This window comes from Schistocerca cancellata, chromosome 10 (genome assembly GCF_023864275.1).
Source record: "Schistocerca cancellata isolate TAMUIC-IGC-003103 chromosome 10, iqSchCanc2.1, whole genome shotgun sequence".
Taxonomy (NCBI): domain Eukaryota; kingdom Metazoa; phylum Arthropoda; class Insecta; order Orthoptera; family Acrididae; genus Schistocerca; species Schistocerca cancellata.
In genome coordinates this window covers 98,926,502-98,998,590 of record NC_064635.1, presented here as the reverse complement: position 1 = coordinate 98,998,590, position 72,089 = coordinate 98,926,502, and positions in this window count along the sequence as shown.

The window sequence follows — 72,089 nt, the reverse complement described above, 5'->3', positions numbered from 1 at the left end:
ATAACCTTTTGCCTGTTACACTGACAATGACATGTGGTGGGCCTTTCTTTCAGGAAATGTTTCATATGATGTTTTGATTGTTTATAATTGGGTTCAAGTTATTGTCAATGACATAAAATATATTTAACTTGAATAAATCTATTCCTGGTTTCGTCAAGATACACCTAGTGAAATTAATAATTGATGTCAACTGCACTGACAACAATCTTAGATCAGGGGGAGTGTGGCACCAATTTTCATTAATATATTTTAAGTCACTTAATAATCTCTGAGTGTCTTATTGCATCAGTGGTAATATTTTGAGCTTGTAGTAATTCGCTTCTCTAGTCAGTTGATGCCAACAACTTTAGCTAAACAGACAGCATGATTAAACACCTGAAGAATCCCACATAATCCTAAACATTCCAATCCATTCTTAGTATCACATGACAGATAATGCATGAGTAAACACTTTCCAGATTCTTGTTGGTCTCTAACCTTGCTTATGTATTCAATTGTTATAGACAGAAGAGCTCTAATATTCACAGGAAATTTTCATTAGTTGGACCTTCAATTTTTTGAGCTGAACCTCTGAATGTCAAGCCTCTTTACCAAGAAATAATATCATATCAAGTAACTTGAGAGCTCCAATGCAAGTTGGCTATTCTATGGATGAACAGAAAATGTTACCTTGTTTACTTCCAAGCATCAGCATTCATCTTTCATGTCATTTTATTTCTTTGCTTTTATGATTCTCCTGTGAAATATTTCTACAAATACAAACATTTCATTTGGTGTGTGTTGTTGGATGAAAACTATATTCCATATACTTGTTTTTAATGTAAATCACCTTGAGATGTAATCAGAAATGTGTTACTTCTGAACGATGTTGGCAAGCCTACCAAATTGTAATGTTGTATTACAGCTGCCAATGTGTGCATTTGTTGGGGAAAAAATTTTGATAGAATTTACAAGAATATTTGAAGAAAGCATTTTTTTCGCTCCATCACAATGTGGATTTAGTGCACAATATCTAAAAAAGAAATAAAATAATATAACTGTGAATACAATCAACTTTGCCAAAATAACACTGTTCTACAAACAAAACTACTTTTCTATTTCTGAAAAAATACATTGTGATCCTATGTGTACTTAAAGTGTTGAATTCAAAACTGTTTTTAGTTTTTTTTTTCTGTCAGGGATTGCTTATGAATAATCAAAATTTTATTTGTCTTTCCTGTTTCTGATATTGCGGCAAACATGAGGTGAAATTCGATTGACAAATTCATATTTTTATGATGTTGTAATTTCATCACATTAATGGAGGGTGAGATTTATCATATAAAACAGAAAGCAGAAGTGGAAAAATAGAAAAGTGGAGACTGGATGCAATGGTGGTATGAGGGCTGAGCAGTGCTGGAATGGGAAGAGCTGGGTGGGTGAGAAAAGTGACTAACCAAGGTTGAAGCCAGGAGGGTCACAGGAACGTAGAATACGTTGCAGGGAGAGTTCCCACCTGTGCAATTCAGAAAAGCTGGTGTTGGTGGGTATGATCTATATGGCTCAGGCTGTGAAGGAGTCATTAAAATGAAGGATGTCGTTTTGGGCATCGTGCTTAGCAGCAGGGTATCAACTTGTTTCTTGCCACAGTTTGTAGGTGGCCATTTATGTAGACAGACAGCTGCTTTCTCATGCCCACATACAATGCAGCACTATGGTTTCATCTTAGCTTATACATACATGACTGGCTTTACAGGTAGCCCTGCCTTTGATGGGATGGGTGATGTTGGTGACCGGACTGGAGTATGTGGTGGTGGTGGTGGTGGTGGTGGTGGTGGTGGTGGTGGTAGAATGTATGGGACAGGTCTTGCATCTAGGTCTATTACAGGAATATGAGTGATGAGGTAATGTGTTAAAAATCCTTCCTAAACACCCAGAATCCTAAACCTCCTCCCCTCGTTCAGATACATTGAAGAGATCTTTGTGATTTGGATTGAGAGTGAGGACGCCCTATCCACATTCCTCCAGAACCTCAACAGATTCTCCTCCATTGCTTCACCTGGACCTTCTCAAGCCAACAAGCTGCCTTGCTAGATGCTGAACTCCACTTCAAAGATGGCTAAATCACTGCGTCTGTCCATATCAAACCTACTAACCACAAGTAATACCTCCATTTTGATAAATGCCACCCATCACATACCAAGAAGTCCCTTCCATATAGACATTCCACCCACAGCTGTAACATCTACAGTGATGAGCGGTCCTCCTCAAAATATACCGGGGGTCTCAATTACATGTTCAGAAAATAATTATCCTCTAAACCTTGTACAGAAACAAATCTGATGTGCCTTATCTTTGCGGTTTACCACAATCCCCAAAGTTTCATCTTTTGGCTACAGAGAACTATTCCCCTCGTAACTCAGTACCACCCAGGACTGGAACAACTCAATTACATCCTCTGCCAGGGTATTGGCCACCTGTCATTGTGCTCTGAAATCAGAAATATCCTGCCTACTATCCTTTCCACTCCTCCCACTGTGGTATTCCTCTGTCTACCAAACCCACACAATATACTAGTCCATCCCCGCACAATCCCTGCTCCCAACCCCTACTTCATGGCTCATATCACTGTAATAGAACTAAATGCAAGACCTGTCCATACATGCTTCCATCACCATCTACTCCAGTCTGGTCACAAACATCATATATCCCACCAAAGGCAGGGCTACGTGTGAAACCAGTCGGGTGGTATACAAGCTGAGCTGCAACCACTGCACAGCTTTCTGCATGGGAATAACAAGCAACAAGCTGTCTGTCTGTGTGAATGACCACTGATAGACTGTGGCCAGCAAACAAATGGACCACCCTGTTGCTGAGGAAGCTGCCCAACATGATATCCTTAATTTCAATGACTGCTTGACAGCCTGTGCCATATGGTTCCTTCTAACCAACCCCAGCTTTACTGAATTGCACAAGTGGGAACTCTCCTTGTGGTATATCCTTAGTTCCTGATCCTTCCTGGCCTCATCTTGATTTGTCAGTTTTCTCACCCATTCAGACCCTTCCCTGTCTCCATTCCAGCACTACATAGCACTCATATGACCAACACAAGAAGTCTTTTTAACTCCTTTTGTAGAAAGAACTTCCAGGATTTTGCTTTTTTGTGGGTGGCAAAATCAGTGAAGATATTATTTGCCTTTATTACATTATGTGATAGGTATATACTATTTGACATATATTTTCACTGATAACTTATTTGTAATAGCTACCCCAGCTAAGGCTAAGTATCTATGGCTGGATGACATGTCTGGCATTGCAATAATGGAGTATACAAACCACCAAGGAACAGACCTGGAAGAAAAATACAGGAATCAGGCCACATCATCATCGAGGAACAATGGTGAGGTGGAATGGTGCAGGCATAAATACACTAAAATGAGGGAATGAAGTGGCTCAAGTAATATTAAGACAATCAATCACAGAACATCAGAGAACAAAAGTGTTGAGTCAACTGCAAATTAAAGGAAATGAGTGTTTTCTGAACATGGAGCAAAACCATTCAAACAGTGTGCAGAAGCACTTGAACACAGAGGTGTCTCTGTGTAGCCAAGAGGAATAGAGCTTCATAGAAACACAGGTTGTGGTATCAACAGGCAGCAAATGAAATGGATTTCTAGTAAAGGCAAGGTAGAGAATGCCCTGATCCACATAAAGATATCTGCTAATATGAGAACTATTCTTGAAGCTCCAGTTCAGCACTGTGTGTGTAACAACTTAGAGGCACTGCTGTAGGTACCTAAAGTGTAGGTAGCACTGGTGATGCCACTATTGTGGGCTGAATTCTTATTAATATAGTCATGGCACTCCGAAGTAGATAGTTGATGTTGAGTCTGGGTCTTGGGTTGGCTGGTGAGCCATTGTGCAGTGATCCATGAAGGCTGTGCAGTGCACAGAAAATTGTCCAGTGTCATGTGGTCCCTGTACAGAAACTATGCAATGGCTGTCATGGGCAAGATGAGCTGCACTGAGTTTGTTTCAGGCCTATTAACATGCCAGCTACAGACAGCCCTCTGTTGAATTTCACAAGACAGCACTGTAAGGTACCAGCCATCTAGTTCCCCTGGTACACCACCCACTTCCACCTCATTCCTATTATGTCATCTAATCCATCCTGTTGCTATACTCATCAAATTTCTTCCTGTCTCACCTCCATGAAGAATGCACCTGAGAAATACCCCACATCATCTGCCACACAGTCTCCTGGCTATATGTATCCATCTGTAAGCAAAGAAAGGAGTGTTACATTGTATGTGTTTGATGTGCATTTTACTGCACTAACAGCAAAAATGTGGTAAGTTATAAACATTTTTGCTATTATTTTCTGTGGGGTATCCATGAGAGAAATTCACGATAATTTGAAATTACTGCTGAAGTTTTCTGCAAGTCACTAAGTGCTCTCATTGTCAAATACTGGATGAATGGAATGTTGGAACATGCCTGCAGTGAGGGAGGCTGCATATACAGTCACACACAGTTCCTAACTGATAAACTTGCCACACTGAGTTAACCCTGTAACATAAAATTTTAAGTTCTGATAAGCAGATTACTATAGGATTATAAATTTTAAAATTTGGTCAATAATTATGTGAAATGTTGGCAATAAAAGTTTATTTGCTACTGGCATTCTTCAGATAGCCAGCCTGTAACAGTAATAAAATTCTTGCTTTCTGGAACTTGGTTAGTAATATTCACTGTTGTACATAATGGAGTAGATTAGATGCTCAGTTATTCACTGATCACTAGGCACTGTAAAAGATTGAAATAATTGATTATGTTCTTTATCATGTCATGTTGAAACAGTTTTCATTTATCATCTGTTTCTTTTACTTTTGCAGATAAGATATTTTTTTATTAACACACAATTTCCTTTTTTGTCAATCAGGTTCTGTTGAGGAAGAAGGCACACGTCCTATTGCTCAGGTGAGTGAAAGTAGTGGCAGCACGTATGAGACTGGCAGAGCAAGTGTGATTTTCACCAGTAGCAAATAAATTTTGGTTCTGTGGCATGTAAAGAACCCCACACTGCTTCCTGGCCTCCTTCCAGGGTGAGGACATATTTCATCAGCTCAGGGCTTTGAGCCATTACAATACTTCCTCCTCTTCTGTGCTGCTCTGCACACTACCCACTTATTTAATCAAATAAACTCCTTTATTCATATCCTGTTCATCTGCATTTCAGTCTCGTTACATCTTTCATGGCAGTCTGTTTCCTGACGTCACAAACTTTGCAACTTCTTTTGCACTGGTAACTGAAATGCTATCTCAAGTCTAAAGTACCTGCTAAATGATCCAAAACATAAGACCAATTATATACTGGCTCTTAATTTAAAACAAGAAACTCTCTTTAATTATTAAAGTGAAGTCATGTGTCATTGGTTAGTATACAGAATCTTAATGACAGCTCAACTTCATCTTCATTCTCATGATGTAATGGTAGTTGTCATGGTGCTGACAGTTCTAGGTGGAAGGCACAGTGCTGAACAAGAATGAGAGAGCAAGGAATAAACCTGTGGACTGGGTGTTCATGTTGCCATCGTCATTTGTGAAAGTGGCACTACTGGCCCATGTAAAATTTGGGAATTCTTGTGGATACTGATAACCATGCCAGCCACTGAGTGCCCCCCTAACCAGGTATCATCATCATAATGGAATAAATCACTGAAATCATCGTGAACTGTGAAGAACGATAATTACTTAATCGTTATCCCACCCTGCAGAAATGCTGCATCAATCTGCACTAGATTTTATGCCCAACAGAGAAGTGTGTAAAAGTTTAAAGCCACCATTTGAACTATAAAAGAAGACTTGGTGGTGGTATCCATTGTTCATCGTTACTATAGACATTGTGAGACGTACACCTTTACCAAAGCGATAGGTTACACCATAGTTGATACTCACTAAACATGACAATAAATATCCCTTAAAATCGACAATTACCACTTACTGTAGTCCAAAATACTTACTGATTGCAGTTGGATACTAAGATTTCCTTGTTTTTGAGCAAATATCACAAACACAAATGACAGGTACTCGAAACTGCATACTGGATTTCTGCCTAGTGTTAACTGAGTGAAAGCTGCTAATTCTTGGGAATAAGCTGATATTGTTAACAAGATATGACAGGAAAGAATGTATATTTATTGAGAGGCCTATGTCAGATTACCCAGACCAATTATCAGTGGTCAACAGGAGTTACACGACCTTATACAACCTACTGCCTGAACTGCCCATTTCTGAACTGAAACATGCTTTGGGAAATGGAAGAATTACCCCAAAATATACCACCATTTGTCATAAGCGAATGGAAATAAGCAAAGTAGACTAATTTTTATGTTGACCTATCATTTACTTCATATACCATTCAAATAGTAAAAATGCCAGAATTAAGTCTTTGAACAAGATCCTGAATAAGAGTTTTCCACAGCAGTTCACTACCTATCTGAAAATGTAGAAATCTGAACTATTACGTTTCACTAGTCGTATGGCTGTTCTGTGAAATAAAAAAAGGCAGGTTTTGATAAATTGTTGGTTAGAAATTGTAAAAACTGATTCTTTTTGTGATTTAGCATTAGTTTATTATCTACAAGCCGTGAACTTACGTCTCAAACTGCACTACTTGAAACAATGCCAACATCCCACACAACATTCTTTACTAGCAAGCTGTGTCATTGGCAAACAGAGGGCATACCTTTTATATACATGAGGAACATGAATGAACCCAACAATTTCAAGAACTGTTGTATTACAAAAAACCCACACCACTCTGTCAAGGTATGTAGGCATCGATGAATGTGTTTTGTGACAGCTCAATTCGCTGCCAAAGATAACACGTAAATATATAAACACACAGCCATAACCTCTGTTCATGAAACATTATACTAGTACAGACAACAGTTTTGCATTGGTGATTGATCAGCACGATGATGATCTGTGAGAATTTGAGAAGCACCTCTAGTCTCGTGTAGTTACATACTCCTTCCAGTGAGTGGAAGCCCAATGGTGCACTATATTTTCTCGCGACGCGTTGAGAGCATCTGAAATATCCCAGCAATTACAGGAAATTATTCATTTTTTTAAAGTTTTTAGCCATGTATGTTCAGAAGGAGATGCTCTCTCCCAGGAGATGAATCCAGTTTATCTTCATAAAAATGTGTTCTGTGGACTCTAGAATAGGCATCATTATTCATTTAAGAGACAGATTTCCAAGTTCCTATTTTTATTACAGGGGAAAGTTAGGTAAATTCTAAGAACCTTGTAAAAGTATCATCCCTTTGTTCCATTACATGATAGTGAAAGCTGTGTAGGTCAACTAGAAGTAAGGCCAAAAATGTCTTAAATTCTGTAGTCATTGTGATGTGTTAAATCACTTTCTCAAGTCAGCAGTTTCCCTGGACTTTTTATCTGATGAACCTAAATATCAAGTCCTTCCAGCACATGGAAATAAACTTTACAGAGCTGTGTTAAGTCTGGTATATTCCAAAATAGCACCGCCGTGCCCTCCCTGGCTTAAAGAATGTTTCTTCATATTTGGTATGCAGGTTTTGATTGAATCTCCATGCTGTTTCATTCCAGTATAGCACAGAACTTTCCTGGAACAAATTTGCCGCAGTGACAAATTTCTTCTCACCTATAATCTTCTTATTTTTAGCACTGTTTTCCTTTCTGAAAAACACACAGGAAATCTTGTGCCTGAAGAAAACAGTGACTGAAAAACAGGAAAAGCCTGTTTGTATAAAGATCATGGATAACCTTTTTTATTTTTTTTTTTTTTTTCTGGTCCATCTGAGGACCACAATCCAAATTAAGATTCTCACTGTTTGTTGTTTTCTTTTTTCCAAGACAGCTTCATCTGTTTACTACATTTTGTCTGTCATTCTTCACACCATTTTGAACCAGACTTTCTAGTTACCCTGCTGTGGAGTCATCATTTTTAATACTTCTTTCTGAAAGATTACTCTGTTGTTAACATCTATTTTTATATTGTTTCTTTCCAAATGCTGTTTTTTACTTTGTTGACCCAGCTTGTTTTGTATTCCTTATTCCTTAACTATTTGAAAATGTTATTTTTATCCTACTGCCTTGTGTTCAAACTAAAGTTTCAGCTTAACTTTTTTAATGTACAACCTTCTGCTGTGTTTTTAATACTTTCATTGAAACTTTCCTTTTAAGTACTTCTAATTTATTTAAATTGTAGGTTAATGCCAGGCATTCACTTGAATATAAACATTCTGACATCATTACTGTTGTTGTAATGCATTATCTTTGCATTTCTGGAGAGGCACTATTTATTGTAGAGGTCTTCAGTGATTCCATATTGTTCCTCCAATGTATTCAAACTTTACTCTGTTGGAGAATTCTGCAATGCATTTTCTTGGATTATCTCCTGTAGATACTTCTTTTTATACCCCCTTCATTTGAACCACATCTATTTCCAGGGATTTTCTTGCGTTTTTAACATTTGTTAATTTCTTTTTGCCCTAGATAAATCCTTAAGCCAATTTTACTGGTTATTTCTTCCAGGATACTCATTGGTGTTACAGCAGATGACACATTTTTTACAGGTATAACAAAATCGCCTCCAAATTGATTTTGATCTTCTTGCTTCCTCTTCCTAAGCTTATTGACAAAATGCTCAGTTCAATACATTCTTACTATTTCCCCTAACTCAGTATTAAAAAGAATTGGGGACAGGCCATCACCTCGTGGTATATATGTTTTTGTTTTGAAGGCTGTGAAAATTCTCCCATATTTACTTTACAGAGTGGTATCTGTAAGCGTTTCATTTATTAGGTTTGTTAGTTTAGACTTTATACCAAATTCTCAAATTATTTTCTCTTTAGTATTTCTGTCAACATAATCAAAAGCCTTCTTGTTATCCACAAACATAAATACAATGTCCTTTGAACTGAGTAATCGGTGATGAATTACTGACTTGAGATCAAATATTTGTTCTGATCATGGCCTTCCCTTCCTCTAAAGCAAGCTTGATATTCATGTAAATGGCTGTCTAGTGTTGTTTTTTTATTCTGCTTGATAAAATTTTGGAAAATACTTAGATGCTACTGACAGTAGAGAGATTACTATGTAGTTGTTTACATCCTATTTATTATCTTTCTTATGCAGTTGATAAATCAAGGTAACTTTCCATTCCTCTGGGATACTTTTTTTTCTGTTTTCCAGATTTCATCAACAAGTAAATGTAGCTAATTTGCTTTATTTGTCAAGGACAACTTCAAAAGTTCAGCTGTAATAAAATATTCTTCACAAACTTTGTTATTTTTGAGGGTGTCAATTCCTTCTTCAGTTCCTTATGTAGCTGGTGGTAAATCTTCTTCATAATGTTCATTACTATCTGAGAATTCAAATTCATGAAAATATCTTGAAGATATTTTTCAACCCAATTTGGCCATTTTCGTTTTAGAAACATACTTGCAGTTTGAAACCCCTTTAATTTGTTCTTCACAGTTTGATAAAGACATGGGAATTATTTTTGTCTATTTGCAGAAGTTTCTCCTTCTCAAAGGCTTATTTGGTTTTTCTGATTAATATGGTTGTTTTCTTTGTTTGTTGTTAAGATTGATCATGATCTAGAATTTTCTTTGAGCATTTTCGTCTTACTCATTTTCTGTGCATATTTCATTCCACCACATTTTCCCTTTATTTTTTATTGATTAAATTATTTTTTGTCCCATGGATATCTTTTTGCCAGCTGCCATGTTTAGTCACTTTTGATAGCTTTTAACTGATTCTTTTGTTAGTGAGCCTGTGTGCATTATGTTTTAGTAACCTTTATGACTTTTTTTGTTCTTTATTAGACAGGAGTTTTACTTCAAATTCACCATTCCTTACTACTTCCAAATTCATAACTTCCATTGTACTTCTTTGTGGAATAGGCACATGACCTAACTGAAAAATTTCTGACATTGGGTTGTGAGGTATCCATGTTTTAGCTTCCCTTGGGAGCTTCCTAAGGTGGTTTGACATCAATTTCAAGAGAGAGCTTTGACACAAAATGATTGGCCTCAAATGTGTTGGTTCTTCTGTGAGGTGGGTGATGTCCTACTTGATTTATGAATTTCTTTACTTTCTGTTTATTTCACTGCTATCATGATTTTGGCCTCAAGCCTTTAACGAGCGCACACAAATATGTGGCAGGCATGTGAGAAACATTTTTTCATTGAGCCACAGAATTCACAATACATTCATTACACATGCTGTTTCTCTGAACATGTTAAGAAATCACTGTGCAGTTTGAGGCCAGTTTCGTTTCAACATTGTAGTAATTACAAGAAAAATATCTTCCTCCATCATTTGGAAAATCCTCATTTGACAGGAGGTCCATTAGCAGTTAGTCTTCTTTTTAAATTACTTTCAGTTCCATTTACTGGAAATTCTAAAAGGACTTGAATATTTTCCTATATGTTTTCCTATATCTTTTATAAAAGAGTGAGAAAGCAGGATTAGTTTGGCTGTGTTTAATGGAGCTCAGGTACTTTAGTGTTTCAGATGATTTTTTGATTCCTTTTGTGACCCACTTGCTTTTTCCTGCTGTTGATAATGGACATAGTACTTTAGGAAATGTTTCTTCAAAATTTAATTTAAACAATGTCATGAAATTTTTGAATTTTTCATTTGCATCTACCTCTGAGTATAATGAGTCCCATGTTTGTCCTGCTATCTGTTTGGCAAACTCATGTCAATTTTTTTTTAGAAAAAAATCGTCTGTAAATATGCATTTTCTTTGTTTCTTCTGGAGCCACTTTTATATAAATGATGTGAGCTGAGTGATCAGATAATCCTAGATCTGCTACCACCACCTCACAGTTATCTTTGCCTAAATCTGTTAATACCTGATCAACAGCTGTCTTTGAGTATTTTGTTATTCTGGTTACACTGTTAACCATTGGAACTAAATTGAAACTTTCAGCAAGACTTTGTAAGGAGTCCCATGTAGAATCAGGATTCAGTTTATCCACATTTAGATCTCCACATATGAGAATGTGGTTCTTTGGATATCTTGTTAAGAACATGATTAAGTTTGGAGAAAAAGATATTGAAGTCTCCACTAGGAGATCTGTATATACATAAGATAATCAAATTCCTACACCTGTATTGGTCCCTGATTTCAACTGCTGCCAGTTCAAAATGTTGCTCTTCACTGATTACACATAAATCGCTTCTGGTCTTATACTGACAATTTTGTTTTACATAAATACAACACCCTCCACACTTCATAGAATTCCTACAGTATGCACACGCTAAATTGTAAAACTGCATGACTAACTGATTAATTTCAGCCTCATTGCACCAATGTTCAGTGAGACAAACTACTGAGCAGTCTGTAGACTCCAGCTCCACTTCTAGCGGTTGGGTCTTATTTGCTAGGGAACGTATATTTTGGTGAACAACCATTAAGTAATTTTTTCCAGCACTATTTGCATTCCCACTTTTCTTCATTTTCATGTCGTTCTGTTTTGGTTCAACTGCTTCCTTATTATGATTACACTCACGTTTTTTGTTTGCATATAGTATTCTTGGATAGTCACCCCCTGCAGACCGTATTAGTTTCCCTTATTTTTTTATAATTTTACATAAATCCAGGAGCATTTAACTGAAAGTCATTGCACCTAGTCTGTTTAGGTGCAGGCCATCCCTACCCAGACATTTGTCGTTGAGAAATTTATTTGGGTCAACAAATACAACACCAAGTTCGTCGCACTGTTCCCTAATGCCAGTGTTTATTTTGTTTGTATAAGCGTTACTCACTGATCTTCTTTATAGAATTCCATTGATAACAATTCTGGAGCTTGTAAAGAAACCGTTGGCTGACCAAATTACATTACGAATATCATTTATGATTTCTTCTTGTCTGCTGCTTCTAATAGAGTTTGTCCTTGCGTGAATTATCACACCTTTAAAATTTGTGTTGGAATCATTGCTGTTTTGGTTGGATTTTTCCATGTATAAGAGAGTTTGATTGCTGGTACCCACTGCACAATTTCATGCTTTAGTTGCTTGGAGCCCTTACCCATATTCTGTGACATGGAAATATTGTGTGTTTTTCAGCACTGGCCCCCAAGCCATGTTCAAATTGAAATGCCTGTTACTGTTTATTAGATTTCCTGAAGTATTTATTTCAACACCCCTTAACCCTTGGCGGGTTTGCTGGTTTTTGTAACATGAGCAGGCGTGTGGTGTACTTCATACACATGTAAATGATGGCTGTGTTGTTCCCTGCCAGACACATATTCAAGTACTAATTATCTCATAGGCAATTGCCTTATCGAGGGGTTGTGGTGCCAGCTCAGAATCTGGGTCTCTCTTCTTTATTTTTTATTTTTTATTTTTTTACAGGTCATGAATTTTTCTCGCATGGTTCACTGTGTACTTTGATACTGCTGCTCACTTTGACATATAACAACACAGCTTACCATTGTGTTAGCTGAAGCAATAATGAAGGAATACAAATAGGCTCACAATGGTAAAATAACAGTGAAATGATGTAAAACAATGTTATTGGCAGTTGGCACACTTTATACATAGGTGTACCAACTTGAGCTTTAATTATTTCATCCAAGCTATCTGATTATGCCTGTGGCTGACCTCAGTTACACCTGATTTGCTACTTTGTTTCACCTGAATGTGTTGCTGGTGCTCTATCTAGTTAATCTTTGAAATTACAAAATGAGACGTCTTATCCTAACTGAAAAGAGCAATATACACAGGATGCTTGTGTATCCATAGGAGTCTCCCAATCTGCTCATATATTGGGCAAACATAAGGTAAGAAAGCAATTCTCAGTACCTCTTACACTCTTTTTCATTCTCAGTCTCTTACTCAGCTGTTCTTGAAATTGACTGCTGCACCCATTGAATTTGATCATGTGGCTATTCATTCTTTTGAATCACTTTTCTTAGGTGATGTAATTCATTGGTGAGGCTATCTTTGTCTGAAAGTGTTAGAGGTCTGTGGATCAGAGACAGTAACACTAAATTTGTTCATAACAATATTGTGAATAGTTGCTAATCACCATATAGCAGAGATGCTGAGTGACACACACACACACACACACACACACACACACACACACACACACACACACCAAAGAAATGCCTGGAAGTAGAGCTTTCACCTAAGAAGGTCTTTGTTGAAAACAGCTATGAGCACCCCATTGCACCATCGTATGCCAATCTATTCATGGGGCATCTAAAGGAAGCCTTCCTAAACACCTAAAATCTGAAACCTCTCACCTAGTTCAAATCCATTAATGACGTCTTTGCACTGTGGATTGAAGGTGAGGAGACCTTACCCACACTCTTTCAGAACCCCTGTCCCCCATTCGCTTTATGTGGTCCCATTCTACACAAAGCCACCTTCCTTGATGTGACTTCCACCTGAAATATGGATTCATCAGTATGTCTGCCCATATTAAACCTACCAACCACCAGGAATATCTGCACTTCAGCAGCTGCTACTTATTTCATACTGAGAAGACCTTTCCACACAGCCTCCAAACACACAGGGGATGTCATTGAGCATGTCATTGAGGTCTTTACAGACATTAATTACCCTCCCAACCTTGTACAAAAACCAATGTCTCGTGCCTTAACTTTCCAGTTGCCAACCACCTCACAAAGTCCCACTGTCCAGTCACAGAGGAACACTTGCCTCATGACTCCTTACCTCCCAGGACTGGAGCAGTTAAACTACATTCTCCACCAGGGTTTTGACTACCTGTTATTGTACCCTGAAATAAGAAATTCCCTACCCACTATGTTTTGTGCAACTCCCACAGTGGTATTCCAGTGCCCAACAATCCTACAGAACACATTCCACTATCCCTACACGACGTTTGGTTCCAACCCCCTTGTCTCATGTCTCATACTCTTGTAATAGATATAGATGAACACACATCCCACACATCCTCCCAGCACCACATCCAGGTGTTGGAGCCCAGCAAGAAACATTACCTATACCTTCAATGGTGGCCAACCTGTGAAATGAGTCATGTGATCTAAATGCTACACTGCAAACAAAGACTGCACTGCATTCTACGAGGGCAGGACAAACAAGAAGTGTCTGTCTGCATAAATGGCTGCTCATACACTGTGGCCAAGAAACAATTGGACCACGCTGTTGCTGAGCACACCACCAAACCCAATGCACTGCTACCAGTGTCATCTTTATAACCACACTCAAATGTCATGGCGACACCCAGCCAACTGTGTAACCTGGCTACCTTGTCCTCCCTGCTGCACAAGTTGCAATGTTTATGCCATCTCCTCCCAAGATTATCTCACGTATCTCAATGATTGGGCGTCCAGGAGACCTATGTCAAGGAAAAAAAATGCCTTACCAGGTCACTCGCAAATTGTCGACTAGTCAGTGACTCTGTGTTCTACCACCAGGCAGTTACATTACCATTCCTGCTACATCTCGCTCCATGAAGGATGTGTAATCCAGACGGGTGATGTGTAATACAGCACTGTGATTGTTAAATCACCCAGTGTCGGAGCAGCAGCCCCGTCCTCCTCCTCTTTCTCTTTTTCTCCAGCTGTGCAACAAGCCTCAAACTTCAGTCTCATGGTACAAAGTCACCTGCTACACAACTGAAAGCCCAGAAGGGACAGAAGGAATACTCCCATGAAGACTTTCTATGTCCCTTCAGCCAACAAACATTTGAATCTTCCAATTCAAACGAGGAAGGATCCAAGAAATCAAAGAAAGACAAACAATTTGCTTCTCTATCGGCTCACAGTTCCTCCTCAATGGTGAGGCCACATGATACCCTCCTCTGGCTGATCACCTTGTTGCTGGTATGCACCTCCAGCCGTTTTCCTGCTCTGGACCTCAAGGACAGACAGAACGATAATTCCGACACCTCTGTAGATCTTACAGAGGCTGATTCTCCAGCCTCTGTGTCCTGTAGCAGTGATCCTTCAAAAGCTGCCACTTAATAGCCGCTGAGGTGACACCGCTGCATTTTTCCCTTCTCCCATTTCCCAATCATGACACTCCTCCAGTGGAATGTTTGCGGCCTTTGATCCAACAAAGAGGGTTTACAGGTGCTCTTGGAATCACAGACTCTGCTAGTTCTCTGCTTCCAGGAAACAAAATTGAATCCTCACGACCTGCTTTGAGCTCTCGCATGTATTTCCTGTCTATTTTGACATCCCCCAACCTTACACCGTCACTCAAAGATTGATTCTATGTCATTGGGTAGAGTGATGCTGCTCATCAAGGATGACGTTCATCGTCTTCCTGACAACCCAGCTTCAAGCTATTCCAGTCACATTTTACTTCCTCTCATGAACTTTTTCATACGTACAGTTTACATCCCTCAGTCATTCGGTGTCCTGGACAGTCTTCTTCCAGCTTACTGGCCAACTCCCTCATTCCTTCCTGCTGCTCGTTGACTGTAATGCACATGATTCCCATTGGGACTCTCGCAGAACCGGTTAGAGAGGTGTCCTCTTGGCCAACCTTCACAGTCACCTTAACCTTATTTGCTTTATCGTGGGGGTTCCCACATTCATTTCACACTCCATGGACTCCTAACCCCATGTGGACCTGTCCTAAACTGCCCAATTTGCCCATTGTCTCGTCACTGTCTCTGGTACCTACTCAAGCAACCATTTCCCATTTGCTATCCATTTTCTGACTCCTACCCCATCCATGTGCACAACCAAATGGCAACTTTCTAATGATGGTGCTCCCTGGCACCCTTCTAGAAACATCATTTACCCAGTTGTGAAGCCCTGGTAGAATATCGTACAAATGCTATCATTACCACCACACTATGTTTAATTCTTTCACTTTACCTTTACCATGCTGTGTCCCAGTTCATTGTTTGACTGAGCCATGTTGTGACTCCACTCACATGCAGAGATGTGCTCTACATGTTTTTAACATTCTATGATAGCAAACTGCATTCATTATAAGTTGCTGTGTGAACAGTGTCATCACACCCTTCAGGATAGCAAAAACCTGGCTGGATTTATTTAACTAGTTCTTTTAACTGTTCCACTCACTCTTCTGTTGTGTGGGTCAACCTCAGATGGCTCTCTGGGACCAAGAATCATTCTCAAATTTCAACCCTGGTAGCAGCAGATCTAGTCATAATGGACCCTGTCACTACCTCTATAATCTGTAATTTTATAATGGTCTGTTACTCATTTCCCCTTCCATGATCCTTTAGACTACCACACCAGGTCATAGTTGAAGGTTGTTCATTCCAGCAAACTATCCTGTACTTCTATTTGTCACTGGCATTATCCTTACACCAGCCTTCATAGATCTAGCAGCTTTAGTCTACATTCCAACTATGTTGGCTTGTGTTTTGTGGGCACCTTTGTCCTGCTCTGTGACAGTAGCTGTGTGTTGTGGCTGGCAGCTCTAGTGAATTCAGGTAGTTAAGCTCAATTAAAATTCAAATATTTTGTGATTCTTCATTTGTGTTGTTATGCAGTTTTCGTCAATCTCACTTTAGTAAAATTTCACATGTATCTACTTGTCACTGCACCTGATTCATAATCTCACTCATCATATAATTTACTAACTTACTAACACTGAGATGAGCATGTGCAGTGATATGACATACCACTGACACATTTCAAGCTGTTTGATTTATGCTTAAATTCAGTTGAAGTAAAGTTATTCACCTGTTCAATTTTTTTGCAGGAGCCACAAGAGGTGCAGCAAGAGGAGGTATTGGCAGGTGAGATTTTTGCTTTCTTCAGTAGCTTAATTACACGTTAAAGTTATCTCTTTAATATTTTCTTATGTGGTATTTTTGTTCTATCTGTTTCTTGCTAAAGTATTTTAGTGAAACAGTTGTTCAAAATTTTATACTTGAACTTGACACTGGATATTAATTACATAGTACATAATTCATACTGGATATTGGCAATGTCTTTGTAACTACAAAAGATTGGTCACAAATGTTTAAAATGGGTATTGTGGTAGACGGTGAGGGAAATGTGATCAAAGAGAAAGAACTCAAATTTTTAAGTACCGAAGTGACATTCAGAAATAAGTCATTGTAAAAGTATGCTAACATTACAAATTGGCACACTGTGATAAGTAGTAATATTTAGATCACAATTCCCTTATTCTGTAGTCATCACTCTTATTAAAATCATCATCTGGAGATAAATATATTTAAGTATACAACTATCACTCGGCATAGTTGAGCTTCTTAAAGAGGAAAATTGCCAATGTTATTGGGGACTAGAACAAGTTACACACATTCATAGACAGTGATTTGAAACATCCTCATCATGTCTTGAAATGAATAATATTGTCCCTGTAATCCGCCTCCTCTCCCAAAGCAAATGGAGACTTATGTAGTCATAAATAATATAATCTGCTTCACTGATTGCTGCAGTCTGCCAATGTTGGGAAAATGTTCTGAATGCACAACTGTAGAAATCACATGGTTTTGTAGCAAAGTATTTGTAGATCCATATTCAAAGTGTATTTTCACCCTAAAAGGAAGTTTGTGAAGATCATTGAACTGAGAGCAGAAAAGATGAAATCTGAGGGTGCAATATCAGGTGGAAAAGGTAGGTGCAGCATGACTTCCCAACCCAGTAGTTGTGTAGTGTTTCTTGCCAGTCTAGCAGAATACTGGTGGCTATTATTGTAGAATAGCATCACTTCTGACAGTCTTCCTTGTTGTTATTCTGGGATTGCATTTGGAAGAAGTCTGTTGTTGACAATAAATGCCAACAGGAAACTTCTACCTCATGCAAGCAACTCTTTGTACACCACATGGCCACTGTTCCACCAGATGCACAACATTATCTTACGTGGATGCACACAAGTCTTTCTATGCGGCATTGCTGCTTTGTTTGGACTAAAGCATTCCTTTCCATTCTTTCCCTTACAGTAGCAAAAAGACAAACTTCCTAGTCATCAGTAATGGTTCAGGATAGGAATGATCCGTGGTGTTCACACACAAATCGATAACAAGCAAGCGCATAATGCACATAAGGCCAACCAATAATGTTTTTGATTTGACTTGTGGTTCTCATACTCTCCTTTTCTGAACCTTCTCTATTGACTTCATAGTCATTCTTGAGTGTCTGTTGAAATGTTAATATGTCTGTCCTGCTGCGTTGTTCAGTTATTGATAAAAAAACATATTTCTAACTTTATAGGCCCATTTGTGGTTTTCAACTGTGCACAATGTCAGCCATATTATATATATTTCACACATACTCAAATTGTGCAATAGAACACACCTTGTAAGACCAAAAATATATTTTTTTGGCAAATCACAGGCAGGTCAAATAATCTTAAAATTTCAACATGATCTTGAGAATGGGTATAAAGCTGAAATCATGACTGTGTAAAACAAATGAACAATTAATAGTCAATTGATGGCAATATCTTTAAAAAGGAAGGTAAAGGAAATATTTGTGGTCAGTGAGACATTGGTAGTAAAAGAGGAGGAGAGATTTGTGAAGACAGAATCAGTTGGGAGGAAAAGAGATAGGAGCCAGTGTAGACAAAAGGAAAGACTTAGGGACACCGTACACCAATTTTGTGCTGTACTTTAACACATAGGTGTGGGAGAGAGAAAATTTTGGTCTGAGGTCTTACACTCTTGTGTATAAGAAAAAAAATTAACTTGGATGGCCCAGATTTATTTTTGATACATTAAGGAGTTGTGGAGTCAGTGGGCTTATCAAAGAAAGACAACAGCAAACAGTGTAATTGAGAGAGTTGACATTGACAGTGGGATAGACTGTAAATCAGTGGAAGAAAAATGAGACAATGGGAGAGAGCCATATACACAGACAGTGACAGTGAGGTGGAGGTGCTAAGTACGAATGCTTCACTACAGGGAGAGACCAGGTAAATTAATATAGATTATTGTGTGTTAAACTGGTGGGAGTATGTTCACATGCAAAAATTTCTGGTGAGGAAGGCAAAATGTATCCTGGGGCATCTGGTTCCCCACTGTACTGTCAGTATTTTAAAGAGGAACATATTATTCTTTCATGTGCTCCAACAGGAGCATTTTACCAGTGGTTTGTTCTACGGTACTATGTGTTGCATGAGATACTGCTGATGAAACTAGAGCAAATGGTCAGTTGTTTGTGATGCAGTAGGTTGAATCAGAGAATGTGGTAGTCTGAAAAATTCTACTGTGGAGCCACTATTGACTACACTACCTTTGGTTGCATGTTGCATGCAGTGTAATCCTGTATTGCAAAACATACAGATACTGAAGTTCATAATTTTGTCCTTGAGTAGAGGCCAGGGATGTAATAAACATTACTTATCAATAATACAGTGTTTGCTAATGCTTCATTTTCTGTGCAAAAGGCAATGTTCATCACTCTGATTTTAGATGATTTTGCTTCAGCTGTATTTCTTCCCACAGAAGCAAAGAATTACTGAAATTAGTATCTTATGCATTTTAATGCCTGAAATGAAATAAGCAAATTTTACACAACATTTTTTTATGAAAGTGTGGAAAGACAAAAATCCAGGATGGAATGTGACAGTATGATGGAAGTTGCTACTCACAATATAACAGAGATGCTGAGTTGCAAATAGGCACAAGAAAAAGACTCCAACAATTTTCAGCCATTGGGGCCTTCATCCACAATAGAGTCTCTCTGTTGTTCTTACCTGCACCTCAGTATCTCCGCTATATGGTGAGTAGCAACTTTACTTTTCATAGTATGGAAAGACAGGTGTCCTAATTACAGAACTAACACTTTTTTCCAAGCACATTTTCTGCATACACGATTCTGGTACCCACACACATTTTCAGTCAGAATTAGATTTTGCTATCACCTACAGATTAAAGTAACATTTAAAAATGTATTTGCAATTTTCATTGTATTTAATTGTGATAATTTCATAGAAATAAAACAGTAGCATACCCATGTGATGAGTCCATGCTAAGTTCACACTCTATATTTCACATTTGCTTTTTAGTGGAGTATGTCCAGCCGTTTTATTACATCCCAGAGCAAGTAAAAAAAAGAATGCATTAACAGACATGGCGTTAATTAAACATTTTGCTGAATAATGCAATCTGTTATTTCAGAAAACTAGTAATAGCTATTATGATAAATCATGTATTATATTTTATTACAATTGAAATTATCTGGAATGTACCAAACAAAAAAATCTAGTCGTAAACCATATGTCCAGTTTCCCCCTCTGTGGCTTGGAATGAACACAGAAAGTGGATAAATCATGGAGTGTGCAAAGGTTAAATATATTGAGAAAGTGTACTAGCACCACAAGGTCTTTGTGAAGTGGGAGACAGAAATAATAGTAACAAATGGGTTTGAAAAGTAGGGATGGAAGACAGTTTTTCAGGAGCCCAAGACCACCACAGCTAGGGAACAGGATGTCAGCTTAAACATGAGCTAAATGACAAGGGAGAAAAGAGCGAGATGTATGGGACAGGTCTTACATCTAGGTCTATTACAGGGATATGAGTAGTTAGGTAATAGGTTAAAAATCCTTTCTAAACACCCAGAATCCTAAACCCCCTCCCCTCATTCAGATACATCTTTGTGATCTGGATCGAGAGTGAGAACACCCTATCCACATTCCTCCGGAACCTCAACACGTTCTCCTCCTTTGCTTCACCTGGACCTTCTCAAGCCAACAAGTCACCTTCCTAGATGTTGACATCCACTTCAAAGATGGCTAAATCACTGTCTCTGTCTATATCAATCCTAATAACTACAAGTAACACCACCATTTTGACAACTGCTACCCACTGCATACCAAGAGGTCCCTCTCATACAGCCTATCCAACTACAGTTGTCACACACACACACACACACACACACACACACACACACACACACACACACACACAGTGATGATCGAACGTCAACATAATATAACGGTGGTCTCAATGAAGCGTTCAGATAATAATTATCATCCAAACATTTTACATAGCAAATCTTCTGTGCCTTATCTTTGCAGGTTACCACAACCCCCAAAGTCTCACCTTCTGGCCACAGAGGAACATTCCCATCGTAACTCAGTACCACCCAGGACTGGAACAACTGAATTACATCCTCTGCCAGGGTATTGGCCACCTGTCATTGTGCTCTGAAATCAGAAATGTTCTGCCTACTATCCTTCCCACACCTCCCACTGTGGTATTCCTCTGTCTATCAAACCTACACAATATACTCGTCCAACCCAGCATAATCCCTGCTCCCAACCCCTTACTTCATGTTTCATATCGCTGTACTAGAACTAAATGCAAGACCTGTCTCATTCATGATTCCACCACCATCTACTCCAGTCTGGTCACAAACAAAGGGAGGCCTGTGTGTGAAACCAGTCATGTGATATACAAGCTAAGCTGCAACCACAGTGCTGCTTTCTGCATGGGAATGACAAGCAACAAGCTGTCAGTCTGCATGAATGGCCACTGATGAACTTTGGCCAGGAAATATGTGGACCATCCGGTTGCTGAGCATGCTGCAATTTCAGTGACTGCTTGAGAGCCCTTGCCATAGGGATCCTTCTCACCAACCCCAGCTTTTCTGAATTGCACAAGTGGGAACTCTCCTTGCAGTATATACTTAGTTCCTGCAACCCTCCTGGCCTCATCTTGATTTGTCAGTTTTCTCACCCATTCTGATCCTTCCCTGTCTCCATTCCAGTGCTACATAGCACTCATATCACCAACACAAGAAGTCTTTTTAACTCCTTTTGTTGAAAGAACTTCCAGGATTTTGCTTTTTTGTGGGTGGCAAAGTCATTGAAGATACTATTTATCTTTATTACATTATGTGCTTGGTATATACTATTTGACATATATTTTCACTGATAACTTATTCTTGAAGAGAAGTAATGTCTGTGTCTTGTAACTAGTGTGTTCAGGAAAATTAACATTTTGATCACTCCTTCATGTTCAAAGCTACATTTTTACATTTATGATAGCTACCACAGCTAAGGCTAAGTATCTATGGCTGGAAGACATGTCTGGCATTGCAGGAATGGAGTATACAAACTAACTTCGCTAATTAATGCATGTATCTATTAATTCTGATTGTGTCAAAATCCTGACTGTAGTTGGAGATTAGACCTCACAAATTTACAGATACTGTTTTTCGGTGTACTATTGTTCTTACGTCTCATCATAGTGCACTGGAGACAATTGAATTGTTTCCCTAATTGGAATAATTTAAGTGTTTACAATTATTTATGGAGCTGTGTTTTGAATAATGGAAAAGGGGGAAAAGGGGGGGGGGTTATGAAGATCCAGTCAGCAAAAATAATATTTATATGATTTACCTTGACACATGAGAGCTGATGACCTATGAAATGAAGAGGCTGGTAGTAAACAGTATAGTTGAAACAACTGAAACACACAGTAGAAATGTTTTCACACAAGTGGAGAGAATGGCTGATAAGTATCCGAAGATGATTTATGTACAGTATCACTGTCCTTTTGCTCATAAAATATTTCCCATTAAGACTTTCACTACAGTCTGTTCCCAGACCAATCTGTTTGTCTTCCTGCCTGACCTCTCTACAGGAAGTCCCCCAAGGAGCTGCCTTGCCACATTTGCCACCCACTCTTGTGGTCATTCATCCCACTTACTGTGGATGATATGTCAAAAAGGTAAGAAATGTGCTCAGGTTGTCACAAACATTAGAATTTCATTGCAACACAGGAGGCACATGATAATGTTGGGCAAGAGAAATGGCTTCCCAGTGCAAGCAACATAAAAATAGCCCTGATATGCTGTAAGGTTGTCAATAATATGAGCTAAGCTGAGCACTGCAAGCTGCTCTGGTGATGCCCTAGATTCCTATGTTGTTGTGCTCAGAGGAAAAGTTGTGACTGTAACAGCAGCCAAAAATATGAGAACAGTCATCCCCATGGAGGATACGGCAGTGCTATCCAGGAGGAACAGACCTGGAAGAAAAGTACAGGAATCAGGCCACATCATCATTGAGGAGCAATGGTGAGGTGGAATGGTGCAGGCATAGAGACACTAAAAGGAGAGAATGAAGTGGCACAAGTAATATTAAGACAACAATCACAGAACATCAGAGAACAAAAGTGTTGAGCCAAGTGCAAATCAAAGGAAATGGGAGTGTGTTTTGAACATGGAACAAAACCATTCAAACAGTGTGCAGAAGCACTTGAACACAGAGGTGTTCCTGTGTAGCCAAGAGGAATAGAACTTCATAGAAACACAGGTGTTGTGTGTATCAACAAGCAGCAAATGAAATGGATTTCTAGTGAATGCCAGGTAGAGAATGCCCTGATCCACTGAAAGATATCTGCTAGTATGAGAACTATTCTTGAAGCTCCGGTTCAGCACTCTGTGTGTAACAACTTAGAGGCACTGCTTCAGGTACCTAAAGTGTAGGTAGCACTGGTGATGCCACTGTTGTGGGCTGCATTCTTATTAGTATAGTTGATTAGTAGATAGTTGATGTTGAGTCTGGGTCTTGGGTTGGCTGGTGAGCCACTGTGCAGTGATCCATGAAGGCTGTGCAGTGCACAGAAAATTGTCCAGTGTCATGTGGTCCCTGTACAGAAACTATGCAATGGCTGTCATGGGCAAGATGAGCTGCACTGAGTTTGTTTCAGGCCTATTAACATGCCAGCTACAGACAGCCCTCTGTTGAATTTCAAAAGACAGCATTGTAAGGTACCGGCCACCCACTTCCCCTAGTACACCACCCATTTCCACCTCATTCCTATTATGTCATCTAATCCATCCTGTTGCTATACTCATCAAATTTCTTCTTGCTTCACCTTTCCAAAGAATGCACCTGAGAAATACCCCACACCGTCTCCTGGCTATATGTATCCATCTGTAAGTAAAGAAAGGAGTGTTACATTGTAAGTGTTTGGTGTGCAATTTTACTGCATGAACATCAAAAATGTGGTAAGTGATTAACATTTTTGCTATTAATTTCTGTGGGGTATCACTGAGAAAAAATCATGATAATTTGAAATTATTAATGAAGTTTTCTGCAAGTTATTGTCAAATACTAGATGAATAGAATGTTGGCATATGCCTGCAGTGAGTGAGGCTGTGTATACAGTCATACCCACAGTTCCTATTTGTTAAACTTGCCTCAGTGAGTTAACCCTGTAACATAAAATTTTATGTTTTAATAAGCAGATTACTACAGGATTTTAAATTTTAAAATTTGGTCAATAATTATGTGCAATATTGGCAATAAAAGTTTATTTTCCCATGGCAGTCTTCAGATAGCCAGCCTGCAACTGCAATAAAATTCGGGCTTTCTGGAACTCGGTTAGTAATGTTCACTGTTATACGTAATTGAGTAGTTCAGAAGCTCAGTTATTCACTGATCACTAGGCACTCTAAAAGATAGAAGTAATTGATTCTGTTCTTTATCATGTCATGTTGAAACAGTCTTCATTTATCACCTGTTTTACTTTCAAGAATAAAATATTTTTTACTTTAACACACAATTTTCTTTCTTGTCAATCAGGCCCTGTTGCGGAGGAAGGCCCACATCCTGTCGCTCAGGTGAGTGGTAGTAGAGACAGCACCACTGTGACTGGCAGAGAGGGGGTGAGTTTCACCAGCAGCAAAAGAAGTGTGGCTTTGTGGACCATGATGAACCCCACACTGTTTCTGGCCTCCTTCCAGGGTGCTCACAAATTTCATCTGCCAATGGTTTTTAGCCCTTCTGTGTTCTGCCCTGCACATCCCCATTTTAATTAATCAACTCCTTTCTACATATGCTATTCATCTCCACTTCATTCTCATTATTTTTTGTACTCAAATCTTTTCTGACACCACAACATTAGCCACTTCATTTGCTCTGGTAAGTGAAATGTTATCTCAAGTCTATTATCTCAATATAATTGTCTACGGAACAATTCCAAAAATTTCTCAAAGAATACTCGCATACTGGCTATTGACAGCTTAACTTCATGTTTTGTCCCCTGATGTAATACCAGTTGTCACAGTGCTACAGATCTAGGGGCAAGGCACATCACTGAACCAGAATGAGATAGCATGGAATAAACCACTCAAATCAGCAGGTACAGTAAAGCCTGATGAAGCAACTATCGTTGTCGCACTCTGCAGAAACTCTTCATACACCTGCAGCAGATTTCATGCACAAGATAAAAAATTCCTGAAGTGAATAGAAGTTTAAAACCACTATTTGAACTAAAATATAACTTCATGGCAGCAACCATCATTCATTGGTTCTATAGACATTGCGAAATATGTAATATTACCCAACTGATACATTACACCACAATTGATATTCATTAAACATGATAATTACCACCTACAGTTGTCTAAAATATTTAGTTATTCCAATTACACATCTATTAATTTCTAAAATGATAAGTCACTCTTCTTGATATCATTATAGCCAGACGAACTTGAAAAAATCTTATCAGAATATTATCCTGGCTATTAAATAGATATCTTGTGATATCCAAAGACAAGAAGACCTCTCTACAAAGTGCACAAGTTTAACTCCTGTTGCTTAGTAATTCAATAAACCTAACTTCAAGTTTGGTAGCTCGTATATCACAGGTTGTTCTGTGTGAAGTAAAGGTAACTGTGTAACTACTTTTTGTGTTTGGGATTTGCTTCCAGTACATTCAGACATGTCTCTGATGCATGAAACAGAATCAAATGACCAATCTTCAGATGACCATCCAGATCTTGTACTGACTTCTGTATACTGGTAGAAGTCCCTACTGCAATGACTACATGATCAACACTCATGCTGTCTGTCATTTGAATTTCACTGTATAGTGTCTGCCACAAGGAGTGCAACTCTGAGGGCAAGGGCCCATTCCACATTAACTTACACTGCCATAGACATTGCAAAAATATCTTAAATGTGATCACAATGGGAGTAATTAATCAAAATGGGTCAAAAATGGATGATGTGGCATACAGTACAGTGCCTTTTGTGAAGCTGTAGATATTAGATTCTGGTTTGACATTGTTCACACTTTCAAAATGTTCAGCATCTGGATGCTAGAATAAACCTGAAGTTCTTACAACCTCATCATTATGAAACAGTAAAAGTAGTTGTGTTTTTTGCACCACTGAGGGGATATTTTTGGAGTGTGGCACTGTTACTGTATCATTTCCGTAGGGGAACTCCAATTCTTGTTAATATCTTAATGAGATCTTGTTGGGGCTTGATTTCCCCCCTTGCTGTATCGCATCCTCAGATGCAATGGTCCATATTGAAATGATTAGTGGGAATGTTCGCTGCCTCACTCTGCTCACTCTCTTTGTGAACTAACTGTAACAGACCACTGTGCTGCAAGTAAGGATGCACAAGTCATTCTGTATGCGATAGTCTTTCATTGGTATTCCGAGGTGGTGCAGATCTATCACTCCTCCACAATATTAATTGGAAATGCAATCTTCATCTGCTACCAGCACTTGTCGATCCATAATCTCCATGTCTACTGTGAAGGCAATGCGATGTATGTGGAAGCATAATATTACGGAGTACTAATAATGTTGAATGGTTGGTCCTACCATTGGAAGACTGTTTAGTGACAAATTCCTGTTTGATTTGGCAAGAAAATGAAACACTACTCTTGATTTAGTAGTTAAACTGAGTTTTTTAAGGACAGCTGAAGTGGCAAGTAATATTAAATGAAATCTGTAATGATTGCTACTACCATATGTCGTAAATCTTCATACTTACTCACAAACTTTGTGTAGCTTTCCACAAACATTGATTGTCTTGCTAGTTTCTGTTCAGTCTGAGAGAAGCATTTTGCTGCATCATGGAAAGAATTGCATAACAAACTTCGCTCTTCCTGAAATGGAAGATGAATAATGAATCTATCTGTAGAATCTTTAGTTGCGTGTTCCACAAAGTGCGAGTCACATTGCTGCTTTTCTTTTATCATTAAGACATCGATACCTCACATCTAGGGCTGGGACAGCTTTAAGGAAAAGAATTGGAATGTGGACTCCCATATTTTGTAGTTTGTTGTTTTATGTAGGTCTAATACACTTTATTACTTAACAATATTATTATTATTACCATTTAAAAACTTACTGAAACAGTTGTGATACTCGCAGTCGAAATTTAATCAGGCTTAATTAATTAGAAGCCATATTTTGGCAATTGTACCACTATGAAAACGGCATGAAATTGGAAGTACACAGTTCACAAAACAAGGAAAGGTCACACCAGTCAGGCAGGTTCAACAAATAATTTTATCAATCAAATGAATCACAGTGACAGACATTAGATGCGCTAACAATTTGCAAGCTTAAGTAACTGTTACATAATTGAGTAACATTCATCCAAATACAGGAAGATTTGCAAGTCACACCATTGATTGTAGCTGTTGGAAGGCCTCTTAGAAATGTATAACACTTAACAAAAAGAAAGAAAAACCATTAAACAGTAAACTACACACGCCATCATACCAGACAAACTGGGAAGGTATGAATTTGAAGTACTGCAAACAAACATTAAAAACTACTTTTAATACACATACAGTTGTCAAATATTCAGAGAAAGCTGAGAGCTACTGCATAGAACTGTAACAGTCAACAAGGAATGAGCAGCCAAATTCCCCAAGTGGAGTTAGCAAATGACTATGCACCAAGGCAAAGATAAACAGTTTACACTGATAACTAACAGGTTTTAAACTTAACATACTCAGAATTAATGATAAGAATACAACATTTAAGCAAGTAATTAAAGGTATAATGAGGAGGAACCTCATGCTTGGTAAATGTGCCGTTACCACCTGAGCTCAATAAATTCACCAAATAGAGCAGACTACTGGCTCCTGCCCATATTGTGGCAGTCCGCTGTGGCACACGTCAAATGAGCAGCTTCACTTCACTCAAGCCACCACAGTGCAACTGGTAGGGGCAGCAGACTGCCAGTCAACCCAGACACCATGCGACGACGGAAATGCCGCCATGGCAAAAGGCAAATGTGCCTCTACTCTGGGCCCGGGGAATAAGAACACTTCATTTCCTGCCAAAGCTACCCTGCCAACACACACCAATGGGAACAGTAATCTGCACAAATAAAGCTTCACTCAAGAAGGGTCAGGGAGTAGAAAATATGAACAAATGGCACAAGTGACTAGCAATGTAATTAACACTCATTAAAATTTCTGTTATTCGGAAGCGAAAATATCAGCACCTGCTGATACAATAACTCAAGAGTACACATGTACCAAGATAGCTTTGCCTCCAACATAGATCATGTTACTATTGATTCCCTTCGTGAGGCTTACAACAGGGAATATTCTTACATTTGCATGACATATTACTTGCAACACAAATTGCAATTAATAAAACTGACTGATGATCATCCACTCAGTCACTCATAGGTGCATTAATATAACAGATGCAATTTTAGATAACACAGACATGAGCTTACTCAAATGTAACAAAACAACACTTAACTCCACTCAGTTGTGAAGGAGCCATACCTTGCAGGATTCCAGCCAGGGTATTATTGCATCCTATCCACTTGGGTGATTGTTGAGGAGCCATAAAACTTAAGCTTGTAGAGTAAGCCAATTACTTGCCAATCAGTTTACATGGAATGTCCATCTATCTTCATGCAGCTCACCGCTATCTGTCCTTATGTGAACCAGCCCAGCTTGCCCTTACTGATACAACCTTGAGCGACATCTCGGGACCTGCACCAAACAGTGGGATTCCCCCAAAATCAACAACTTGCCAGCCACATGGCCTCCAGCCAAATGTTCTCCAGGCCTCACCAAACACACACACATGCACACATGTGCAAGTGTTGCTATGGCTCAGACATGATTTAATCCTTGTGTCTTCCACAGTTCCTTCAAGAAAGTCAGTGTCGGATTTCACAAAGCATAACATGAATGGCCACATTGACAAAATTTTGTGCTCTACCATTTGATACTTCTTTGACATACATAACCCAACACTGTTCTGTTTCTTAAAGCACAGGATGATGAGTTCTAATGGAGATAGTCCGTGCCTTCTGAATGTACAGACAAAATTTTGCTCCCAGCAAAATGTTGATCTTGCCAGGTGACCAAAATTCTGGATCGATAAGTTTTATACTTGTCTTGATCCCAGTGTGTTGGATTTGACAAGATGTCAGTTACCTTCAGCAACATTAAACAGGCAGAAGGTAAAATGAAGATGTTTGTACAGAAGTTGACTTGAACAGAGATGTGCTGTTTTGTTTCCAATATGATTCCACCTGTTCCTTGAATGGATACTCTACTGTGCCATCTGTGAAGTCATAGGCATTTTGCACATACTTCAGATATAAATCATGACTGCGAGTCAGAAACTGAGAGAGCATAAGTTTGCCATGTTCCACTGCTATGTTTCAACCATATTGTCCCTGTTGTGAGCAGCACTTGTTTGTCTGGAATGACTTTAAGTGAGCAATAATGCAATGTACTTGATGGATGTATACCATTGTGTTTGTGTTTCACATCACTAGGACAATCCTTCCTTGTTCCATATTGTGTGTTTTATTTCTGTGTGTAGCAATGTGTGGGGTCATTTTTGACAAGCATGGCAGCATACAGATGCGCAACTAGAAGCCCTACAATCACCCTTCAGACAATTGATGAACAATGTGTTGGGCATCACGATTGGTTTGTGTTCACTACACGTTGCTTGCCTGAATTTGCTCCACTTCTGCAAAACATAAGGCAAGTGGCACATGACAAATGCAGCACTAGCAGGGACTAGATTCATCTCAAATGCCCAAATTGCTTGGCGTTGCAGGTGCTCTGCTTTTTGTTCCCATATGTGCTGTGCCATGGTAGTACTGTAGTCTTCATGATTTCAGATTTGCATTTATTTTTGAGAAAAGACCATCTCTTTTCTAATGTCAGAAAGCTATTGAAACTCAGGCAAGTTTTAAATTATGTTCTTACAGACTGGTCAACATTTTCTATAAAGGGCAGTGATACAATTATGTCTTGAAAGGATACATTTAGTTGTACTACCATCAGCACATCAACATTGCTTGAAGTAGTGCATGAAGTTCACTTGCCCCTTCCCCAGTAACTGATGGGAGCATTAACAACTTCTTCAGATGGGCAATTACATTGTGAGCTGCAATTGTTACTGAACTAAGCAAATGGTTATTTAGCATTGTCCTCTAGTTCCTCATTATTTACCACAAGGCTCACAAATGTCACAAAAATTCCTGACTTGCTTTACATCACATTTGAATTATGGCAGTTTTATGAGGTCAACTTTATGGTACACTCATGGCTTCCCTCCATTCGTCAGTCCGTGATGACGTTTGTGACAGTGACCAATATCCAGTGATCCTATTGTTCCTCTGCTACTGTCAAGTGGACAGGCCCCCAAGTTATGCATTCCACAGGGCCAATTATCCTTTGTATATGTCTGCCGTGCACTTCTACACCTCCCTGTCAAATTCCATTGATGCAGTCATGCGAGGCATCTCTTCCACTATTCCTCACACTGCTGTCTCCCCTATGAACAGGTCTCCTTGTCATTGATCGGTACTTTGGAGGGCTGAGGATGTCACAGTCGCTGTCCACGAGCGCTAAAAGGCACTGCTGTATTCTGACACCTTCCACAGACCAACCTCTTTTGTTTTAAGTGCGTTCATGCTAAGGCTCATTACTTTCTTATGCAGCATAAAAAGGAATGCTGGTAGCACTGTGTGTCCTCTCTGGGTACATACGCCTCTTCATTGCAGGTTCGGTCCAAGCTCCATAGCGTTCTTGGCTGCTAGAAACATTGTTGTCCAGGGCCTCTGCACTGAACCGTTAGTCCTCACAGAACACCTTGCTGCACACTTTGTGATGACATCAGCATCACCTTTCTATCCTGCTACCTTTCTCCAGCAGAAATGCAGTGTTGAACAGATTCCCCCCCCCCCCCCCCCCCTCCTCGCCCCTTGTTTCGTCACGCACCACATTGGGCTATATAGTGAACCCTTCACTGAATGGGAATTGTTGCAAGCTCTTAACTCTTCACAGGGCATGGCAGCTGGCCCAGATTCCGTCCACACCCAGATGGTCTAGGGTCTTCAACTGCATTTCGTTCACAGATGCTTTTCTGCCACAGTGATGAAACAGTATAGATAGATATCACTGTCCTTAAGGCGAGGAAGAACCCAACGGCTCTTGACAGCTACCACCCAATTAACCTGAAAAGTGTCCTACATAAACTGCTCAAGAGGATGGTTAGCTTCAGATTATGCTGGATACTCGAATCTCTTGGCCTTTTGTCCTGGTATCACTGTGGCTTCCGAATGAGACGATCTACAACTGACCATTTACTTGGAATGGAAAAAGCCACCCGGCAGGCTTTTATTCACTGCCAGCTCCTTGTCATGGGCTTCTTTTTACCTACATAAGGCACACGACATGGCTTGATGCCATCACATTTTAGTTACCAATCGTGACTGGGGCTTCCAAGGTCCCCTTCAGATTTTTATCCATGAGTTTTTCTCTCAGCTGTCTTCTGGGTTCAAGTTGGCATTTCACTCAGCACCCATGGAATTCTGGAGAATGGTATCCCACAGGGTTCTGTGGCAAGTGTCACACTCTTCCTCCTTGCAGTCCATGGGCTTGTGACCTCTGTTGGGCCTCTGGTTACTCTGGCATTGTACATCGATGACTTTTGCATCTGATGCAGCTCCCACTAAGTAGTATCTGGTGAGTGCCAGCTCCAAGATGGCATACCATGGGCCTCTGCATGGGCCACCTCCTATGGCTTCTAGTTTTTTCCCTCCAAAATACATACTTATCATCGACTCACAGTACACCCCAATTCTAAATTTTATTTATGTGACCAGCTTCTCTATGTTGTAGCACAGTCCTGTTTCTTGGGCCTTATTTTTGATAACAAGCTGACATGGCTGCCCTACACTTGCCACCTAAAGACTGTATGTATGTGGAAGCTTAATGCTCTCCACCTCCTGGCTCTTGCATCTTGGAGTGCAGACTGTATCACTCTTCTCCATCTTTACCGTGACCTAGTCTTCTCCAGGCTAAATTTTGGTAGTCAGGTTTATGGCCCAGCAGCTTCTTCGACTTTGAAGCTACTTGACCCTCTTCATCATTGTGGAGATCATCTGGCTATTGGTGCCTTTCACACTAGTCCCGTTGATAGTCTCCTCACAGAAGTGGGGATTCCCCCTCTACACATATGACTGAACCAACTACTACTTTCTTACGCAGACATCATTTGCCAATTCCCTGACTATCCAATGTACCCTGCAGTCTTCGCCAATGAGGAATGTATGTCTCCTGGCACCCACTCTTGCATGGAATTGCCAGTTGGCATGCGTATCACTTCCCCCTGTCAGGATCCCCATCTCCACTCATTGTAATGCACCTTGTGTTTTTCCTCCCATACCCTTCCCACCCTTGGTTGATAACTAGACCATGAATTAGGACTGACCTATTCGAGGGTCCTAAGATCTCTGTCGACCCTTTGATTCTCTGCCATCTTCTATGTGCCATCCTTGAAGAGTTCTATGGTGCCACAATCTGTTACACTGATAGTTCTAAAACAGTTGATAAGGTGGGATACACTTTCATGTCTCCTACTGGCTTAGAACACCATTTATTGCCAGGATCATTTAGTGTGTTCATAGCAGAGCTTCTATAAATTCACAGAGCTCACATTTTGTTTCCTCAGACCTCACTCCACAGTGTTTTAATCTGTTCAGACTCAATGAGCAGCCTGCAGGCTATCGACCAATGCTACTCTCATCATCCTTTGGTATCTTCTGTCCGTGTCCTTCTGTCGGCCCATGAGTGTGCCATCTGTTCAGTTGTCTTTCTCTGGGTCCCAAGTCATGTGGGCATCCCAGGGAATGAACTGGCTGACCGTTTGGCTAGTGAAGCAGATACTTACTGCCATTTCCTTTCATGATTCCAGCTGTGGATATGTGGATCTATGTCAAATCTCTCTTTGCCCAAAATTTGAATGACATCTGATGTGCTACTGTTCATAGTAATAAACTCCCTAAAATCAAGTAGTCCAGTGCTGTTTGGTGCTCTTCTTTCTGCTCTGCTCAGAGGGAGTCATTGTTTTATGCCATCTATGCATTAGTCCTACCAGGCTCCCACATTGTTTCCTCCTATGTAATGACTCTCCCCCACAATGTTGTTGAGCCAGACTGACGGTACCCCACATATTGGTGGAATGTCCCCTTCCTTTGGCCCTTTGTGCCAAGTATAGTCTTCCTGTTTCCTTAAATTTAATATTAGCAGACGGTTTTCGGATGGTTGAAGTGGTCCTCTGTTTCCTCAGTGAAAGTGATTTTTATTTACAGATACAAGGTTCTACTTCATTCTTGGAGCAGGGGTTGGGACCTCTTTTCCAGCCTTCTCAGTGTGGGACCCAATGAACACTCCCTCATGGAAAGACCACCCCACCTTTTTGCTTTTTTCTTTCTTTTCCCAGTTTTTACATTTGGTCTAACATTTTATCAGTGAAGTGAGATCCATCACCTAATGAAATTTGCTTCATCCCCATGCTACTCCATTGAAGTTCACTGCATTTTCACCCACAGGTGGCTGCTCCTGCATAGAATTTCATCGAATCCATCACAGTCCAGCCCAGCTGGACCAAAATGTTGTTGTCCACAGACAGCAATTTAAATTGTCAATTTTGTCTGAGGACCAGGAATTTAAAGGACTGGATATTTGTTCACATTCAGTTAGATGGCAATGAATGACAGTGTGTGTGCAGAAGCACTTATAATTGACAGTTGACTCACACATAAATGAAAATACACATATTCAACATTCAGTGTAAGAGGCGTGTATGCAGCGATCTATGACAGGTGCCAGATCGAGTATTATTTCACAACTGTTCGCTCTATTTCTGTGGCAATTGTCTTATTAGCCACCCTAGGAGTGTGGTGTCATGGCTGTTATCCCTCAGGCAGAAATGACTTGATAGAGGGCAGTGCTCTCCACTGACTTGGACAAGTGTACCGACCAAACAACCACCTACTCCAGTCTGCTCTCAAGCATCACATATCCCATCAAAGACAAGGCTAACTGTGAAAGCAGTCATGTAATCTACAAGCTAAGCTGTGAGCACTGTGCCATGTTCTGCTGGATGTGCCAAACAACAAGCTGTATGTTCACATGAATGGCCACAGACAAATTGTGGCAGAGAGGTAGTTGAACTACCCAGTTGTTGAATGAATGCGCTGTCCAACAGAACGTTCTTCACTTTAATGACTGCTTCACAGCCTGCATCATATGGATCCTTCCTTCTCACACTAGCTTCTGTGAACTGCGTAGGTGGGAATGCCCCCTCCACATTGCAATATTGACAAAGAATGACAGATAAATGGCCACATTTCTAACACACATACTAGAGCATCTCATGGTATTTTATCTACAACAAAACTATGGCAAGAAACCACCTCACTGCAGGTATCAAAATATAGAGTACAAAAGTGATTTTGAATTTTTGGTTAGCAGAAAAAGGAACACCAACAAAATGTTATGGTTCACAACAAAATCAAAAATATTTGCCAAGCACAGAAACAAAACGTCGCAGACTAATGGCGTAACCTGCTTGGCAAACCAACCAGGACTTAATGGAACCCAAGAGAGAGCAGCAGAAAATTTCAAGCTTCATTATGTTCTGAAGATAAAGAACCTTTATTTGTCCAGATTATGTGTAAAATGCTAGTTGAACATTTCAATGGCATTTGGAAATTTTCATTTATTTTGCTTGCTTCATTATTTCTGTCTGTAAATGCTAACTGAATTTGGTATCAGATTTAATAAATGCAACTTGATGAGTAGCTCTTTGTAATTTACACCAGAAAAACTATGAAAGTCATAAATTACATTTCTTCCCCATTACAGAGGAATAAATTGACTGTGTATCATCACAGATACATTTCCTGGAATATCTAAACTTATGACTTATAATCTACTGTCCTAGAACTTAGTTAAGTCATAATGTCAACTGTTGTGTAGGCTGACGTTCAAGATATTAGTCATGAAGACTCGACACACAAAGAAGTGGGATGCAAACATGCTAAGGAATGTGATAAGCTTGAAGTTCTTCAAGGCTCTAGATAAAGCAATAAGAAATAACTCATTAGGCAGTACAGTTGAAGAGGAACACATGTCTCTAAAAAGGGCAATCACAGAAGTTTAAAGGAAAACGTAGGTACAAAGAAGGTAATTGCGAAGAAAACATTGGTAACCAAAGAATTACTTCAGTTGATCAATAAAAGAAGGAAGTACAAAACTGTTCAGGGAAATTCAGGAATACAAAAATAATTCGCTGAGGGATGAAATAAATAGGAACAGGGATGCTAAGATGAAATAACTGCATGAAAAATTTGAAGAAATAAAAAAAAAGATAGTCAGAAGGACAAATTCAGTGTGTAGAAAAGTCAAAACAATGTTTGTTGAAATGAAAAGTGAGGGTGGTAGCATTAAGAATGCAATGGGAAGTCCACTGATAAATTCAGGGAACAGGGTAGATAGGTGGGAAAAGTACTTTGAAGGCCTCTATGAAGGGGTAGATTTGCCTGATGTGGTAGAAGAAGAAGCAGGAGTCTAGTTAGAAAAGATAGCGGATCCAGTATTAGAATCAGAATTTAAAAGAGCTCTGGAAGACTTAAAATGAAATAGGGCACAATGGATACATAACATTCCATCAGAATATGAAAAATCATTGGGGGAAGTGGCAACAAAACAATGATTCATGTTGGTGTGTAGAATATATGAGTCTGGCAATATACTATCTATCGGAAAAATACCATCCATGCAATTCCCAAGACTGCAAGAGTTGAAAAGTGCGAGAATTATCACAGAATCAGCTTAACAGTTCAGGCATCCCACTTATTGACAAGAATAAGAATGGTAAAGAAAATTGAGGCTGCATTACATGATGATGATCAGTTTGGCTTTAGGAAAGGTAAATGCACAAGAGAGGCAATGTGATGTTGTGGTTCATAATGGAAGCAAGACTAAAGAAAAATAAAGACATGTTTGTATGATTTGTCAACTTGGAAAAAGTGTTCAACAATGTAAAATGGTGCAGGATATTAGAAATTCTGAGGAAAATAGGGGTAAGCTATAGGAAGAGATGGGTAATATACAATATTTACAAGAGCTAAGAGGGAATAATAGGCGAATAACCAACAACAAATTGCTTGGATCAAAAACAGTGTAAGACAGGGGTGTCGTTTTTTGCCTCTACTATTCAATCTGTACAGCATAGCAGCAATGATGAAAATTAAGGAATGTGATTAAAATTGAAGGGGAAAGTATATCAGTGATAGTTTGCTGATGACATTGCTATTGTGAGTAAAAGTGAAGAATTAAGTGATGTGCTGAATGAAGTGAACAATCTAATGAGTACAGAATATGAATTGAGAGTAAATCTAAGGAAAGATGAAATTAATGAAAAGTAGCAGAAATGAACAGAGTGAGAAACTTTAGATTGGAATGATGGTCACAAGGTCACCTAGGCAGCAAAACCACCAATAATGGATGGAGCAAGGAGGACATCATAAGGAGACTAGCTCTGGCAAAAGGTGTTCTCTGGCCAAGAGGAGTCTACTGGTGTCAAAAATAGTCCTTAATTTGAGGAAGAAATTTCTAAGAATGTATGTTCAGAGCACAGCCTTGTATGATAGTAAAACATGGACTGCAAAAGAACCAGAGAAAAGAGAATCGATGCAATTGAGATTGTGCTGCTGATGAATGTTGAAAATTATGTGGGCCCATATGCTAAGGAATGAGGATGATTTGCCTGGAACTGAAGAGGAAAGGAGTATATGGATAACACTGATAAGGAGAAGGGTCAGGCTGATAGGACATGGGTTAAGACATTAGGAGATGAGTTCTGTTACTAGAGTGAGCTGTAGAGAGCAAAAACTGTAGAGGAAGATAGCATATATCCCGTAAATAATTGAAACAGAAGTTGCAAGTGCTACTCTGAGGTTAAGAGTTTGGTTCAGGAGAGGAATTCATGGTGGGCCACATCAAACCAGTCAGAAAACTGATGACAAAAAAGTCAACAGTTATGGAAAGGATAGATTGATGCTCATTGTAAACATGACACATGGCCAAGAGAAAAGTGTAGCACCATGCACAAAATGCAGATGATCATAACCTACCAAATTTCAATGGCGGCTTCACAGCCCAGACCATCTGGTATGTCACCACCACCACCACCACCACCACCACCACCACCATTACCACCACCTCTTCAAGCTTTTCTGAACTGTGAAGCTGGAAGTTATCCTTAAAATACATTCACTGCTCCAGAAATCATCCTGGGTTCAACCTATGGTAATAAATTGTTCCTGTATCCTTCACTCAACATTTTGTGCAGCATACATGATCAGAAGCTTTGTGGGTTTTCATCTAGTAGGTAATTCTGTTCAAATATTGATTTCAGAGTCTGTTCTGAGGTTCTGCAATGCATGGATGTTAATAAGATAGTATGGTAGTTCTGTTAAACACTTTTGGTATCATTTTTGTAGATGGGTATGTCCTGTCCTTCCTTCCAATCATTGGGCACAGTCCGCTACCTCAATGTATTTACAGTGTAATGCATTATAGAGAAAATGGGATCTAACTGAGCTGAAAATTGTAGATAGGATACGACAAGCATTTCCTAATGCCCTTAAACCTTGTTCCATTTCAGTGATTTTAACTGTTTCTCAATTCCAAAGACACTAATATCTACATCACTCATCTATGCAGTGGTGTGAAAAGGAAACTGAAGCATTTCTTCAGTATTTTCCTTTGTAATGGAAAGGTATATGTAGTGAGAATTAGTAAAACACAGTGGAAGGTAGGATAGGATATCTGGTCAGGGCATTTCAAGGGCTGTCAACAGACAATTAAGTATGGTAATCCTGGAATAGGTTTAATGATTAATAATAATAATAATAATAATAATAATAATAATAATAATAATATGGCTTTTGGAACAGACAAATGTAAGAAAAATAGCATAGTCAAGGGAAAACACACTAAACAAGAAGATTACATATTGGATAACCACAGCGACTGCATAGAAGTGATGGAAAAAACATATGCCTATAAATAGCTAGGATACAGACAAAAAATAGGAATAGATAATACAAATATTAAAGAAGAACTACAAGACAAATATAGACAAAGACTAACAAAAATACTGAAAACAGAATTGACAGCAAGAAACAAGACAAAAGCTATAAAAACTTATGCTATACCAATATTGACCTACTCATTTGGAGTAACACAGACCTAGAAGCAATCAATACACTAACATGATCACAATGCCACAAATATAGAATACATCACATACATTCAGCAACAGAAAGATTCACATTAACAGAAAGGAAGGAGGAAGGGGATTTATCGACATAAAAAACCTACATTATGGACAGGTAGACAATTTAAGAAAATTCTTTCTAGAACGAGCAGAAACTAGCAAAATACACAAAGCAATCACTCATATAAATACATCGGCTACACCACTGCAATTTCATAACCACTTCTACAACCCTTTGGATCACATAACATCAACAAATACGAAGAAAGTAAATTGGAAAAAGAAAACACTACATGTCAAGCAACCGTATCATCTAACACAGCCACACATAGATCAAGACGCATCCAACGCATGGCTAAGAAACGGTAATATATACAGTGAGATAGAAGGATTCATGATTGCAATACAGGATCAAACAATAAACACCAGATATTACAGCAAGCATATTATTAAAGATCCCAACACAACAGATAAATGCAGACTTTGCAAACAACAAATAGAAACAGTAGATCATATCAAAAGCGGATGTACAATACTAGCAAATACAGAATACCCCAGAAGACATAACAAAGTCGCAAAAAGAATACATCAACAACTTACAATACAACATAAAATAATAAAACAACACATTCCCACATACAAGTATGCACAACAAAATGTACTGGAGAATGATGAATACAAATTATACTGGAACACAACCATTATAACAGATAAAACACCACCACATAACAAACCTGACATCATACTCACCAATAAAAAGAAGAAATTAACACAACTAATCGAAATATCCATACCTAATACAACAAATATACAAAAGAAAACAGGAGAAAAAATTGAAAAATATATCCAACTGGCTGAGGAAGTCAAGGACATGTGGCATCAGGTTAAAGTTGACATTATACCAATTACACTATCAACTACAGGAGTCATACCACACAATATCCACCAGTACATCAATGCAATACAGCTACATCCAAACTTATATATACAACTATAGAAATCCGTAATTATTGATACATGTTCAATTACCCGAAAGTTCCTAACTGCAATATAACATATACCGTACAGTTAAAAGGAAGTGACGCTTGATCAAGGTCTGTGTCACTTTCCATTTTTAACCAGACTTAACATCTGAGAAAGTAAAGAAATAATGATGATGAAGATGATGGAGGTGGAGGTGGAGGTGGAGGTGTCAGCAACAGTAAAAAATGGTTGTATCTGGGAACACTGAAAGTTTCTAATGGTGAAATAGATATTTTGACACCACATTTTAAACTTACGTTTCCAGGGACAGATGTGATAGCTGATGAAAATTTGTTATGGAATGAAGATTAAAATTGCAAAATCATACAGAATCAATAAACAGTTAGATCATTATCTCTGGGAAGGTTAGTTTTTGTTTTGCAGAAATGTCAGTACTGAAATTAGAATTTGCCCATCCAAATAACTTGAAGAAAAGCATACCCACATTTACATCATTTATAGATTTTGAGGAGGATGAATTAAGCAGTTACTCTTTTCAAGAATGGAAAATCCAGTTATTCTTTCCCAGATCATATACATGGAATATGAAAAAAGCTTGAACTACTGGTACAATGGAAAGTACACTCTGCCATGCACTACACTACTGTTTGCAGAGAGTATAACAGTAGATGTAAGTGTATACTGAATAACATTGTGGATAGGCTATAATCCTGTCTTCCTCTCTCCTCAACTAAAATGCCCATCTTTATCTTTTTTGCTCTTAAAATTTCAGTTGGTTTCTGAAGTTGCAAATAATTTTTTGGTCACTGTATTTCATCCCTGACACCCTCAAGATTTCAGAGCGTCTAGTCCAACCCACGTTGTTTCAAGATTCATGCTGGGAAATGGTGAGGAGAGGGAAGGACAGTAAGGTGCAATGGGGAGTTTAGATGGTATGTAGGAGGGGGATTGGGGGAAGGAGGGAAGGGAAAATACTATGGGTGCTTTTGTGGAATATAAGGTTGTGTGATGCTGGGCTGGGAACAGGGAAACAGTTAAGTAGATGCAGGACAGACAAGAAGGGTTATGGGAACATAGGAACTCACCTATGTGTACAGTTCTAAAAAGCTGATGTTGGTAGGAATCACATTGGTGGATGCAAACACAGTGTTGGACAGTGCTCTTAACAACTGGGTGGTCCAGTTGTTTTTTCAGGACACATTCTTGGTGGCCATTCATGCAGACAGCTTGTCTGTTGTCTTGCCCAAGTGGAATGCAGCACAGTGGTTGCAGCTTAGCTTGTAGATCACATAACTTGATTCACAGATAGCCCTGCCTTTTATGAGATAGTTGATGCTTCTGACAGGACTGGAGATGGCGATGGGTGGTGGGTGGTGGGTGGAGGAGAATGTATGTGACATCTTGGTCTGTTACAGGAATATGAGCCATGAGACAAGGTGTTGGGAACAGGGGTTGTGTAATGATGGATGAAGTTATTGTGCAATTTTATTGGGTGTCAGAAAACCACTGTGTGAAGGGTGGGAGGGATAGAGGGTAGGACATTGCTCATTTCAGGCCACAATGAGAGGTCTTGGTGGAGAATGTGCTTCAGTTGTTCCATTCCTGGGTGGTGGTAACAAGGAGAACACTCATCTGTGGCTGGATGGTGGCGCTAACTGGGGGTGATGGGATGACTGGAGAGTTGAGGCCTGGGAGATGTCTCCAGTCACCCACCATCTCCCAAAGTCCCACTGTCGAGCTGGATAGGAGCACTACCCGCATGACTCATTATGACCCAGGACTGTAGCAACTGAACCACATTCTCTGCTATCCCTCTCATTGTGGCCTGATATGAAGAATGTTCTACCCACTATCGTTCCTACTCCTCAAACAGTGGTATGCTGCTTTCCACTGAACCTACACAATATCTTCATCCATTCCTCCAAAAACCCCTGCTCCCAATCCCTTGTCTGTCGGCCCATATCCCTGTAGTAGACCTTGATGCAAGACCTGGCCCATACATCCTTCCACCACCACCACCACCGCTGCCGCTGCCGCCGCCACCACCACCACCACCACCACCACCACCACCACCACTACTACCACCTACCTCATCAAGAGGCAAGGCTACCTATGCAAAAAATCATGTGATGTACAAGCTAAGCTGCAACAACTGTGATGCATTCCACATGGGCATGACTACTGACAAGCTGTATTTCCATATGAATGGCCACTGACAAACTGTTGCCGAGAGACAGCTAGACCACCCCATTGTCGGGCATGCTGCCTGACACAACGTTCTTCCCTAAAATGACTGTTTTGCAGCCTGTGCCATCTGCATTCTTCGTAGCAACACCAGCTTTTCTGAACTGCACAGGAGCAAACTTTCCTACAATGTACCTTACATTGCTGTAACGCTCCCCGCCTCAACCTCGGTTCATTAGTCATTTTCCTTCAGTTTCCTAACCCCTTCCCAGTTCAGAACCAACAATGCTAGCAGCCAACAAAGTGGTTGCTGTTAAAGTGTCTGCTGACAGAGCATGACTTAATCGTGTATGCTGGAAAAGCCTGTTGTTTATGAGGTGTGTGAATAGAAGGTAACCATCGACTGTTGGGAGTGTGGTTGCTTAGAAGCCAGGCCTGCTGATGTTCTACCACTCATATATGTTTGCTTGTTTTGGGTAACACTCTTGATTTCCTCTCTTGACATATTATATGTGATGCTCACATTTCTGGCTAGTGTGTCATTTCAGTTTGTTCAGTTCTTCAAAAATCTTGAATTCTTCCTGTTGGTAACCTGTTATAGGCTGGATAGAATGTGATGTTTCCCCCCAGTTTGTGACTTAATGCATCTGAACCTGTACACTGAGAATGAGTTGTAAAAGTGGTGACAAATGTGTCTTGTGCATCCATCAATCCAGTAGCATCATCTTTGGCTTCTGCAGCAACTACAGTAACAATATGCTGAAATGTTGACCATCTGTAACTGTTGTCATTTTGAGAGAAACTGCAGCAACATGTGTCATTGACACCAGAAACCTTACTGTTCCCTCAACCCATCCAACTTCTTGGACTTCTTGGCATAGTTATGGACAAGTGGAAAAACTGCATGAAATGGATGAAAAGTTAGTAACCCTGTATACAGGGTGTACCATTTATCTTGAGCACTCTAAGTAACTGTTTGTCCACATGAAAATTCCAAAATGTTTAAATCAAATGTTCTTTAGCTGTAAGAGGGACATCAATCAGCATTATTGCCTTCATTGTAGCTTTGTTTTTTTACAGAGATACGAACAGTGGTATGACGTTTTTAAGTGACACCCTCTATTTTTTATTCTGTAATTCATTTCCTCTCCTAAAGACTTATTCAAAAATGTATCACATCCACGTGCTGTTGTTGACAGAGGAGAAATATAAAAATAAGTAAAATGCACACTTGTCATTCCATCAACCGTCGTCAGTTGGAGTTCTGTGAGTAGAATGTACACCGACAAAGAGAAGTTACAAATGCTACTCATCTATGGGGAGTGTAAGTTAGCACAACTCTAATTGCAATACTGTTCTCTTATGTAATGGTATATTTAATACAGTACTTTAATCCTTTTAAATAGTGTTGTGTAGAGTACGCATATTGTAAAAACTGTCCTCCCTACAAACTGCATTGACATAACATTTCCTTTGTTGTTGTTGTTGTTGAAGGTTGGCGAAATGCTACACAGGCAGCGGAACTGTACAGATAGAGATACCCTGATAAGTACCCACTTTCCCGATGGATGTTTTCTCCTCTAGTTGCGATGCTTCAGGAAATGGGAAATTTCATCCCACAGCAACACAATCGTCATCGCACTCCCTCATACAGAGATGCCCGAGTCACTGTTCTTGCTTTCATTGCTATGAATCCGCATGTGAGCACACGACAGCTTGAACACGAGATGGGCATTCCAAAAACCAGAGTACATCATATTCTTACATGTCAAGAGTTCCATTCTTACTATGCACACCTACATCAAGAACTACATGGGAATGATTTCCAGAATCATGTACAGTTCTGTCAGTGGGCACAGCAGCAAATCCTCATTGACCCGAACTCCTTCTCCAATGTTCTATTTAGCGATGGATGTACTATTTCAAAAAAAGGGTAAGTTAATTTAAAGGAACGTGCATTATTGGTCCAGCAAAACCCGACAATGGCTTAGATAAGTGGAACATAAGCGTCTATGGAGAGTTAATGTCTGTTGTGGGAAGCTTGGTACCACAATTATTGGCCCTTATTTCACCAATGGTAGTCTATAAGGCACAGCTTATTCCAGCTTCCTGAGACGAATTCTTCCTCGTCTCCTGGATGATGTGCCACTAAGGACCAGACTGCATATGTGGTATCAACATGATGGATGTCTAGCACATAATGTCTTGTATGCATGTTGTTTTCTGAATTGAAGGTATCCTGCCAGATGGATTGGTCGAGAAGGAACAGCTACTTCACTTGCTAGGTCTCCTGATTTAAATCGTCCAGAGTTTTTTTTTTCTTTGGGGATGAATTAAAGACATTGTCTATTGCCATATTTGACAAACTCCAGAGGGCAGGCAGGAATGTACTGTGCTTGCTTGTAATTCTCTTTAGCACCAACACTGGAAGCAGCAAATAATTCTTTCATTCAATGAGTGTGCCAGTGTATAGGTGTCTAGGATCATCACTCTGAGCACCTCTGAATGTTCTTTACTGTATGATTAAATGATGATGGTGTCCTCTTGGGTAAAATATTCCGGAGGTAAAATAGTCCCCCATTCGGATCTCCAGTTGGGGACTACTCAGGAGGACATCGTTATCAGGAGAAAGAAAACTGGCATTCTACAGATCAGAGTGTGGAATGTCAGATCCCTTAATCGGGCAGGTAGGTTAGAAAATTTAAAAGGGAAATGGATAGGTTAAAGTTAGATATAGTGAGAATTAGTGAAGTTCAGTGGCAGGAGGAACAAGACTTCTGGTCAGGTGAATACAGTGTTATAAATACAAAATCAAATAGGGGTAATGCAGGAGTCAGTTTAATAATAAAAAAAATAGGAGTGTGGGTAAGCTACTACAAACAGCATAGTGAACGCATTATTGTGGCCAAGATAGATACGAAGCCCACACCTACTACAGTAGTAAAAGTTTATATGCCAACTAGCTCTGCAAATGACAAAGAAATCGAAGAAATGTATGATGAAATAAAACAAATTATTCAGATAGTGAAGGAATGTACTTGAGGACAATATTATGGAAATGGAAGAGGATGTAGATGAAGATGAAATAGGAGATACGATACTTCGTGAAGAGTTTGACAGAGCATTGAAAGACCTGAGTCGAAACAAGGCCCTGAGAGTAGACAACATTCCATTGGAACTACTGACGACCTTGGGAGAGCCAGTCCTGACAAAACTCTACCATCAGGTGAGCAAGATGTATGAGACAGGCGAAATGCCCTCAGACTTCAAGAAGATTATAATAATTCCAAGCCCAAAGAAACCAGGTGTTGACAGATGTGAAAATTACATAACTATCAGTTTAATAAGTCACAGCTGCAAAATACTAACGCAAATTCTTTACAGATGAATGGAAAAACTAGTAGAAGCCGACCTCGGGGAAGATCTGTTTGGATTCCGTAGAAATGTTGAAACACATGAGGCAATACTGACCCTACGACTTATCTTGGAAGCTAGATGAACGAAGGGCAAACCTAAATTTCTAGCGTTTGTAGACTAAGAGAAAGCTTTTGACAATGTTGACTGGAATACTCTCATTCAAATTCTGAAGGTGGCAGGGGTAAAATACAGGGGGTGAAAGTCTATTTACAATTTGTATACAAACCAGATAGCAGTTGTAAGAGTAGGAGGACATGAAAGGGAAGCAGCAGTTGGGAAGGGAGTGAGACAGGGTTGTAGTCTCTCCCCGATGTTATTCAATCTGTATATTAACAAAGCAGTGAAGGAAACAAAAGAAAAATTCATAGTAGTTATTAAAATTCATGGAGAAGAAATAAAAACTTCGAGGTTTGCCAGTGATATCGTAATTCTGTCAGACACAGCAAAGGACTTGGAAGAGCAGTTGAACGGAATGGACAGTGTCTTGAAAGGAGGATATAAGATGAACATCAACAAAAGCAAAACGAGGATAATGGAATGTAGTCGAATTAAGTTGGGTGATGGTGAGGGAATTAGATTAGGAAATGAGACACTTAAAGTAGTAAAGGGGTTTTGCTATTTGCGGAGCAAAATAACTGATAATGTTCGAAGTAGAGAGGATATAAAATGTAGACTGGCAATGGCAAGGAAAGCGTTTCTGAAGAAGAGAAATTTGTTAACATTGAGTATTGCTTTAAGTGTCCGGAAGTCGTTTCTGAAAGTATTTGTATGGAGCGTAGCCATGTATGGAAGTGAAACATGGACGATAACTAGTTTGGACAAGAGGAGAATAGAAGCTTTCGAAATGTGGTGCTATAAAAGAATGCTGAAGATTGGATGGGTAGATCATACAACTAATGGGGAGGTATTGAATAGGATTGGGGAGAAGAGAAGTTTGTGGCACAACTTAACTGGAAGAAGGGATTGGTTGGTAGGACATGTTCTGAGGCATCAAGGGATCACCAATTTAGTGTTGGAGGGCAGCGTGGAGGGTAAAAATCATAGGGGGAGACCAAGAGATGAATACACTAAACAGATTCAGAAGGATGTAGGTTGCAGTAGGTACTGGGAGATGAAAAAGTTTGCACAGGATAGAGTAGCTGCATCAAACCAGTCTCAGGACTGAAGATCACAACAACAACGAATGTTCTAATCCTGAGCAATGGTACAGTAGAGTGAAAGCCAATTATGTGTTACATTTTTACTTCGTTTTCTTTTGTTTTCTGACAACTCCAGGAAATGGAAGAGTTTGTGATCCTGGGCACAAAGTCGTTGTTATCTTATGTAATTAATAAATTTATGTTTCAATAAATGGTACACAGTGATACATTTTTTAATACGTCTTTAGGAGAAGAAATGAATTACCAAATAAAAAATACTGAGTGCCATTTAAAAAAGACATACCGCTGTACATATCCTTGTAAAAAAAAAAAAAAAACAAAAAAAAAGCTACAATGAAACCAATCATGCTAATTGATCTTTCCCTGAAGGCTAAAGAACATTTGCTTAAAACATTTCATAATTTGCATCTGGACAAACATTTATTTAGGGTGGCCAGGATAAATGGGACACCCTGTATGAGAGTGCAGATCTCCTACCTTCTCTATTTCCTTTCTGTGTAATTTGGTGTGAAAGAAGGTTTGTCTACACATGAACACTGCTTCATTGAAGTTTTGAGATTTGTGTATGGCAATGACTGCAAATGTTGAGTGTAAATTGCAAGTTTTTGGCAATGCAGCCTAAGTTAAAATTGCTATCAAAGTGCATTAGAAAACTGGATGAAGAGTGGAAAGCAGAATTAGAGGTTGTGTCTAGAGATTGTAAATTTGATTGTCATCAGTGTGGCATGTCTTATGTAGATACCATTATCTGTGATATAATTACAAGGTTTGCTTTGGATCAGTTGTAGCAAGTGAAGTCTTCAGTTAACTGATCTATCTCTTGGTGATGTTGCACACTCAGTATTGTCATATGAGCTGTCTGCACAGTCCCAGAAAGCATTTGTTGATGAGTGCCACATACCATAAGGGGATCGAAGTTCTTCCTTAGTACACTGTCAGACGTCACTGCAGGGTCTCATTCCTTGGGGCTGATCTGCATGTGCCACCATTTGTTGTCAGAAAGCAGTCTTGCTGCAGCTCTGCTAACCAACTTAATAAGACAGATGGTTGTTGTTGTTGTTGTTGTTGTTGTGGTCTTCAGTCCTGAGACTGGTTTGATGAAGCTCTCCATGCTACTCTATCCTGTGCAAGCTTCTTCATCTCCCAGTACCTACTGCAACCTACATCCTTCTGAATCTGCTTAGTGTAGTAATCTCTTGGTCTCCCTCTATGATTTTTACCCTCCACGCTGCCCTCCAATACTAAATTGGTAATCCCTTGATGCCTCAGAACATGTCCTACCAACTGATCCCTTCTTCTGGTCAAGTTGTGCCACAAACTTCTCTTCTCCCCAATCCTATTCAATACTTCCTCATTAGTTATGTGATCTACCCATCTAATCTTCAGCATTCTTCTGTAGCACCACATTTTGAAAGCTTCTATTCTATTCCTGTCAGAACTATTTATCATCCATGTTTCACTTCCATACAAGGCCACACTCCATACAAATACTTTCAGAAACGACTTCTTGACACTTAAATCTATACTCGATGTTAACAAATTTCTCTTCTTCAGAAACACTTTCCTTGCCATTGCCAGTCTACATATTATATCCTCTCTACTTCGACCATCATCAGTTATCTTGCCCCCCAAATAGCAAAATTCCTTTACTACTTTAAGTGTCTCATTTCCTAACCTAATTTCCTAACCTAATTTGCTCAGCATCACCCCATTTAATTCCACTACATTCTATTATCCTCATTTTGCTTTTGTTGATGTTCATCTTATATCCTCCTTTCAAACCACTGTCCATTCCGTTCAACTGCTCTTCCAAGTCCTTTGCTGTCCCTGACAGAGTTACAATGTCATCGGCGAACCTCCAAGTTTTTATTTCTTCTCCGAATTTTTCTTTTGTTCCCTTTACTGCTTGCTCAATATACAGATCGAATAACATCGGGAAGAGGCTGCAACACTGTCTTACTCCCTTCCCAACCACTGCTTCCCTTTCATGTCCCTCGACTCTTATAACTGCCATCTGGTTTCTGAACAAATTATAAATATCCTTTCGCTCCCTGTATTTTACCCCTGCCACCTTTAGAATTTGAAAGAGAGAATTCCAGTCAACATTGTCAAAAGCTTTCTCTACGTCTACAAATGCTAGAAACGTAGGTTTGCCTTTCCTTAATCTTTCTTCTAAGATAAGTCGTAAGAACGGTATTGTCTCACGTGTTCTAGTATTTCTACGGAATCCAAACTGATCTTCTCCGAGGTCGGCTTCTACTAGGTTTTCCATTCGTCTGTAAAGAATTCGTGTTAGTATATTGCAGCTGTGGCTTATTAAACTGATATTTCAGTAATTTTCACAAATGTCAACACCTGGTTTCTTTGGGCTTGGAATTATTATATTGTTCTTGAAGTCTGAGGGTATTTTGACTGTTTCATACATCTTGCTCACAAGATGGTAGAGTTTTGTCAGGACTGGCTCTCCCAAGGCAGTCAGTAGTCCAATGGGATGTTGTCTACCCCGGGGCATTGTTGCTACTCAGGTCTTTCAGTGCTCTGTCAAACTCTTCGCACAGTATTGTATCTCCCATTTCATCTCCATCTACATCCTCTTCCATTTCCATAATATTGTCCTCAAGTACATTGCCCTTGTATTGGCCCTCTATATACTCCCTCCACCTTTCTGCTTTCCCTTCTTTGCTTAGAACTGGGTTTCCATCTGAGCTCTTGATGTCCATACAAGTGGTTCTCTTATCTCCAAAGGTCTCTTTAATTTTCCTGTAGGCAGTATCTATCTTACCCCTAGTGAGACAGGCCTCTACATCCTTACATTTGTCCTCTAGCCATCCCTGCTTAGCCATTTTGCACTTCCTGTCGATCTCATTTTTGAGACTTTTGTATTCCTTTTTGCCTGCTTCATTTACTGCATTTTTATATTTTCTCCTTTCATCAATTAAATTCAATATTTCTTCTGTTACCCAAGGATTTCTTCTAGCCCTAGTCTTTTTACCTACTTGATCCTCTGCTGCTTCACTACTTCAGCCCTTAAAGCTACCCATTCTTCATTCTACTGTATTTCCTTCCCCCATTCCTGTCAGTTGTTCCCTTATGCTCTCCCTGAAACTCTGTACAACCTCTGGTTCTTTCAGTTTATCCAGGTCCCATCTCCTTAAATTCCCACCTTTTTGCAGTTTCTTCAGTTTTAATCTACAGGTCATAACCAATAGATTGTGGTCATAGTCCACATCTGCCCCTGGAAATGTCTTACAATTTAAAACCTGGTTCCTAAATCTTAGTCTTACCATTATATAATCTATCTGATACCTTTTAGTGTCTCCAGGATTCATCCATGTATACAACCTTCTTTCATGATTCTTAAACCAAGTGTTAGCTATGATTGAGTTATACTCAGTGCAAAATTCTACCAGGCGGCTTCCTCTTTCATTTCTTAGCCCCAATCCGTGTTCACCTACTATGTTTCCTTCTCTTCCTTTTCCTACTCTCGAATTCCAGTCACCCATGACTATTAGATTTTCGTCTCCCTTCACTATCTGAATAATTTCTTTTATTTCATCATACATTTCTTCAATTTCTTTGCCATCTGCAGAGTTAGTTGGCATATAAACTTGTACTACTGTAGTAGGTGTGGGCTTCATATCTATCTTGGCCACAATAATGCGTTCACTATGCTGTTTGTAGTAGCTTACCCGCATTCCTATTTTCCTATTCATTATTAAACCTACTCCTGCATTACCCCTATTTTCCTATTCATTATTAAACCTACTCCTACATTACCCCTATTTGATTTTGTGTTTATAACCCTGTAGGCACCTGACCAGAAGTCTTGTTCCTCCTGCCACCAAACTTCACTAATTCACACTATATCTAACTTTAACCTATCCATTTCCCTTTTTAAGTTTTCTAACCTACCTGCCTGATTAGGGGATCTGACATTCCATGCTCCGATCTGTGGAATGCCAGTTTTCTTTCTCCTGATAACGACATCCTTTTGAGTAGTCCCCGCCCGGAGAACCGAATGGGGGACTGTTTTACCTCCGGAATATTTTACGCAAGAGGACGCCATCATCATTTAATCATACAGTAAAGCTGCAGGCCCTCGGGAAAAATTATGGCCATAGTTTCCCCTTGCTTTCAGCTGTTCGCAGTACCAGCACAGCAAGGCTGTTGCACTTGCAACTACTGAAAAGGCTGCTGCCCCTCTTCAAGAACCACACGTTTGTCTGGCCTCTCAACAGATACCCCTCCGTTGTGGTTGCACCTACGGTACGGCCATCTGTATCGCTGAGGCACGCAAGCCTCCCCACCAGCGGCAAGGTCCATGGTTCATGGGGGGAGGAGACAGATGGTAGGAATAGGCTTTCACCATTAGTGGACATGTCTTCATATGAAAGGTGTAGTGCTATCATAATCCGTGGCCCAGTACACAAGAAGAGACTGGCCACCTCCTTGGCACTGGTAAGCTCCTTAGATTGTAGGGCATACCTCAGTTGCCACACACAACATAAGTGATGGAAATGTCTGTATTTAAATGAAGGTCGTCTCAGGTGCAACCACAGTAGCCACATTACTGACGTTTGTGCTACGGAGTGTAATGTTAACAATGTTTACAATGTTGCCTAGTTGTCAATTAACAAATTTTCCATGCCTCACTCACAAATCTGGTAAACAGCTCACAATATTGTCCATTTTGAGATACTCGGTTGTGTTTCAGCTTGATGTTGGTGCTGTGGCCTTGTTGGTAAATGTGCCATACGTATCATGAGCTGTGTAGAATTTAACAAGAAAAGTATCTCCTATAGTTGCCAAAGAGTTCCATTAAGAGGTCAACTGGTTGTGGCAGCAGAATATGAGAATCTGGAGCACCAAGTAACATTCCTGGTCGTCAATTCCTCTTTGGCAACAAATAATTGTGGATTTGACACTTTTACAGCATTTTGATTTCAAGGTTGTTGATAATGTTAATGTAATGTCACCAGTTATTTCGTTTCATGACAATGAATCACTTTCGCAGTTCCATAAACAGCTGAGCAAACGCTGGGTAAAGCAAGGGATTTTCTGGCCCACATTCAGCTTAAGTTTCCTGGGAACACACAGTTTTCCTGTGCTTGCACTTTGCCATTTGGTATGAAAGTTGTAGTTGACACTGAATTAGCCTAATTAAAGGAATCAAGGGTTATTTTGATTGCAGCATTGAGTGAGTGGGCAATGCCATTAATGTTGGTTAAAAAACCCAATGCAGGAATGGGTTATATGGCTGTTTTATAGCCACAATTAAAACACAGAGGTGGAAGTTCATCCAATACCTGTCACTGAGGAGATACTAATGATGGTGGCTGGTGGACATTATTTTTCTAATGTTGATTTGAGAGACACAGTTTTCCTGTGTTCTGCAGTTGCTCATTATTAATATAAGTTTAGCAGATTGCTTTCTGCTGTTCCTACTGTTCGAGAATTTCATCAAGCAGAGAGTTCGCCATGCCCTGAATTGTGCATCTTATCTGGATGATTTAATTTTCAGAGGTGCCACCAGCAGTTTCAGAACTTACAGGGGGTGTTTCAAGCGTGGAGGACAGTGGTGTGCATTGTAGGTGGGGAAATTGTACATTTTTGCACCCAGTGTCAAGTATTAAGCCCATGCCTCAAGTAATGACTACTTTTTAGCAATTGATTAACTGCCCATACATCAGAATGGGAAGGAGCTATTGTTGTTCCTTGCCAAGGGGAACTAGTATAACAAACCCAAACAAAATGCAGTTGTCATCTCCCAGCCTCTGTCAGCTCCATAAGAAAGATGCAAAGTTTGTTTGGTCAGACACTTGTCAGAATGCCTTTTTGTGGTTAAAACATAGTTTATGTTCCTTGAGTTACTACCTTTAATCCCATAAAACCTTAATACTGGCTGCTGATGCATCACGGCAGATAAGTATCTTTGAACCTAAAGCCCTTCCACCCACCTAAAAGAATTAATCCTTGATAGAGGTGATGTTAAAGAGCTTTGTATCTCTGTATGGCTCCTGACTGCAGTTGGTTATGTATCGTAAACAGGTAGTACCATTGAGCAATATTTCTCAACAATTATTTTGATGATATCCAATTCTGGCCCAATACCCGGCATGCTAATGCCAATACGTTGTCCCAGTTGCCTGTTGGTCCTGATATGGAGTTTGATAGGGAAAAAGCAATTTGTTTTATCACTTACAATATTATAGAAACAACACAGAAAAGTCAGTTGTGATTACCTGCTCACCTTTCCACAGATGGCCATCCCGTTTTTGACTTTATTTCAGTATGAAAGAGTGGATCAGTCTGCCATTCAATCTTGTCGCTCCAATTGGACAATGAATGCAATGTTGTAGTTACACCTTCACCTTGTCCACACATCCTCTTTTGCTGCATCCATCTCACCAGGGCACGTCTCGCATGAAAGCATTAAGTTGATGGCATATATATTGACCTGAGATAATCTGCTACATTGATTGTCAGGTGAGATTGTGTCATGCCTATTCATGGAACTGAGCGACCACTCCCCAGAAGTTTTCACCTTGCCCTCAACTGGCTAAGACAGGGAGGTAGAGGACATTCAGATTTTTCCAATCCCTTTCCTGGGGAAATGTGGTTGATACTAGTGGACCTCTGGTTCCACTTCCCCTACTTGCACGGATGTCACAACAACAGTGAGAGGGTGCACCAGCCATCCTGTTCTCTCACAACTGCCAGGTCACAGCTTCAAGGTTTCATACATTCTGTCACAGCAGTGGTATGTAGCACCTGATCACCACCATTGAACTGGGAGGTGGAGTGGAAGGTCAGGATATTTAAGACCTAAGTGTGGAAGGTGCTGCAAATGATGCTGGTAAATGATGATCTTCCACAGTTGTTAGCCATATACTGAGTTATCCTGGTGAATGGCTATAGTCAGAAGGAATTTGTTGTGGGGACTGGGTGTTGGAAACACAGACTGACACTTTCCCATTTTTATTAAAACTAAATACTCATCATAAAATCATTAATAATTATCTCTTTCTTTGGTTACACTTCTTGTGGATTATATGTCCCAGTGGACATTTAGCATAATTGCTTTTTAAAATTTTAATGTGCTTGAAGTTATTTAATAAAAAAACTGTAAAAGTGTAATGACCATTTACACAATTAAAGTGTACTTGAAACTGCTTGAACATGAAAACTGTAAAACAATAATGATTATTTACACAACTCAGTATAACAAGCAAAATTTTCTATTAATCATGGAATAGTGATTAAGGAATTTTTCTCATAAATTTGTGACCACACCTTGCACACTAGGCGATGTAAGCATCTCGCGTACTGTTAAAAATAAAGTAGACTTTAACAACACTTAATTACCATCACTTGAAAAGGCTTAGTAAATTTCTTTTGATCACCTCTCATTGGACAACCCATGTGCCATAGTTGCCTCAGAGCCACTACACAGACAGCTACTGTGCAGCATACAGTGGCAAATGGCAATGAACTAGTACTAGGGGCAATATTGACTGGAGGTCCACAAATGTTAAATTTTATTAGATAATCTGAAAACAAGCTTACCAAGTTGTGAGAAAATTAGTCACATCACTAGCAGTCTAGACTCCTAAACATAATTTTTCTACAATGACTCAGTGATCACACATTATAATTTTGCCAGAGAGAATGCTTTTGACAATGTTGACTGGGATACTCTCTTTCAAACTCCAAAGGTGGCAGGGGTAAAATACAGGGAGCAAAAGCTATTTACAATTTGTACAGAAACCAGATGGCAGTTAAGTGTCAAGGGACATGAAAGGGAAGCAGTGGTTGGGAATGGATTGAGACAGGGTTGTTGCCTCTTCTCGATGTTATTCATTCTGTATATTGAGCAAGCAGTGAAGGAAACAAAAGAAAAATTCGGAGTAGGTATTAAAATCCAAGGAGAAGAAATAAAAACTTTGAGGTTCACCGATGATGTTGTAATTCTGTCAGGGACAGCAAAGGACTTGGAAGAGCAGTTGAACGGAATGGACAGTGGTTTGAAAGGAGGATATAAGATGAACATCAACAAAAGCAAAATGAGGATAATGGAATGTAGTGGAATTAAATGGGGTGATGCTGAGCAAATTAGGTTAGGAAATTAGGTTAGGAAATGAGACACTTAAAGTAGTAAAGGAATTTTGCTATTTGGGGGGCAAGATAACTGATGATGGTCGAAGTAGAGAGGATATAATATGTAGACTGGCAATGGCAAGGAAAGTGTTTCTGAAGAAGAGAAATTTGTTAACATCGAGTATAGATTTAAGTGTCAAGAAGTCGTTTCTGAAAGTATTTGTATGGAGTGTAGCCATGTATGGAAGTGAAACATGGACGGTAAATAGTTTGGACAAGAAGAGAATATAAGCTTTCGAAATGTGGTGCTACAGAAGAATGCTGAAGATTAGATGGGTAGATCACATAACTAATGAGGAAGTATTGAATAGGATTGGGGAGAAGAGAAGTTTGTGGCACAACTTGACCAGAAGAAGGGATCGGTTTGTAGGACATGTTCTGAGGCATCAAGGGATCACCAATTTAGTATTGGAGGGCAGCATAGAGGGTAAAAATCGAGGGGGAGACCAAGAGATGAATACACTAAGCAGATTCAGAAGGATGTAGGTTGCAGTAGGTACTGGGAGATGAAGAAGGTTGCACAGGATAGAGTAGCATGGAGAGCTTCATTAAACTAGCCTCAGGACTGAAGACCACAACAACATCATATATCATTAGAACTTTACATCTGACACACAGTTACCTCAAACATCATGTGCTAATAACATGTATAAAACAACCAACTTTTTTGTGTGGATACTGCTATAGCATATTTAAATATCAAACTGTACATACAGCTGTATTTGATTGTTTGTGAACCTGTAAAATCGCTGTGCTTATACCACACAGGAACACCTCATTCCACATGAATCTGCTCAGATCTTGCATTCACAAACATATAATGAGAAGGGTTATGGTGAAGTGAGAAACAGCTTGATGTAACATAAGAATTACACATGTTCCTAAAAAGAGTAAATTTTGTTATGGAATCACAACTGTTAGCAGCAAAATGATAACAGAATACTGATTTGTCACCACGTATACATGTAGGCTGCAAAACTAGAAATGTAGACAAATGTCATACAGCAGTAATATAGGTGTAGAACACACAGTTAGAGGTAAAGCCTTCATCCTCTGCTGTCCATATGTCACCCACCAGTCTGTAGACAATCTGCATACAGTCCATACTGAGCTCGCCTAGGAGAACCTGCTGTCTCCTCGTGCCAACTTACACAGACTTCCAATCTGCAAATATATCTCCAGTTTCTGGCACAGTATAGGACCACCCCCAAATGTCACAGATGCTTGCTATCACAAATTTGCCACTCTGTAGCACACTGTTTGGCGATTATAGGTGTAAAAGACACGAGAAGCTATTACGACAGTGACACCAGCTTTGCGAACTGCCATCTGAGGAGCTAACTCCAGGGCCTACAACTTGTACAGAGAATGTCGGTATTTTGTTTCAGTGTATAAGACTGTGGGACCCGTGACCCTAGACCACAATTATTACTTAATGTTGCAGCAGCATTCATTGTACCCAGTGCAGTAATTGCAACTGACAGCAGTTGCTTCGCTACCTCTGTAGCCACACTAGCAACCCACTGAACAAGGAAAATAAGAGTTGTCACATTTCAAGCTGTATTTTTGGGCAGCAGCTACATCTGAGAATACCGACACCCAGATAGAAATGCTGGTTGGGCTTCTGGCACATCTCCCCCTCCCCCCCCCCCCCCAACCCCTGCCCGCAACTGCTTAAGACAGAGGTATGGGCATCATTGGCCTTATATCTCCATTAAAGGGGGAGGAGTTGGCCATCCACACCTGTAGATCATGCCATGGCAATGAAGACCATGGAAACAATGATGCTGACATAAAACGAACTGATTATGGTGGCTCCCGATAGGGTACACCCCGTCTGTGTGTATTGCAAAAAGCCTCTGCTATCTGAGGAAGAAGGTACGGTGACCACTGACATTCAGTTTTTTGCATTCATTAGCTTAGAAACCAGAATGACTGATACTTTGCCACACATGAATGGTTGCTTCCATAGGGGAATCTCTCTCTCAGTTTGCACTCTTGACGAGTTAGGTGTACTTCTGGTGTTTATGGACTGTGCAAAGTTTTAGTTGGTAACTTTTCCTTTAAGAGTGGTCAGTTTCCTGACTGATTAAAGTACTCGGTAGTGAAGCCACTTTATAAAAAGGGAGACAGGGATAATGTTGACAATTTTGGACCTATTTCTATGCCATTGGTGTTTGCAAAAGTTATCGAGAAGGTTGTATATACAAGGTTACTGGAGCATTTAAATTCACGTAATTTGCTGTCGAATGTACAGTTTGGTTTTAGAAATGTTTTAACAACTGAAAATGCTGTACTCTCTTTTCTCTGTGAGGTTTTGGATGGATTAAATAAAAGGTTTCGAACGCTAGGTGTTTTCTTTGATTTGACAAAGACTTTTGACTGTGTTGACCACAAAATATTACTGCAGAAGTAGGACCATTATGGAGTAAGGGGAGTAGCTTACAATTGGTTTGCATCTTACTTTAAGAACAGAAAGCAGAAGGTAATTCTCCACAATATTGAGTGGTAGTGATGTTCAGTCCGAATGGGGCACTGTTAAGTGGGGCGTTCCCCAAGGGTCGGTGCTGGGGCCACTGCTGTATCTTATTTATATAAATGATATGCCTTCTAGTATTACAGGTGGTTCAATAATATTTCTGTTTGCTGATGACACCAGCTTGGTAGTGAAGGATCTTGTGTGTAATATTGAAACAGTATCAAGTAATGTAGTTCATGAAATAAGTTCATGGCTTGTGAAAAATAATTTGATGCTAAATCACAGTAAGACTCAGTTTTTACAGTTTCTGACTCACAATTTAACAAGAACCGATATTTTGATCAGACAGAATGGGCATATTATAAGTGAGACGGAACAGTTAAAGTTCCTAGGCATTCAGATAGATAGTAAGCTGTCGTGGAAAGCCCATGTTCAGGATCTTGTTCAGAAACTAAATGCTGCTTTATTTACCATTAGAACAGTATCTGAAATAAGTGACAGTTCAACACCAAAAATGATCTTAAATCAAGCCATTAAGGAATCTGAAAACATTAGTCCTGTGAAATGTAGTGTATGCTCATCATCATCATCAACATATCATCATATCATCATCATCATCATCATCATCCTGAAAGCTATGGATCAAGCCAGTCTGCTAAGTGCAATATTTATTCACTTCTGAAAGCATTTGACTTGGTGCCATACCAATGCCTACTAGCAAACGTACAGCTGTATATGGTACTGATTGAATCTTGTGACTCATTTGGAGGTTTTTCAATAAGGAGGATGCAGCATGTTACTTTGAATAGTGTGTAATCAATAGATAAGCTCCCAGGGGGCTCACCACACTTTGGTGAGTTTTTGCTTGGCTGTCATTAGGCCCTAGCCTTTGCAGCACCTCTTTCCTTCATGCTGCATGTCTATCTTTCTGTTATTCTCTTTCCCCTCCTTTGGGCAACATGCCTCGGCTATTTTTTCTGAAGTGTTGGTAGTCCGACATCAGAACAGTCCTCCATCTAGAATGAGATTTTCACCCTGCAGTGGAGTGTGTGTTCTTATGAAATTTCCTGGCAGATTAAAGCTGTGTGCCAGACTGAGACTCAAGTCGAGCCTCGGTCCAGTACACAGTATTAATCTGCCAGGAAGTTTCAGTCCTCCATCAGTTTTTTCCTCCGTTCTATGTTCACTGTATTTTCCCCTCCCTCCACTTGTGCGTTCGAGGTATCTCTTTCTCTCTTCTTCCTTCCTGAATGCTTATTAAAGCCAGTCCATGTACATGGCATGTATCAGGTGACTGGGTTATGTGTAATTCCCTGCCCCGGGTCAACAGGTAGGGTTTGTACATACCCCTGGTATAGGCCAGATCCCAGGAGGGGTGATAGCAAGAGCTCTTACCATCCCAATTGCTAATTGGTCCCTCTGTCTGGAGATACAGATGCATGACCTGAGGTGGAAACAGTTACCTAAGGTGGCTGAGGGGGAATCCAACATTATCTCTCTGCTCAGAGCACCACTACAGGCCATTGGGTAATGAAAGGGGTCAAAGCAAATCTGCTGCCTACAGGCTCTCTCTTTCTCACATTTGCTGAATTATTGCTTCTATCAATGATTAAATTGGGTTACAAAGTTATCACAGTTTGACTGTACATTCTGAAACCACTGCATCTTAACCAAACTTGCATGTCCTCTTGAAACACAGAAATATGTGTTACTTGTGGTAGAGATGCTCAGAAGGTTATTTTCCCACCTCTTCCTCCCAGCTGTATCAATTGTAATGACGACCAAGCCACCTCATCTCACAAGTGTCCCATGTATCTCAATGAAAGGGCCACCCAGGAGATGCAAGAGAAGGAAAATGTACCTGACCGTGTTTCAGGTAAGTTGTTGGCTACTCTTACGCCCTGCATTTTACCATCTGGCACTTACAGGACTGCTCTTGCTAGGAGTCACTCCACAGAGAACGTGTCCGTACAGACTTGCAACCTGTAATTCACTATTGCTGTTGTGAAATTGCCCAGTATCGTGGTGGTGTCCCCATCTCCTTCACCAACAGCTCTTACACAAATTCGAGCTACTATTTACCATGCAGTATCCATTTGCTGACTCCAACCCCCATCTACGTGTAATCCCAATTAACAGCTTCCCAAGGCTGATTAGAGGCTTTACTCCCTCCTGACTATGTTCTGTGAACATCACCACCCCAGTCATGATGACCAGATAGAATTTCTTATGAACATTATCTTCACTGATGCAGAATGTTGCATGCCTCACAGTTCTTTACCACACTGTGTCCTTGTCCACCAGTGGACTGAGGCATGCTGTGATGCAATTCACATGCAGAGAAGTGCTCTCCCCTTTATTACCCATTATCCTATGATGGCAAAATGTATTCATTATAAACTGTTCATGTGCAGTGTCATTGCTTTCTTTGGGGTTGCAAGAAAGGTAAATGGATTTCTTGCACTAATTCTTTTAATACGAGGGCGGTTCAGAAAGTAACCTCCGATCAGTCACAGTGCGGGTTGTGGGGGAGTAGCGACGCCATCTGTGTGTTCACGCACTCAACAGGTCAGTCGGCATCAAGTCGTGGTCGAGTGAACATCGTACCTGCGCTAGTTTAGTTTTTGTGGCAGTTTGAAATGTGTGCTGCAATAGAAACCCCCACCAAATGTGAAGTGCGTGCTGTCATAAGGTTTTTTACAGCCAAAGGATATTCTGCAGCAGCTATTCATCGTGAGCTTTGTGCCATGTACGGACCAAGAGTTATGAGTGAAGGAGTTGTCCGTGAATGGGTACGTTTATTTAAAAGTGGACGAGAAAACTTTCATGATGAAGAGAGGAGTGGTAGACCATCATTGGTGACTGACGAACTCGTTCAGACAGTTGATGCAAAAGTTCGTGAAAATCGACGTTTCTCAATGTCAGAGTTGTCTACTGGTTTTCCACAGATTTCTAAGACTCTCTTGTATGAGATAGTGACAGCAAGATTGGGTTACTGTAAGTTCTGTGCATGATGGGTGCCCAAAATTCTTACTGACCACCACAAAACTCAAAGAATGGCCTCTGCATTAGACTTTGTCATGTTATGAGGACGAAGGAGAACCATTGTTAAACAGAATCATGACCGGTGACGAAACCTGGATTAAGTACGTGAACCCTGAGACAAAAGAACAATCAAAGATGTGGGCACATTCAAATTCGCCTACCAAACCTAGAAAAGCCTCGCAAGATTTTTCTGCCAGAAAACTGATGGCAACGGTGTTTTGGGATGCCAAAGGGGTGTTGTTGGTTGAATTCATGGAACATGGTACGACCATTAATCAAGACATGTACTGTGAAACAATAAAAAAGTTACGACGGGCTATACAGAACAAACGACGTGGTATGCTGACTTCCGGTATCGTTTTTTTGCACGATAACGCCCGTCCTCGCTCTGCTCGCAGAACAATGGCCCTTCTTGAGTCCTTCAAGTGGGACGTTATCAACCATCCACCTTACAGCCCAGACCTGGCGCCAAGTGATTATCACCTCTTCATGCATTTGAAGAAATGGCTCGGGTCACAGCTGTTTGATGATGATGAAGAGCTCAAAGATGCGGTCACAGGCTGGCTCCAGGCACAAATGGGTGATTTTTATGCAGAAGGAATTTCAAAGCTTGTGAAGAGATACGATAAGTGCCTCAATCGCTATGGAGACTATGTAGAAAAATAGTGCAAAGATGTAGTTGTAAGATGTATATATTAAAATATTTTTATTTAACTTGGTGTATTTTTTTAAATCAACCGGAGGTTACTTTCTGAACGGCCCTCGTAGTTTCACTCCCTCTTCTATCATGGGGGGCAACCTGCATTGGCTGTCTGTGATGGTGGTCTATTGGGAGATGACCAGCCTGACCACAGCAGATATCATTGTGGACACTATACCTATCTCCAACAGCATGGGCCAGTATTTTGTGGAGATTGAGAGCTGTAATCACTGTCAACACAACTTCCTCATTTGGAAATGAGTGGAAGTAGCTTGCTTATATTCTTACCCTCTCAGAATCGTGAATGCTACAATGCCACCATTTCATGCTCTCATCTTATCCCAAACCTCCACCCCAGGGCCAGACACAGTTCACATTCAAATGTTGCAGCACCTTTCTCTTGTGAGCAATCACTTTCTCCTTCATAGTTACACACCCTTTCTGGCAGATGACGTGTTTTCCCAATACTGGCAGAGCCACTGTCATATCCATGCCCAGTAAGGATAAACACCTTTCTTCTAGCTACCACTCCGTTGCCCTCACCAGCCCTGTTCGCAGGATGATTGGATGTATGATTCGTGGTCAGCTGGCATGGTGCCTGGAGTCTTTCAATATACTAACCACTGCACAGTGTGGATTTTGTGCATGCTCCTCTGCAGCTGACCATCTCATAACATTGGCACCCCATGTCATGAATAGCTTCCTGCAGAAATGACAGACTGTGGTCAGGCTTTTTGATTTGGTGACAATGACACGTGCTGGAGGACTTGTACCCTCTGTACCCAATACACATCGGGCTTCCCATGATTCATGCCCCATATTCTGTAGAATTTTTTAAGACCAAATTTCCAAGATATGTGTTGGTTCACCATTGTTGGATACATTTATCCAGGAGAACAGGGTGCCTTGCATAAGTGCCATTAATACTACTGTGGCCTGTTTCCCTTCAGGCATTAACCCAACTGTGGCCTGCTCCCCCATGCATCAGGCTTTGCTATCGTCATTAACCCTATTACAGCCTCCCCCACCCCCCCACCCTTCCCCTCAAGTATTAGCCCTACTACACTCTGACTCCCTCAGGCATCTTTGCTGTCACCCATGCGGGTCCAGGCGTTAGAATAGGCCCGAGGTATTCCTGTCTGTTGTATGAGGTGACTAAAAGCAGTTTCATATATTTCAGACTTTATGTGATGGTCCCCTGTAGGGTTTGACCTCTATTGTTCTACACTTTCATGAAGAGTGAGCCAATAGGGTAAGGGCACCTTACAACGTGCATCGTGTCCATCATGCATTGTGATCTTTAGCCCACTTTCTCTTCGTCACATTGCAGTCCTGCCTATCTCTTGGGTGAAGACAGCTTCATGGGTGTGTGTTCCACCATGCTCTATACAGTGTTGTTTTCTGCATCGATGATGACCATGGGCTTCTTTGCACCTGATAACCAGCATGGAAGCCAGTCAATTGTGGTGGGGCCCCCATGTACCCTGTTGGTTGTAGCCCCCTGACCACACAGGGATTGCTCTGCTATTGCCTGCACCGTTAACTCCCCATGTATGCCAAGGGGTAGATGCCCATCCCCTTGGGGCATAGGGACACCCAGCAATGGCTATTGTACCAGGTGGCTTTTGCTGCGGATGAGTCGTGCCCATGGGGAGGGCCCCTGGTCGGAGTGGGTGGCATCAGGGCGGATGACATGCGATGAAGCATAGTCCATCATCTCTTGCTGGTGGTGAAACACCAGCAGTGTCTAAGCGATCACGAGCTGAATTCAATGCACAGAACTACGACCCCAAATCATTCCTCTCGCTGGCCACACCATTGGAGGAACGTCAGGCTAAAGATGGCAGTGGATCTTATTTGCCCCAGTACCTTGTATGTTCGAGAGCTGATAGGAATCTTTCATGGCATTGAAGCCTCAAATTTTAGTTGAGCATTTAGAGGACAAGTTCAGAGATGTGGAGGGTTTGTCCAAAATGAGATTTGGGTCAGTCTTGATTAAAACATCATCCTCTGAACAGGCACGGGAGTTTCGCACTTGCGACAAGCTGGGGGATGTTTCTGTAACCCTCACACCTCATAAGAGCTTAAATATGGTCAGGGTATCATATTACACAGAGACCTTCTTTTGCAGTCCGACAATGAACTGCATGCCAATTTAGAGCGGTGAAGTGTACATTTCGTCCAGTGTGTCCACCAGAGTCAGAAGGATAATCAGGTTGCCAGTGGTGCCTTCACCTTGGCCTTTGAGGGTGATAGGTTGCCTGAAAATGTCAAGGTGATGGCCTACCGGTGTGATGTAAAGCTCTGTATCCCTCCTCTGATGCTGTGCTGTAAGTGCTGGAAGTTTAGCCATATGTCTTCCTGCTGTACTTCCAGTGTCACATGCCTAGATTGCAGACACCCATCACATCCCAATACTCCATGTGCCCCGCCTCCCATCTGTGTCAGCTGTGGAGAGCACCTTTCGCCTTGCTCCCCTGAATGTAGGATTCTCCAGAAAGAAAGGAAAATCATAAAGTTCAAGACTCTGGACAGATTGACCTAAATTAAGGCTAAGAGAAAATTTGAATGCCCGCATCCTGTGTGTTTGACGTGATCTTACACCGCTCCTACAGCAGTTCTGGCACCATCAGCTCCGTGAACCCATATCACCTCTCAGAGCCGGAAGACTACACCTGCACCCTTGATGGTGGGGGGCATTTCCCTCCCTGTTACTCCTGCAGAAACTACTTCAGCACCAAGACCCAACCCCCACCCATCGGCTACTCTAGCTTGGAAGGGGTCATTTTTGTCACTCCATTCCCAGATTTCTTCTAGTGGGAAAGACAACACCTGCAAGTGGCTGAAGATCCCAAAAGCAGCTGGTAGTACAGCCTCACGCTCATCTTCAGTCCTGGACACTGAGCCAGTGAAGTCCTCCCAGCTTGCGAAACCCAAGGAGCAGTGAGAGAAATCCAAAAAGAAAACACCTAAGACCAAGGAAACTGCGGTGGCACCAACACCTCTGCTACCTATAAGCTCTGCGACTGAGGATGGGGTGGAGATTTTGGCGTCCGCTGGGGACCTAGATATTGTCAGAACCTCAGACACAATGGATATAGACTGCTCAGGCAATAAATTGGTGGCAGCAGGAGCCTCAGTCGTAAACTGCCTCATTGAATGCTCCATGCCTCCCAGGCTCACGACGTCATCATCCAGTGGAATTGCAGCGGTTTTTTCCACCACCTGGCTGAGGTACGGCAACTGTTAAACTTTACACCTACTATCTGCATTGCCCCACAGGAAACCTGGTTCCCAGCAATGCAGATCCCTGCCCTGCGTGGCTGGGAGCCTTAGTGACTATAAACGAGTGCCTGGTGGAGTTTGCGATTATGTCCTAAACTTGGTGTGTAGTGAACGTGTGCCTCAAACCCCCTCTTTAAGCTGTGGGTGTCGGAATAAGGACGACACAGGAAATAACTTTCTGGATTGTATATCTTCCTCAAGTTGGTGCAGTACGCCTGAATACTTTAGCTGCAATGATTAACTCCCTAAACCTTTCCTACTTCTGGGAGATTTTAATGCCCATAACCCCTTGTGAGGTGCTACCATCCTTACTAGCCAAAGCAGAGATGTTTAAACTTTACTGTCCCAATTCGATCTGCCTCTTCAAATACTGGTGCTGGTTCATGGTAGTACTCGGCCATTGATTTATGAATTTGCAGCCCAGGACTTCTCCCATCTATCCTATGGAGAGCACATGACGACCTGTGGGGTAGTGACCACTTCCCCATCTTCCTGTCACTGCCACAGTGTCAGGCACATGGACACCTGCCCAGATGGGCTTTGAACAAGTCAGAATGGGGAACTTTCACCTCTGCTGTCACTGTTGAATCTCCCCCACACGCTAACATTGATGAGATGGTTGAGCAAGTGACCACCACAATTGTTTCTGCAACAGAAAATACAGTCCCTCGCTCTGTAGGGTGTCTGAGGCAGAAGTCAGTCCCTTGGTGATCGCCAGAAGTTGCTGAAGCAATTTAGGTGTTTTGGTGTGTATGTGTTCACTAGCTTATGAAACAACAGAAGGAGAAGTATTGGAAGAGATACATCTAGACCATCGGGTGCCACACGGCCCGTTCCCAAGTATGAGCAGAGATCTAACGTCTTTTCAGGTACCAGGCCACAACAGCTGTTACCATAAATGGCGAATTTTGTACTGACACAAACGCGATTGCCGAGCCTTGTGCAGAGTCCTGTGCCAGAGAACTATCCGTCCACTTTCACACGGAAGCTGGAAGGGAACATCCTCTCATTCACTACACGCTGCATTGAATCCTAAAACACCCCATTCACAGAGTGGGAGCTCCTCAGTGCCCTTGCAATTTGCCACGACACAGCTTCTGGGCCTGATCGCATCCACAGCCAGATATTTAAACATCTCTCATCTAACTACAAACGACATCTTCTTGTCATCTTCAATGCCTCTGGAGTGATGGCACCTCTCCAAGGCACTGCTGGGAGAGCACCATCATTCCGGTGCTCAAACTCGGTAAAAACTCTCTTGATGTGGATAGCTATTGCCATCCAAACAGCCTTTTCCAGATACCAACACCTGATTGCTGTCTTTTTTGACTTGAATAAAGCATACGACATGACTTTCCAAAGTCATATTCTATCCACGTATTATTAGTGGGGTCTCCGAGGACCACTCCCAATTTTCATCCAAAACTTCCTACTGCACTGTACTTTCCATGTCCAAGTTGGTGACTCCCATAGTTCCATCCATATCCAGGAGAACGGAGTTCCACAGGGCTCTGTATTGAGTGTCCCTCAATTGTTAGTACCCATGAACGGTCTAGAAGCGGCTGTTGCACACTCCGTCTCAACTTCTCTGTATCCAGATGACTTGCGCATTTCGTATTGCTGCTCCAGTACTGTTGTTGCTGAACAGCGCCTCCAGGGATCCATTCACAAGGTTTAGTCATGGGCTCTAGTTTTCAGCTGCAAAGTCGTGTGTCATGCACTTCTGTCGACATCGTACCGTTCATCCGGAACACACACATTTTCTTAATGGTGATCCACTCACTGTAGTGGAGACATATCAATTCATAGGACTGGTTTTTGACACTAGCTGTACTTGGCTCCCTCATCTTTTTCAGCTTAAGCAGAAGTGCTGGCAAAACCTCAATGCCCTCCATTGCCTGAGCAACACCAATTGGGGTGCAGATCACTGTACGCCCTTGCAGCTCTACAGAACCCTTGTCCAATCCCAAATTGACTATTGGAGTGTGGTTTATGGTTCGGCAGTGCTTTCAGTTTCGTATTTACTTGACCCTGTGCACCACTATGGAGTTTGATTAGCGACAGGAGCTTTTAGGACGTGTCCGGTGACCAGCGTACTGGTGGAGGCTGGTGTCCCACCACTGCAGATCAGACACATGCAACTGCTCGCCAGTTACGCAGCACACAATCATAGTTCCCCTGGGCATCCTGATTACCATCTCGTTTTCCTGCCCATTGCAGTCCATCTCAGTCATTGGCGCCCCCGATCTGGGCTAGTGATTGCAGTTCGCGTGCAATCCCTTCTCTCCGAGCTGGAGCCCTTCCCATTTACCACCTCTACTTGCAGTCCATTCATGTATGCCTCCATGGTGTACACCTTGTCCACAGCTTTGTGTGGACCTTTTGCATGGTGCTGAGGACTCCGTTTTGTGTAATATGTTTTGTCCATTTTATTGTCACTCTTGTGGCATTATTTTATTAGGACCAAGGAACCAATGACCTTGTAGTTTGGTCCCTTCTCCCACCTCCAAACCAACCAACCAACAATCCTTGCTGTCTTCATTAACCCTACTATTGTTTATTTTCTCGCAGGCATTTCCAATTTCCTTTTTGGTCAATGACTTAGTGATCTTATGCTGTTCTCCATGGATGTGTATCCTTTACTGGCAGCCTTGGTGATGTCTTTATCTTCTTTATTTGTGTGGTATCAAGAATGGCTTTTGATTTCCCATTGAAAAAACAGTTTGTATGAATTTCTAGTGTCACAATGGGTTTCTTGCACCATCGTTACACCTTGGACCTGTTACTCTTTGGTTCTCTGAATCTACAAAATTCCTGGCCCTTACCCTTGTTAAGAATCTTTCTTGGTCCTTCCACACATCTTACTTAGCCGCATACTGTATCCAGTCCAACAGTGTCCAGTGTGTCTTAAGCAGTATTTCATGGGGTGCGGATCAGATCACCCTGCTCCATTTATACCAATCCCTTGTCTGTCTGAAGCCAGACTATGGGTGTTTCATTCATTCATGGTCATAACACAGGCCACCATTGTGAAATATGTTGGGCCATTGGCAACCTTTACACTAGCCTGGTTGAGAGCTTCTATGCAGAAGCTGCCTAACTGCAACTGTCCTATGGGAATGATCTTCTCCTCGGTGGATATGATTGCTATTTGTAGTGTTGTGCCCAGTTGCCCATCTTGTGCCCTTTATTTTGGTGGCCCCTTCAACTGCCAGTATGGGCCACACCTTTCTTCTCTTACCTTCTGGAGCTCACTTTTGGCTACTGCTCCCACAGCTCAGTTTCGCGCATCCTGCCATATTCCTGTTTGGTGTGAGCCCTTCACCAACTATGCTTCATGCAGCTGCCCAAGTTTATCTTGGACTTCAAAGTATTTTCTTTGGGAAGCAAATGGATTTGATCTATTGCTGTTAGTTCTTCAACCTTTGCTCACAATGTAGTGGTAGCATCTTCATGTAGACTGATCATTCACAGTCCATGATGTTGGGTGTTCCTTATCATCGGCACTGACCATTTTTGGTATGCTCTTCCTGCAAACTGCTAGATTTTTAAAGCAGATACCTTTGTGCTCTATCAGACCACCTAGTACGTCTGACAACATATACTATAATAGAGGGAAACATTCCACGTGGGAAAAATATATTTAAAAAGAAAGATGATGAGACTTACCAAACAAAAGCGCTGGCAGGTCGATAGGCACACAAACAAACACAAACATACACACAAAATTCTAGCTTTCGCAACCAACGGTTGCCTCGTCAGGAAAGAGGGAAGGAGAAGGAAAGACAAAAGGATATGGGTTTTAAGGGAGAGGGTAAGGAGTCATTCCAATCCCAGGAGCGGAAAGACTTACCTTAGGGGGAAAAAAGGACAGGTATACACTCGCGCACACACACACACACACACACACACACATATCCATCCGCATATACACAGACACAAGCAGACATTTGTAAAGGCAAAGAGTTTGGGCAGAGATGTCCCACGTGATTTACCAACTGACCTGCATACACTGTGAAGCGTTCTATGTGGGAATGACCAGCAACAAACTGTCCATTCGCATGAATGGACACAGGCAGACAGTGTTTGTTGGTAATGAGGATCACCCTGTGGCTAAACATGCCTTGGTGCACGGCCAGCACATCTTGGCACAGTGTTACACCGTCCGGGTTATCTGGATACTTCCCACTAACACCAACCTGTCAGAACTCCGGAGATGGGAACTTGCCCTTCAGCATATCCTCTCTTCTTGCTATCCGCCAGGCCTCAATCTCCTCTAATTTCTAATTTCAATCTGCCGCCGCTCATACCTCACCTGTCTTTCAACATCATCTTTGCCTCTGTACTTCCGTCCCGACTGACATATCTGCCCAAACTCTTTGCCTTTACAAATGTCTGCTTGTGTCTGTGTATATGCAGATGGATATGTGTGTGTGTGTGCGCGAGTGTATACCTGTCCTTTTTTCCCCCTAAGGTAAGTCTTTCCGCTCCTGGGATTGGAATGACTCCTTACCCTCTCCCTTAAAACCCATATCCTTTTGTCTTTCCTTCTCCTTCCCTCTTTCCTGATGAGGCAACCGTTGGTTGCGAAAGCTAGAATTTTGTGTGTATGTTTGTGTTTGTTTGTGTGTCTATCGACTTGCCAGCGCTTTTGTTTGGTAAGTCTCATCATCTTTCTTTTTAAATGACAACATATACTTTTTTATTGCATCATATGCGCCAATTTTCTCATAAGCCTTCAGATCCTCATAGTGCTGTAAGAGTCAAAGGAAGCTTATACTTGTTGTTCTTGTGGGAGCCACTATGATTTTCTTGTGGGAGCCACTATGATTTTCTTGTGGGTTCCTCATGACATTGGTCTGATGAGAAACAAGTCTGCAGTCCTACCTCAACCTGCTTCAGATGATCTCCATGTTGCTGTCTGTTGGTAGATGGTGTCACTTAGCCTTTACCACTGGTTTTCCCTTTACAGGAACAAGCTCCAGGGACGTAACCTCTCCCAATAGTTTGGCTGGCCACCTCTTGGTCCTCTCATTGCAAGATGATCATTTTAACTAGGTTGTTTATTGGTCACTATCACTATAGCCATCACCATATGTTAAGTAGTAATCCCCCACCACTTTGTGTTTCGTGTAATAATCACTTGATGGTTTGCTATTTTCTGATCCAGTATCCTTTTCTGAACTGCTTATGTTCCATTGTACATTTTTCACCTGAGTTGTTGGTCATTTTAGTATACAACACTGGTACTGTTTTATAAATCATAGTATTTTTTGCAAAGGACATTTAATATTTGGTTAGGGACCTCTGCTGTCAGTACTACATATTTTATGGATGCTTCTTCAAGAGGAAGTCCTTGATTTTAGCTCTTTCCTTCTGTTGATTGGGCTCAGCATATAGTTGCTGTTAACATCTTTCACATATTGATGTTCTAAGGTTATGAGATGGGCGCTTATGACCTCAGTTGGTTTTGTGCTCTAACGCAAAAAAAGGTAGGTACGGAAGTAAGTTCTAGCTTTCACCAAGGAAAGTGTGTAATGATCCTCATTACATTGTATGGTGATGACCAGACAATCAATATTGTCAGTCTTTTCACAGATGACAGTTACCTGTTGTGAAGTAAGGCATGAACACATCATGTGTTGATAAGATTTTGAAATGATGCAATGATTGGAAAATTGCTTCAAATATGGTATAGTGTAATGTTATGAAACGTTTGTAAATTTGCTTATTTGTGGTTATAGAAGTTAAACAGAACAAATTTATTTCAGGAAGAAGAAATAACACTGGTGGACTGGTTCCCTGTACTGGAGGCAGGCAACCTCCACTTCGAAGGACTCAGGTATAGCTGAAGCAATGTTACACCTAATTATGACCATTCTTCATTTATAATTTTTTATATTAACTTTTCTTGTTGTATACAGATGTGTATTTACAAACGCTTGCTGTTGTTCTTCTTCCCATTTTGCTTATTAGTAGCACTGTTATGGAAGATGACAAGAAACTGTGATGTTGTGCAGACCAAAGTGCAATTGACTTGACCACAATATTAATCACAGCCTTAATCTCTCTTCAAAAGGAGCCTCACAGGATGCTATGGTTGCATGATGAAGAGAGATTCCACTAATTAAAATAATAATTTGGGTATCAGAATTAAAATTTTTGAATAATTAGTTACAAATTTTCGGGATAAAAAGGAAAAGCAGTAAAAATATTTCTAATTTTCCTGAGCATTGAGACTTCTCGAAAACTTCTTTGCATCAAGGGGAAGATTCTGTTGATCTGGAATTCCACTGCACCTACTAATCTGTTTGGATTTAATTCAATAATAAAAATAGAAGTCTGATTTTACAGATTTGGTAATATTTAAGATTTTACAATAACTGGCACTACTTGACTTTAAAGGTGAACAATCATTGGTTCATCACTGAAACAGAACAAATGGACCTGATGATGGCCATGCAAGTGCTGAAGTAGCCATTGGATCTCTTGCATGTGGAACTTTTCAAATCTACATTGATCATGTGCAATACCATTGCCTATTAATACAGTGCATAGATATGACACAATTTCCATTTTGTAGGCTAACCCAGTAGTCACTACATTACTGAAAAACATGTTTTTCTAGCAGCAGCATTTTTTATCAACACGCACAAAGGCACAGATGCCACCACACGCAGATATATAAAGTATTAATTCAGTACAAGCACATGAGGTATGTAATTGTAAAATGATCACTTTTAAATTCTTATTTCTCTGAACATCTAGCTTAAAAAATGTAAAATTAGCTTGAAAAATCAATAATCATGAAAAAAAGAATAATTCACAATTACATGTTAGTTCTGGGTGGTGTTTCTGCAAAATAGGTTCAATTCACTCAACAGGTATAACAGGTATATAATCCACCATTTGTCTCCATATCATAGCAAACAATGATGTAAAAATTAAACTGCATTAGAGACATTTGCACAGCATAGATCCTAAATGAACTTGCAACTAGGTTTCTGTATTATATTTTGCTCACTCTTACAATTTTCAAACCTGTGGGTCCGGGGATTAGAAAACACCTGAGAAATACCTGCCTGTCATAAGAGCAACTAAAGAGTTTCACACATTTCAGCCTTCATGTAATGGTCCCCTGTAAGGTTTGACCTCCACTCTTCAAAATTATCCTAAAGAGTGAGCCAACAGGGGAAAGCCTTTACAAGGTGCATGGTGTCCATTGTGCATTGAGATCTTTAGCCCACTTTCTCATCATCACATGGCAGTCATGGCCATTCTCCATCTCTTGGGCAAGGACACCTTCCTGGATGCAACTCCACCATGCACTTTGCAGTGAGGATTTCTGCATCGATGATGACCATGGACTTCTTTGCACCTGATACCCAGCACAGTAGCCAGTTCGTTGTGGTGGGGCCACCATGTACCCTGTTGGTTGTAGCCCCCTGACCACACAGGGATTGCTCTGCTGATGCCTGCACCGTTAACTCCCCACGTATTCCAAGGAGTAGATGCCCATTTCCATGGGGCATCAGGACTCCCAGCAATGGCCATCCTGTCAGGTGGCCTTCGCAGCGGCTGGGTGGTGTCCATGGGGAGGGTCCTTGGTCGGAGTGGGTGGCATCAGGGAGGATGACATGCGATGAAACGTAGTCCATGATCTCTTGATGGTTGTGAAACACCAGCAGTCTCTAAGTGATCACGAGCTCAATTCAATCCATAGGAGTATGACCCCAAATCATTCCCCTCACTGGCCACTCAATGGGAGGAACGTCAGGCTAAAGATGGCAGCAGATCTTATTTGCCCCGGTACCTTGTACATTTGAGCTGATGGGGTTCTTTCATGACAATGAAGCCACAATTTTTTGTTGATCATTTAGAGGACAAGTTCAGGGATGTGTAGGGCTTGTCCAAAATGAGATCTGGGTCAGTCTTGATGAAATCATCATCCTCTGAGCAGGCACAGGAGTTTCACAATTGCGACAAGCTTGGGGATGTTTCTGTAACCCTCACGCTCCATTAGAGCTTAAATATGGTCCAGGGTATCATATTATACAGAGACTATCTTTTGCAGTCCGACGATGAGCTGCATGCCAATTTAGAGCTGTGATGTGTACATTTTGTCCAGTGTGTCCACCAGGGTCAGAAGGATAATCAGGTTGCCAGTGGTGCCTTCATCTTGGCCTTTGAGGGTGATATATTGCACAAGAAGGTCAAGGTGATGGTCTACCCTATATCCCTCCCCAGATGCGGTGCTTTAAGTGCTGGAAGTTTGGCCATATGTCTTCCCGCAGTCCATCCAGCATCACATGCCGCCATACCAGATGCCTATCACATCCCAGTACTCCTTGCCCCCACTTCCT